General features: G+C 50.0%; 2 protein-coding genes across 3 annotated transcripts in view; one reads left to right on the forward strand and one right to left on the reverse strand.

Annotated features, from left to right (window-relative positions):
• The window catches only part of LOC139050629 (uncharacterized), a 10,836-nt gene extending 5,238 nt beyond the window's left edge, over nt 1–5,598 (reverse strand). Inside the window, exons 1-5 of the mRNA XM_070527215.1 lie at nt 5,366–5,598; nt 5,059–5,276; nt 4,406–4,513; nt 3,327–3,422; nt 1,597–1,719 (exon numbers count right to left, since the gene is read on the reverse strand). Coding sequence (XP_070383316.1) covers nt 1,597–1,719; nt 3,327–3,422; nt 4,406–4,513; nt 5,059–5,276; nt 5,366–5,598 — 778 coding nt within the window. The remainder of the gene's footprint in view (nt 1–1,596; nt 1,720–3,326; nt 3,423–4,405; nt 4,514–5,058; nt 5,277–5,365) is intronic.
• A 9,283-nt stretch (nt 5,599–14,881) lies between these two features.
• Nucleotides 14,882–45,336, forward strand: LOC139050981 (TNF receptor-associated factor 5-like). Of its 2 annotated transcripts, none has more exons than XM_070527916.1 (2): nt 14,882–14,972; nt 43,880–45,336. In XM_070527916.1, the coding sequence occupies exons 1-2, from the start codon at nt 14,922–14,924 to the stop codon at nt 45,149–45,151; spliced, it is 1,323 nt and encodes a 440-aa protein (XP_070384017.1). In that variant the 5' UTR covers nt 14,882–14,921; the 3' UTR covers nt 45,152–45,336. The 2 variants fall into 2 exon arrangements, with proteins under 2 accessions (XP_070384017.1, XP_070384016.1); XM_070527915.1 differs by lacking the exon at nt 14,882–14,972 and adding an exon at nt 19,245–19,624.
• Nucleotides 45,337–71,487: the final 26,151 nt, after the last annotated feature.

Genomic DNA, 71,487 nt, shown 5'->3' on the forward strand with positions numbered 1-71,487 from the left:
TCTCTCCTTCATATGTTCCCTAAGCAATCATCCGGTGACTGGCGTCGTTGCGGGTACTATCGAGCGCTGAACAGTGTCACAATGCCCGACAGGTACCCCGTGCCACATATTCACGACATACTGGCACCTGCACAACAGATGCATTGATGCCTCGTGTACAGTTCATTAAGGGGTCAACGTGCAACATTGTTCAAGGTACCATTAAAAACAAATAAATGGCCGTACTGAAAAAAATAATAGAACAGCCTGATCTGGGTGTACAAACCCCCACCACCCTCTTTCTGTCGCATGCTAAATACAACTACCCTTTTTGAATGCATCAGAAGCCACATCGGGCCAGTAACTACTGTTTAGCTCACCCAAAAATGTAAAGTAGAAGTTTTAGCGTGTTCGCAGAACGCAGAAACGCTTACTGAAACCATGTATTACAATCGGCCACTAGGCCAATTTTTATGAAATTTGTTGCACTTGAGAGAAAAAAAGTCTAGTGACTGTTGGAAGCGAAACTATGATTTAAGGCCTGAATCTTTTTTCAAGAACTTAGTAAGTTTGTAAAAAAATAAAAGCACGAAGTTTACAACTTTGTAGCTCTGCACCAAGAACAGATGCGCAGTTCTGTAAGCTATGCCCATTACAGCATTCAAAACAAATTCGACATCAACTTATATTGTGCATGGATTTGCTACACTGTTTATAAGAGTATTGCGAAAGTCCTACTCACATGTTAGTGGTCTATTTCAGAAGCATGCATACTATGTCAACTATGTCCGCTTTAAATGTACAGTTAGATGCAATTCACAGAGTTATATAATTTTTCTTTACTGTGCTACATTGCCGTAAACTTCACAGTAACCTTTTCAGAAAATTTTGGATTTTGAGCCATTTTTATTTTTAAAATTGACAGCGTAAATAAAAAATTTACTACCAGCAGTCATTAGATTTAACCTTTTTTTTTTAGATGAAACAAATTTCATCAAATTCGGTGCAATGGTTGCTAATAAAAATGATATCTCATTTTCTGTGGATTTAGATTGAAGCTCCTGAGCTAAACCTTCCTCTTAAGGTCGCAATAGTTAACTACGTGATGATTCTATGTTCCTTGCTTGCTGCATGGCTCGGTCCTGCTCTCCTTCCGAATTTTTTTAGTGACAGCTCCTTGCACAGCATGCAGAAAACCAAACAGACATGTCATGGAACTGGCCCAATCCTCAATGCATTCACACTAATTTTCAGAATTGTACACTCATACATGAATAACACTTCACACTTGCTACAATGAAAGCAAAAGAAAGCACCACGCAGTTCAAACCCGGTGTAACACTGCAGAACCACAAGCTCAACCATGGTCGGAATATGCAACTATCTGCAAACAAGTGCCGAACTGCACAATGCACGAGCCTACGCTATGCACCAATCCAACTGACGAGTTTGCAGTGGCCACCGGAACCGAAGACTGTGGTAACAACAGTGCGCAAAACACACATGAGCGTAACACGAAGCCCTTCACTGCATTCCACTGCACCCTACTGCCAGACTTGGTCAGTAATGCAGACAAGCGCTTGTGACACCAGGTTCTTTGTGAAGAAAGTTATTTACCTCTCAGTGGTGTCCTTCGTACACGAGGGGTCGCTAGTACAGGGGCAGCAGGTGGCAATGGTCTGTTGCTGCTGTTGCCATGCACGGTCCCATGGCAGGTGCCCGTTGCATTTGCAGGAAGCTCTTAAAATGCAAAATTTAATAAAATTAACCTTAATATTGCCTGAGTGTGCATTTAGGAATTCTGTAACATCAGGCAGTACTGGCACTAACTGCAGTAAAGCCGTGCGGAAAATTGGCTTTTCACTTGAATTTCAGACATGCAGTATTCACTGGACTAATGCAGCTTTGCTGAATTGTACATACTACAAACAGTATGACCATATAGGTGTGACAATACTTTTATAGGCAAGGGTACAGTTATATGACATACACCAATAGTGTGTTTAAAAACTACCATCATTACCAATGTGGCCTCACTTGATTATTATTTATGCAAGTGCTGACAGAAAGCATTCGGAATGTGTTAAGCAGGCAGTTGGCAGCATCCAATCAGTTATATTATTGAAGCGTAAAATACTGGCCTTACTATTACTGGCTGCACTGCTAGTACCACAATGTATACAGCGTGTCTGTGGTGCCAGAGGGAAATGAATGAATGAATGTGTGGTTTTTATTGGCGCAAGGGCCAGGTATGGCCAAAGAGTGCCATGCCAGTGTTAGTGATTTCGCAGTGGAGTGATACATTCTATTAAGTTGATGTGACGTGGCTGTAAAGGGGCCTAAAAAATAGTCGCTCTAAAGGCTGTAAAATCTACATGTAGTAAGATTATGGCGATGGCTAACGACGTGTACTATCAGCCTTAAAGTACATTACGAAAATGAAGATATACAAAGCATGTCAGAATCAAATACTGGCCACAGCACTATGGCCTCACCAGAGCCCTTGAGACACAAGGTCCTGGAGGCATGTTATGCAATGCTGCTATCACAGCGGCATCCTCTGAAGAGAGGGAGCACTACGAATGTACGGGACTAATAACATGTAGCACAACACCATTGAAGAAACTGAGCACTGCTTTGGCGTTAAAATGCGGTTCTTTGCCAAGAACCATAGCCGGGTGAAGCGGGATACAATAGCGCTATGCCAGAGGAAAATGTTTCTTTCTCTCAACTTCGGCTTCCCGACACTCAAGTAAGATGTGGAGGACGGTCACCCTCTCCCAGCATCTACCACAGGTTGAAGGTTCATTTCTAGAAAGTATAAAATTATGGGTCCCAAATGTGTGTCCTATTCTGAGATGACAGAATAGGAAATCTGTTCATCGTGTTTTTGTTGCAGAGGGCCAAGAACCTAATTGTGGCTTTATCACCTGCAGTTTATTATTTGTTTCTATGTTCCACATGCATTGCCAGTGGTTTCGCAGTTTCCTTCGTAAGAAAGGCTTCGGGTCTGTGACAGGGACAGCAGCGGTAGGATTAACAGCATGTGATGCGATTGATGTGGCCATCTGGTCCGCCAGAACGTTACCCTTGATTCCCCTATGGCTGTGTACACAGCATATAATGATATGATGGTTAGCAAGATAAGCTTTACACAGCTCGGAACAGAGCTAAATAAGTACGGGATTTTTAAGCTTACAGATTGACAACAAGGCTTTCACGACACTTAGGGAGTCTGTATACACAACTGCTTGTATATACATACAAGCAGTTGTATATACAGTATATATATACTGTATATACCTTATTTATGGTGCAAGAGGGAGTGAAACGAATAAGATAGTTACCTTGCAATGGCAAACGGCCGCCATTGCCATCTGTGCCCACTGGTGACCTCTGTGCGGGGTTTTCGCGTGTGCAGTCACTGGGACTTGCCGGCTGCCCTTGAGGTGTAAAAAAATGGAGTATAAGATTTGCACATGAATCAGGTCATTGACAAATCTGCACAGTACAATCAAACTCTCTATGTGGCTTCCATAGATTCAGGAATATAATTGATGTTATTTGTTTCTATGGTTTAGTGTTTTAACATTTTAATGTTATCTGCATGTTTAAGGGTCTAAAAAAAATTGTTCCCCGATATTTCAGAAGTCCTAAATCTGCCACTCACATCAGCAGTTTTATGTTACTGACTGACAGCTAATAATTGCAGTGTCTGGCAATATTTTCTTATTTATGCAGGACTACCGTATTTATTTCAATATAGGTCACCCTTTATTTTCTGGAATGGTATGCAAAATGACCTATTGCCTCATACTCATTGCATCAAATTTTTATCTACATTCATGAAAAAGCTTACAATATTCATGAGCTAATGGAGTTCCTTCGACGCGCAGGCCATAAAGTCAGTCTGGAGATTATCCAGACTAGCTTCAAGAAATGCTGCTATCCAACGAACTCGGAACACAGTATGAGCAAATGCACTGTTCTGTGGAAATCAGCAATGTGGGGGAAGTTTCATGAAAGGAAAGAATTGTGTTATCCATCTGAAAGTAGCCTACAGCGACTAGGAAACCCCACCCCCCTCCCTTTTTTTTTCTTTAAAGAAAGCTGCACAGTTCCAAGAAAATTAATCCTGGCCTTGGGATCCAATCTTGGACTAATGCCTTTCCAGGAGAGTTCCTCCACTGACTGAGCTAACCAGAAGACAAGATGAGGAAGAATTAATTGAGAATTCAAAGCACCAGGATACTGATAGAGTAAACGAGTTCTGCAGAAACCCACGAAGTGGCGCCTATTATATGAGCACATTAACAATGTCTTCCTCAAGACAACAGGTAACAGATTACTTGAAGAATCGAGTACAAGCAGCACTATTTTACTGAGCTTTCATCATATGCACTGAGAATAAGGTACTTTTACATACGAGAACATGGCTCAGGCGATGCAGGCCATCCGCTTGAGGCCCACCTGCCCGGGTCATCAGGCTCCTCTTCTGGCTCCGGTACGAATATGTGTGCGTCGCTGTTCTCCCCTACAGATGGAAAAGAGCATAAAATTTCATGAAATTTAAAACAAAACCAGTAGCTTTGCTAACACTTAGGGCAGGTTCCTTGTACTGGTTCCTAACAGTTCAGTCATATGGAGGCGCGTGTGGTGAAATGTTTACCTAAAGAATTTGTGGGAGAAAACTGCACTTTCAAGAGGAAGCAGCAGCACAGTTCTACATGATTTACACATTTTAAAATGCAGTCCCATAAAAAATAGCAGGCTTGAGGCATTATTATTATGGTAATTACAGTAATTACTTGGCTCTCATGATTCAAAACTGCAGCTACACGGCTAAATAAAATGAACATGGTTTGCATACTTGAATGCAATCTTTCAGGAAGCCATACAGCGACCAATCTTAGGTGTGATATGAATAAAGATAGCAATACATATGGTATGGCACAAGGGCATGAAGCATTGTATTTAGCAATCAAGTTAAGTGCTAACATCTCAACTCATGCACGTCACCCCCCCCCCCCCCTCCCCCAAAGAAGAATAAAAGAAAAAGTGAAGTAACAAGTTTCCTACCACAATCGGTAGACGAGGCAGTGAAGCTGTCAACGGCAGCTGTCTTGCGGGTGCTGGGCTGGCGCTCCTTTGCCCGTGCGGCGCTCGCAGCAGCGTTTTTAGTACCGCGGTGGCTCCGCACCGCTGACCTTGGCGGGCGGTAACTGCACTCGCGTGCCAGGTCTGCAACCTGCTGTAGCAGCCTGTGCACAGCCTCGTACTCTTCCTCCGTCCCTGATCTAGAAAAGCAAACAGGCGCGTTTAGAAAATTTGGCCGAAACGTGTTAGCTTAGGATATCGACGAGTAATAAACGTCTGCAACACTTACTTTTTCCTGTTTTTGATGTCGTCGCTCAAGAACTGTGCGAGGAGAAGGTCAAGCCGTTCTCTCACGCTGCGGATATTGCGAACCACTTGCGTGAGTTCGCGAAGTATATCCGTGATCTTCACCCACATCGTGGGGTCTTCAAACGGGTTGTGTGCCAACACTTCTTGTAGAATGATAATATCATCGCTCGGCAAGAATCGCCTGCGCGAGCGAACGCCGGGAGCGACAGCCATTTTGTAGTTCTTTGTTTTGTTTTTTTGGCTTGTCTTGACTCGGCTTATTCGGTCGTCGGTGTAGAAAAATCTGGCCACCTGGGTCGGAGCGGACGGTACCGGGATCCGGCAATCCGGTAACGCAATACGGTATCCGGTAAAGTCATGCGCATGCGCAGTTCGCACCCGGTAAAACGCCCCAACGCTAACGGGGCGGCTTTCCGGACAAGCTAAACCTCTCTATTATGCGCGGACATACACGCAGACGCGCAGTTTGTCGCTCCTCGCCCCCGATAATGCCGGGCGGACCCGCAGCAGAGGGGAACCAGGCGTTAAGCGCTCCCCATACGTGGGCCGATACCGAAGATGACGTGCCGACTCGCGGCGGGTGTGAAGCAGCCGTGAAGCACTCGCCATACGTGGGCCAATGCCGAAGATAGTTCAATGCCGGGACGACCCACGGCGAAGGTGCAGTTCGCCATTAATGGGCCCACATGCACAGCTTCGCTGGTTATCCTTCTGTACATGGTGGAAGGGCACTGAGTTTTCTTTTTACACATATACACAAACGGCTTTTTGAAATCACTAAGAACAGCAGAGAAACCTGCTACGAATCTTTTAAGCTGCATGGAAAGACAGCAAAGAATGAAGGTTCTGTCATTTTTTCCAGCGTTTTTAATAAAGCCACCAACACAAACACTCTTTTTTGAAGGGAGTGTCTTGTCCAGAAGATTTATGGATGTGAGAAACGTTGCCGAAAAAGGCAATATGACATTGTGGAACGCATGGATACGTAACTTCCTGAAAGGTACTGATTAAGTTACACAGAATAAAGTTATCCTTCGGTACTTAAATGATGCTTTTTACCACGATGAATTATAAACAATGGGGCCTGCGTAGTTATGCAAGGGGATCAGGAAAACCAACTTCACGCATCGTAGAACGAATAAAAATTGGATGACGACGCGTATTCAGTAATTCTAGGAAAGCACATGAACGACCTACACACTTCAAACGTTCCGCCCACGTCACCGATAGCGTCCCCCGTAAGCCTCAAGTATAAAACTTCTGGTGTTTTTAAAGCGAAAGCTTTACTGGCTGCGAACTTGCGATTTCACCGTGGCGGTGCTCCGAGGAGACACATGACGTCACAACGCACGCCTCGCCGCGGATATTTCTCTCTCTCTCTCTCTCGCTCCCTAGTCACTACTGCGCAAGCGCCACTAGTAGCACCGATCCACAGGTGCTCCGCCGTTGCGCAGCGCCACGCCTGTCCTCCGCCGCCGTGTGCTATGACGTCACACCACGTTCCTCGTGGTTGCACTCGACTCCGCTCACTTCGCCAGCTGCGTCGCATGCCTGATAACATGTCGGAGGATTGAAAAGGAGAGCTCGCATGCGCCGCAACCACAGTTGAGGCGGCAGTATGGACGGTGACAATTCGGATAAGTAGGAGGAGGCCTGAAATCGACCTCGGGACGAGATGAAGAGGAAACGAATCGCCCGCGAAACAGACGAACAGCGCGCCGAACGACTGGCTAAACGCCGCAACATAGCTAGACAACCTGGCCAACATGGATTTGCAACCAAGATTAACCAAGGCTAACCATGGTCTGCCTTAGCTTTCGCTACTTCTATCCAGGCATAGCCGAGCTAAGCCACTGCCAATTTTTATTCCTCCCAGGGAATGAGCGGGACGGTGTTCTAACCGTTTCATTCTATGCCTCTAAGCAGGCCAAGAACGAGGGTTCAGCCGTTTTTGCTTGACGCCTAATTAGCGCACACTCCACGAAATTGCCTCAACATTGCCCGTATCCCAACTTTTCCTTAACACATAGTTCTTCAGTGATGTAGTGTTTTCTGAAAACCAATAAATCTGGCAAAAACGGGGGTTTTCGAGTATTTCTGGCGATATTAACGCCTTCGCCGCGAAAAAGAGCAGTTTCTCTCAAAAGTGAAGCATTGAAAACGACAACAAGCTTTAGTGTTTCGCTGAAGCTCCTTGAACGGTATTCAGCAGCACGTGGGGTTGGCACGCTAAATTAGAGCAGGAGGCGAAGGAACGGAACAAGGCTCTGGCAGCTACCAGGCGTCTGAGAACGCTAGAACGCTGGCGTGATAGGGAACGCCTCGAGCTGCGCTTAGGGCGCCGCGCTCCTGTGACGCACGAAATGAGACCGAAGGAATAGCGCCGCTGTTCGTAGCTTAAAGTTCACTGTCCATTCAGTTCCAATTACTGCATGCAATAAGATGCACAGTCGTTTGTGTGCAGAGCCTGGAAGCGCTCGATGCAAATGAAATCGCGTGCTTCTTCACCGAGCGGCCGTGGAGCATCGCTCATACGTACTGCTGAAGGCAGGATTCTTACCTCGCCCATCTACAGGGGCAAGTGAGCAGATCTTAACGGCTAAACCACTCAGCTTCGTCGTTTTTGCAGTTAAACGCTCCGCCTGTCAGTCGCGTAGCGCTTCACACCCTAAACAGACCCTAAAAACATGCGTCGCCCATGTGGCTTCAATGATGCGACGGCACGCCAGCGATGACGGTGTGCTCAATAAAACTGAGAGGGCGCCTGAGAGGTCGTGAACTTTGGCCAGGATCGCTGGCGTGTAGTTTTCAACGCTATAGTGTTAAATGCCTCGTGTCGCCGAAAGTTCGGTCTCGGCAGTGTCCTGTGACCGAAGATTTCCATATGTATTCAGGTATATATATATATATATATATATATATATATATATATATATATATATATATATATATATATATATATATATATATATATATATATATATATATATATATATATATATGTATATATATATTATGATATCATCGGGCGATGCTCAAGAGACGAGCCGCCGCGAGAACGACGATGAAGTTGGTCGGTGCGCCTGGCGCGAGCGAGTGTCGGCCTGGCTGCCTGGCTCCAGTGTAAATAGCCTGTAAACAGCCTCTTGTGTCTGTGTCTTTCCACATTCTGCTGGAGGGCAGCGATCCCCGTCCTCCCTACAAAACTCCGAAGTGGTCGGCACACCGAGCTCCTCACGATGCCTCCCGGTGACGCGCCCACCTCTGCAACGGCTTTGGCTTGTCGCACTGCTCCAATTGTCACGGTCGCCCCACATCGCGACCCAGGTGTGTTCTCTGGCCTGGAGGGACGGGATGTTGACGACTGGATCAAGCTCTATGGACACGCCAGTGCTAACAGGTGAGACCCTACGATTATGCTCGCCAATGTCATCTTTGCCACACTCGCGGCATCCCACGAGTGTGGCACCAATCGCATGACGACATAACCAGATGCGACAGTTTCAAAGAGAAGCTACGGGAACTGTTCGGCGACCCCATTGGGTGCAAGGCTGCCGCCAGAAAGGCTCTTGCTTCTCGTGTTCAGTCATCTACGGAGCCGTACGTTTCCTACATCCTCGACGCCTTGGCTCTATGCCGCAAACCGGACGATGCTATGTCCGAAGCAGATAAAGTGTCACTTGTTCTAAAAGGCATCGCCGACGACGCTTTCAATTTGCTTGTTTTCGGCAACGTGTCCACTATCGACGCCATCATCAAAGAATGCCGTCGCCTTGAAGAAGCTAAGAGCCGCCGTTTCACACACAACATCACGCGGCTACCCAACACTGCTGCTACGTCGACATGTGAGGGTCGACCACGTCAGACCACCACCTGTGACGATGTCACCCGTATTGTTCACCGCCAACTCGAGGCCACCTGTTCGCCAGCTTTCTCCACGACGCCTCCCGATCCGCCAGCAACCACCATTGCTATGATTCAGGCCGTCGTCAGACAGGATCTTTGAGAACAGGGGTCTGAACTCCGTGTGTTCCACGTCTCAACCCAGCGTTCCCCAGTTCTCTAGCGGCCCTCCTCGAACTCGCCAGTCCTTTTCCGCCACATCTCGCCGCAACCCATCCGATTGGCGTACCCCTGATGGCCGGCCGATCTGCTTCCACTGCTTTCGCATCGGCCACGTCGCTCTTCATGGCCGCAACCGATGGCCACCACCTCCTCGGACCACACACCGCCGCCTATTCCCGCACCTTTGGACCTTCCGTTCCCTATACCAGCCGCCATGAATCCACTGCCGCTGATGCACCTGCTCCGAGCCTTCGCTACAGCCGCTCACCCTCACCTCGGCGCCATCAGTCTCGTTCGCCCCAGCCCCGTCGCTTCTCTTCGCCGCCCATCGCCTCCGGGATCCAACCGGAAAACTAGGCACTGCAGCTTCTGGAGGTGAAACTGCATTGTCGACCCTGCCCTCAAATCCTCAGCCCACGTTACCCACGAACCGAAACCTTCTTGACGTTGACGTTGACGGCTATCCTGTCACGGCACTTATCGATACAGGAGCACATCTTTCTAATATGAGTGCTGCCTTCCAACGACGACTCAACAAGCTCCTCACACCAGCGTCGGCACGCGTGGTCCGCGTTGCGGATGGCGGTGCTGTGCCTATCATGGGCATGTGTACGGCACGTGTTAGCATCGCCGGCCGCCACAACCCTCTCCTCTTCCCCGCAATTGTTCATCGCCCCCACGACCTCATTCTCGGCCTACATTTTCTCTCCGCACATTCTACTCTAATTCACTGCTCTTCCAGTACCCTTTGCCTTAAGTTGCCCGATGCTGACAGACCCTTCTGACGCACTCCACTGCCGCTTACGCCTCACCGGCTTTCTTTGCCTGCAGCCAAAGTCAATAGCCTACATTGAACTATTGTCTTTCCCACCAGTTCCTGATGGCGAGTACCTCGTCACTCCTCTGCCCGACATTCCAATAACGTATGACGTTACAGTGCCTCACAGTATACTTAAAATTACTGGGAACCGCACTCGCATGCCTGTCTGTAATTTTGGTTTGGCAAAGGAAATTCTACCGCATTGCCACCGTTGATTGTCCCGGCGACCAATACGTGGCAGCGTTATCGACCGATGGTTCTCGCGAGCTTAGCATGCCCCTCGCGCCAGCCTCGGGTGCCGATCCCAACATAAACAAAATGCTTGTGACGGACCTGTCCTCTGCGCAGGCTGAAGAGCTTTGCCAAGTGTTATCGCCCTACCGAGATATTTTCGACTTCGATGATCGCCCTTTAGGCCACACGCTCGCGGTCAAGCTTTAGATTCTTACTGGCGATGCTACGCCTATTCACCGACAACCGTATCGAGTTTCTGCGTCGGAACGCCAAGTAATTCAAAACGAATGAAACAAAATGCTAGATAAAACATCATTGAACCTTCTTCGAGTCCCTGGGCGTCATCTATGATGTTGGCGCTTCTGGAGTGCAGCCTGATCCCGACAAAACTCGCGCTGTCCGAGACTTTCCGGTTCCGAAGACAGCCGCAGACATCCGAAGTTTTGCCGGGCTATGCTCGTACTTTCGTCGCTTTGCTCAAGATTTTGCGGCAATTGCGAGACCCCTCACTAATCTTTTGAAGAAAGGCGTACAATTCTCGTGGGGCGCAGCAGAAGCCTCCGCCTTCTCTCGTTTCATCACTCTTCTCTCCTCACCACCCATTCTCGCCCACATCGACCCTGATGCCCCTACAGAATTGCGTACAGATGCCAGCGGTCATGGCGTAGGTGCCGTCTTAGCTCAGCGTCAGCGTGGCCAGGATCGCATTATTGCTTATGCGAGCCGCCTCCTCACGCCATCGGAGCGCAACTATTCCATTACGGAACGAGAATGCCTTGCTGTAGTCTGGGCGGTTGCGAAGTTCCGTCCTTACCTCTACGGTCGCCCTTTTTCCGTAGTCACTGACCATCATGCTCTCTGCTGGCTCTCATCCCTAAAAGATCCTACAGGCCGGCTTGGTCGATGGGCTTTGAGACTAGAAGAATTTTTGTATTCCGTGGTCTACAAGTCTGGCCGCCTGCACCAAGACGCTGACAGCTTGTCGCGTTACCCTGTTGACGACTCTGAGTCCTACAATATTACCAGTGCTGTTTGTGTATTCTCTGTGTGGCAGCTGCTTGATTTCGCCGACGAGCAACCTCGTGACGCCAAAATCAGAGCACTCATCGACCGTTTTGAACACTCTCCGGCCGACGCCACTCTAGGCCTCTTCGTCCTCCGCGACGGTACTCTGTACCGTCGTAACCATCATACGGACGGCTCTGAGTTCCTACTTGAAATACCTAAACATCTCCGCTCCACCGTTCTAGAAGAGCTCCACGACGCACCAATGGCAGGATATCTCGGTGTATCTCGAACCTATTACCATGTGCGTCGCCGTTTTTTTCTGGCCGGACCTTGCCCGTTCCGTACTACGTTACGTCGCCGCTTGTGAACTTTGCCAAAGACGCAAAAACCCTTCCCAGTTTGCCGCTGGTTACCTGCAGCCGCTCGACATCCCTGCCGAGCCCTTCCATCGTGTCGGCTTAGACCTTCTCGGCCCATTTCCGGAATCTACATCAGGAAACAAGTGGGTTGCAGTTGAGGCTTAGCCCTTCGAAAAGCCTCTTTTGCCCTTCGAATCTGCGCATTCCAAAATCGTAAAACGAGGCATAGTTAAGTCATGCTACAGAAACGCGTTGCAAAAGTCGTGCCATCATAGCATTGCTGACAGCTTTCGGGAGCAAACGCGCAGGCTCACGGAGGCAGGTTATCCTTTACAACTATTAGTATCTGTGGCACAATGTTTGTTCAAGGAAATCGGAAACAGGGCTCCGTTATCTGGGAAGGAGCCTTGGGGTCCAAGCACACGACGAAAAATAGTGGTGATGCCGTACATTCATTCGATCGCGCACCGAGTTAAGAAAATTGGTAAAAGATGCGAGGTAAAAGTGGTGTTTTCCGCACCGGAGAAATTCCTGAGCATGTGTGCAAAGGTTAACCCAGGTGCCACACAGAAACGAGGTTGTGAAACACAACACAGAAAGAAGTTCGTCGACTGCGCTGAGGGAATGGTATATTCCATTCCACTTCAGTGCGGCAGAAAGTACATCGGTCAGACTGGACGATGTTTAAACGAAAGATTAAAGGAATATAATTATAACGTTTCAAGAACAGTCACCGGACACCTTGGGATACATTGTAGAGATTGCGGATGTCGGCCATTATTCAAGAATTGTAAGATTGTGAGCAAAGATGGCAGCCAAATAACGCGGGAGATAATCGAAGCTGCTGAGATTGCGCGTTTGGGTTGTATGTGCGTGAGCACGCCCTCAGTTTCCCTTAGTGCAAAGGAATTAGATTTCCTCAAGCGCTAATCGGAAATTTCGTATCCGGGGTTTTTTGTGATGAGTGCAGCGAAAACGATCGCATGACAAAGCCGGCTTGGCATTGGTAGATGGCAATATTTGTCAAAACTATTTTAGTTTTTTGTTTGTTTGTTTGTTTTGTCGCTACCACCCTCCCCCCTGAGTATCTTCCTGTATTTATTCCACTGACAAGGGAATAAAACGATAGTTGCAAGTAGCGCTCTGTGGTGTGTGTCTCTTCTGTGTGTATCGTCAAACTGTTGCGCATTCCAACCACAAAGAAGGGGTTGTGACGGGCAGACTTGTCCGGGAGGTAATTTTCGCCGTTGGCACTGAGCGCAGGAGCGAATGAACTTTCTGACGTAGTTATAGATGCCGCGCCAATAAAATCGGATGCGTAGTCGAGCATAGGTCTTCAAGAGGCCGGCATGTGCGCACTGAGGGTCTGCGTGGAAAGCGTCGCAGATAAGTTCACGGAGATGGCGGGGTATCACGAGAAGCCACTTGCGACCGTCAGAGAGGTAATTACGACGATAAAGAAGGCCGTCGCGAATGCAGAAGTGGGTAGCCTGGCGGCGAAGAGCGCGAGATAGGGAAGAGGTGGATGGATCAGAAAGGATGCTGATGAGAGCACTGATCCAGGGATCCTTGCGCTGCTCCGACGGCATGTTGCGCAGTGCATGAGATGGAACTGTGGGCTCAAGGGCGGATAGGCAAGCGCAGTCAGAAGAGACCGGTGAGCGAGAAAGGGCGTCAGCGTCCGTGTGTTTGCGGCCGGAACGGTAGAGGACGCGGATGTCGTACTCCTGTAGCTTAAGGGCCCAGCGAGCAAGTCGGCCAGATGGGTCCTTAAGGGTAGACAGCCAACAAAGGGCGTGATGGTCAGTGACGACATCGAAAGGGTGACCATACCAATAAGGACGGAATTTTCCAAGGGCCCAAATAATGGCTAAACACTCTTTCTCTGTAACTGAGTAATTAGCCTCAGCCTTTGTCAGAGTTCGGCTCGCGTAGGCAACGACATATTCATCAAAGCCCGCTTTTCGTTGTGCGAGTACGGCGCCAAGTCCGACGCCGCTGGCATCGGTGTGGATCTCCGTGGGCGCTGCAGGATCGAAGTGGCGGAGAATAGGTGGCGAGGTTACCAGGCGGCGTAATTTCGTGAAGGCGTCATCACAGGCGGGCAACCAAGCGGAAAGTTCTTTGTCGCCACTTAGAAGGGCTGTCAGGGGTGCACTTATGGAAGCGAAATTTCGAATGATACGTCGGAAGTATGAGCATAAACCAAGGAAACTTTGAAGCTCCTTTAACTTGTTTGGTTGCGGAAAGTCGGTGACAGCGCGGAGCTTGGCTGGATCCGGAAGAACGCCGTCTCGTGATACAATATGGCCAAGAATAGTGAGCTTTCGGGCGCCGAAACGACATTTTTTAAGTCAAGTTGAAGTCCCGCGTCAGTAAGGCATTTGAGAACTTGCTCGAGACGGCTGCGATGGGTTCGGAAATCAGCGGAAAAGACAACTACGTCATCCAGGTAGCATAAACATGTGTTCCATTTGAGGCCGCGTAAAATATTATCCATCATTCTCTCAAAAGTGGCTGGAGCGTTGCACAGGCCGAAAGGCATTACGATGAATGCGTACAATCCGTGAGGTGTTAGAAATGCTGTTTTAGGTCGATCAGATGGTGCCAAGGGGACTTGCCAGTATCCGGAACGTAAATCCAGCGAAGAAAAGAATTCAGCTCCCTGCAAACAGTCGAGGGCGTCGTCAATGCGCGGTAACGGGTAAACGTCCTTGCGCGTTATCTTGTTCAGACGTCGGTAGTCGACGCAGAATCGAATATAGCCATCCTTTTTCTTAACGAGGACGACCGGTGATGCGCAGGGACTGTTGGAAGGCTGCACAACGCCATGATTGAGCATGTCAGCAACCTGGTGGTCAATGACACGGCGCTCAGAGGCGGAAACTCGGTAAGGGCGCTGCCGTAAAGGTGCGTGAGTGCCGGTATCTATTTGGTGAAAAACGGTCGATGTGCGGCCCAAACCGGAAGCATGGCTGTCGAAAGAAGCGCTGAACCTCTGCAGGAGAGCAATAAGCTGGCTTCGTTCTGAAGATGACGTGCCATCGTCGATGGAGCAGTGGAAAGCGTTGAGGAGGGACGGATCAACCGCAGAGTCACAAGTAAGTGCGCCAAGGCCCGCAGAAGTAGAAATGGAAGGAGTGTCAAAGATGCAAAAGGTGTCGACCGGTTGAACAAGGCCTAGGCATTCACCATGAGATAAAGCTAAAGGGCAGGCTGTGGGATTGTCGATGACCATTTTCGTGGCGCCATTGCGAAGAGTAAGGAGAGCAAAGGGCAGCGGAGAACATCGGCGGCGAATGAACAGCTCAGAGGGCGTAAAGAGAACAGTGGCATCAACAATAGCGGCGCACGACACAGGCACAAGCAGGGAAGAGCGTGGAGGGACGGAATTGTCTTCGGAAACGAACAGTTTAACGCTGGAAGGGTCGTTTTCGATAGGCTCGACGTCGGGAAGTGCAGAAAGTTCGAGTTCGGCGTGACAACAGTCAATAACGGCGTTAATATTTGCAAGGAAGTCCCAGCCTAATATGATGTCATGGGAACACGTGGGCAGCACGACGAATTCGACGGTATACAGTAGGCCTTGAATGAAAACGCGAGCAGCACAGGCAGCGAGAGGCGTAATATTTTGAGCGTTCTCGGTTCGAAGGGAGAAGTCGGAGAGAGGCGTCAAAACCTTTCGTAGTGTGCGGCAGAGTTCGGCGGAAATTACGGATACGGCGGCTCCTGTATCTACAAGTGCCAGGACGGCGATTCCTTCGACAGAGACTTCGATGACGTTGGCTGGAGAGGGACGAGGACTTGGGCATTGCGACGTGGACGCAGTTCGTGCCTCGGGAACTGCGGCCATCAGTTTTCCTGCTCGGTGGACACGGGACGACGCCGCATCGGAGAAAGCGAGCGACGACGGGGAGATGGTGAGCGGCGAGTAGAGGCGGTTGGGCGGTCAGGGGAAAATGAAGAGGTAGGAAGGCCGGAAGGCGACGAGGAAAACGGAGCGGGGAAAGGTGGCGCTCGCCGGATGTTCTGAAGAGGAAGCATGCCACGACGACAATGGCGCGCCACGTGACCAGCGCCACCGCAAGCAAAAATTGGAGGACGCTTAAGCTTCGCCTTCAAGAGTGGGACGCGACAGCGTTCCCGTCGACCCGCCAAGGGGTATAAGACAATGCGCTACGGCACAGCGATCACTTACGATGCGCCCCGCATCGGACTTAGCGCCCACCTATCACGCGGTGAGCGTCGAGCAACGCAGCGTTCGCCGCGGCAACGAAACGTGCGCCTGAGCGAAAGAAACGAACCAAAGAACTCGGTGTCTCGGAGGGGAAACGATCTACGCCAGCCAAACGTCGTGATCGGCACGGGCAGAGAGATAGATAGTAATCTAAACCGGGAGCACGGCGAAGCGTCGTCAGGGGAGAGGGAGTCCCGCGACGCGCCTGGCAGCGGTCCCAATGCGCGCGCGGCGCGCCTCCTGTCGGGGCAGCGCCGTACATTGAGAGGAGGGGGTCTTTTGTGTTTGCCGCAAGATGGCTCTGCGTGTGCGGAAAGCGCAGAAGAAATGCAGCGGAAACGCACTTCGCAACTCGTGTAATTGTGACTTCTGTACGTTACATGTTCATAATTACCGATATACACCGCAGTATAACTTTCCACGGCTCGTTTCGAAGGCAACACCGCATTCACTAGAGGCGCGTTTGCACCGCTTGGAAGCATCGAACTCGTGGCTGAGTGGTAGCGTCTCCGTCTCACACTCTGGAGACCTGGGTTCGATTCCCACCGGGTCAATCTTGGAAGTTGCTTTTTATTTATGAAGCGCCTGCCGTGATTTATCGCTCACGGTCAACGCCGCCGACGCCGACACCCGACGCCGACGACACCGGCTTTTCTGCGACACGAGCTCCTTAACGCTATCGCGTTAAAACATATTGGGCGGTCATCGAAGGTGCGCCACTGGTGGGGGTAAGGTCCGAGTTACGGTTGAGGATTCGGAAAATGCTGTCGGTCGGGCAGCGGCATAGGAGGCAAATGCCGGCGGTCGTGAAGCGGCATAGATGGCGGCAAATTGTCGGTGGTCGATGCATAGAGGGCGGCAGGGGCGCTTGTGGACTAGAACGGGAAACTGCTTCAGCGTAAGTGAGAGGAGCCGTGACTGGTGGCTGCTCAACGGCTGGAGAAACGGCTTGAGAGACTTGTTCTTGAATGAAGTCGCGGATAGTAGGATGCAAAGCAGGGGGTGGTGCCTGGACAGAAGATATCAACGATAGCTGGCGGGCGACCTCTGCGCGAACGAATTTCTGTATTTTTACGAAGAGAGCACCATGGTTGTCGTCGACTCCAAGGCTTTATAGAGAGTCGGCGGGCGCGGTGGGACGTCGGGTGTGAAGCCGTTGCCTGCGCAACTCGTCGTAGCTCTGGCACAAATCGATCACTTCAGCGACAGTGTGAGGACTCTTCGATAATAACATTTGAAATGCGTCGTCCTGAATACCCTTCATTATATGTTTGATCTTCTCCTTCTCTGACATCTACGCATTCACCCGTTTGCAAAGGTCGACAATGTCCTCAATGTAGCTCGTGAAGTTTTCTCCGGTCTCTTGGGATCGTGTGCGCAAACGTTTTTCTGCACGAAGCTTTCTTACTGCAGGCCCACCGAAAACGTGGGTAAAGTTGGTCTTGACGACCAACCACGAAGTGAGGTCGGCTTCATGGTTGAGAAACCATAGTTCCGCAACGTCCGTAAGATGAAATGCGACGTTTATCAGCTTGGTAACGTCGTCCCACTGGTTATGGGCACTCACTCGCTCATGAGACGAGATCCAATCTTCAACGTCTTTGTCATCTGTGCCGGAGAAGAGAGGGGGATCTCGCTGACGCAAGGCACCGGCACAAACCAAGGTGGCCCTCGACGTTGGAGGAGCTGGAGGAGTGCGTGCGTCGTCGGGCATGATGGGGGGTAGGGTGTGACTCCGAAGTTCCAGGGTGGTCGAAAGCCCGCACCTCCACCACTTGCTAAGAGATTTATTAGCAACGGGCGCGAACGGGTAGCCATCACAAGCGTTCTGCGAAAGACAGCAACCACGAGCTCATGCGGGTAGCGATGGTGCTGTGGCGCAGGCGGCTACCCTTCTTCGTTACAATCTATATATATATATATATATATATATATATATATATATATATATATATATATATATATATATACCACACAAAAACAATTCAGGGTCCGGGTAAATATTCACAGTGAAGTAGACCCGCGCGTATGAGGCGGTTTATTGACGTTTCGGCCGGGGTCCGGCCGTCATAAGAATACATTGCATGGTGTCAGTACAATCTGTATACATGTGCACATCAACCAGATGAAGATATGTTTACATGAAAAACGAATAAAATGGGCGAACAAAATGCATCTGAATCGTTGAAAGGACAGCTGATACGTGTATAAACCGATGGCGATTGCAAACATATCATCTAAAGTACAAGGCATAAAAACACGCCAAAATGAATTGCAATAACCAATCGCCACGTGACAACAAAACGTCACCCAATATGTGCTATGTTACTAAGCAAACATAGACACAGAAAAAGGGGGAACATTCCCGCTTTTTAGCTACAGTGGATGAAAAAAAAACACTTGTTTTCACCGTGACATGGCGAGCTGGCTCTGGCAATGAAGGCTAAGTGTTAACGCCGTGTAGTTTTTCGTGTCGTGGACATTAGCTTTCAGTCACATCTTCTAAGGACTAGGAAAGGCACTCGCTGAAAACTGAAGTGCAGGAAAGAAGTAAAACTAATCGACAACGAAATACCGATATTTTCGACTCAATTATTGCGTTATATTGAGCAAGACCACTTTAGTAGGACGCAGTGCTTTACGTATGTCTCCACAGGTGCTATCTCTCTGGTGGTAGGAGCACTGGCCTATAAGGGGCATAACGAAAAGCGCTTAAATTCGAAAGAAACATCAACAACAAAAACGGAATACCTGTAATTCTTTCTTTATTTTTTACGCCCACATCGTACTTTTATGGTAACTGCTAATTTATCTGGGGATCTTTTACATAAACTGTGCAAAGAGTCCTCGTACTTTTTTTTTTCGTTCAGTTGTTGCTCCATCGCATAGCAACTCATGCTTCTGTCGCAAACTGCCCCTTGACGTCTCGGCAAATTGTTTTTCATATTTTTCCCAACCTTTGTAACCTTTGTGAACCGCCCATCCCCCGCTTATCCACCCCCATAGATAAGTATAGGTAAAAGAGTCGACGAGCAAAGCGAGTAGACAATTTCTGCGATGTTCCGTAGCGAACAGCGAGCGGCGCCGTCTGTGATAAGGAAATGGGGTGCAGCAATATCAGGGTGATAGCAGCCATGGAAACAGTTGCAACCGTACAGCGCGGACAAAGCTTCGATATTTCAGCAGAACCAACAGCAGCACGTTTGCCAGTCGACGTATGCGCTGTTCGCCATGGCTTCTCAAGGCCAACAGTATACGCTGTGCGGTTTTGCTCAGGAACTGGACTGGAGACATTTACATTTCGTCGAGCCTCTTCCGGCACACAGAATATGCAAAGCGTGTGGCGTAGTACCCAGTATTATTGCCTTTCTCCCGTGCCAACACGTGCTGTGCCGCAGCTGCTACGAACACTGCTTGCTCGACGATGCACGCGCCTGTCCGCTCGACGGTGACCACTTTCTAGAAGAGGATGCCGAATGGATACAATTTCCTTTGGAGAACTTGCTCAAGCGCAAGGTAAGAATGCGAAGACGAAGAACTGGTTTCTTTATATTATCCTGCGATGTTTGACGAGGTGTAATGGAGAGGTTGGCAGAACAGTATGAGCGTCTACTGCTGGACATAGCATTCATTTCTCGCCAGAACGCTACAATCCTGTGTGAGCTACCTTGAAAGGGGATAGAAAAATTTGCTAGACTTTGACCGATGTAGCAGTAGTGGTAGCGTCTAGAAGGACAAAGACGTCTACCCTAAATTCGGTATGTGCTCTTTCTGAGACAGAATGTGATGTAACTCTGCATTACCAGACGTGTGGCCACAAACTACGTGAACATTTGTACAATGAGAGACACATATGAGCGTAGCCCCTATCTATTATACTGTAGCGTATCTGGTTGTGCATTCTCTTCTTCATAATCATCATCATCATCAGCCTGGCTACGCCCACTGCCGGGCAAAGGTGTCTCCCATACTTCTCCAACTACCCCGGTCATGCACTAATTGTAGCCATGTTGTCCCTGCAAACGTCTTAACCTCATCCGCCAACTTCCTGCCACGCCCTGCTACGCTTCCCTTCTCTTGGAATCCAGTACGTAACCCTTAATGACCATTGGTTATCTTCTCTCCTCATTACACGCCCTGCCAATGCCCATTTCGTTTTCATGTTTTCAACTAAGATGTCATTAACCCACGTTTGTTCCCTCACCTAATCGGCTCTCTTCTTATCCCCCACCCCTTTACGTTACACACATAACTTTTCTTTCCATAGCTCTTTGTGTCGCCCTCAATTTAAGTAGAGCCCCTTTTCGTAAGCCTCCAGGTTTCTCCAGACACAGCTGTTTACACTTTTCTCTTGAGGAATAATGGCAACCTGCTGTTCATGATCTGAGAATGCCTGCCAAACGCACCCCAGCCCCGTTCTTATTCTGATCCGGATCCGCGGTCACTATCTATGCTAAGTAGATGTATTCCCTTACCACTTCAAGTGCCTCGTTATCTACCATAAACTGCTGTTCCCTTCCGAGACTGTGAAACATTAGTTTAGTTTTCTGCAGATTATTTTAGGCGCACCGTTCTGCTTTGCCTGCCCTGGTCAGTGAGCATGCATTGCAATTGGTCCCCTGAGTTACAAAGCAATGCAATATCATCAACGAATCGCAAGTTACCAAGGTATTCTTCATTAACTCTTATCCCCAATTCTTCCCAATCCACGTCTCTGAATACCTCCTGTAAACACGCTGTGAATAGCACTGCAGAGATCGTATCTCCCTTGATGATGCCCTTCTTTATTGGGATTTTCTTGCTTTCTTTATGGAGGACTGCGGTGGCTGTGGAGCCCCTATAGATATCTTTCAGTATTTTTACGTACGGCTCGTCTACACCGTGTTTCCGTAATGCCAGCATGACTACTGAGGTTTCGACTGAATCAAACGCTTTCTCGTAATTATTGAAACCGATATATGATGGTTGGTTATATTCCGCACATTTCTCTATCCCCTGGTTGAAAGTGTGAATATGGTCTATTGTTGAGTAGCCTTTGCGAAATCCTGCCTGGTTCTTTCGTTGACAGAAGTCTAAGGTGCTCCTGATTCTATTTGCGTTTACCTTAGTAAATTCTTTGTAGGCAAAGGGCAGTCAACTGATCGCGGTCTATAATTTTTCACTCCTTCGTCGTCCCCTTTCGTATGGATCAAGATTTTGTTGGCGTTCTTCCAAGATTCCGGTACCCTTGAGGTCATGAGACATTGCCTATGCAGGATGGCCAGTTTTTCTAGAAGAATCTGCCCCCATACTTCAAGAAATCTGCTGTTACCTGATCCTCCCCAGCTGTCTTCCCCCTTTGCACAGCTCTCAAGTCTTCTTCATAATGCCCTTTCTTTACTCACATCCGCGCAGGCCGCCCTAGTCGAGTAGCTATGGCATTGCGCTGCTGAGGTTGAGGTCGCTGAGGTCGCTGGACACATTGCAAAACCACTCAGGTACTTAGACTTAGGTGGCCAAAAAGAACCTCATATGATCAAAATTATTCCACGCTACCCCCCTGCGGCGTGCCTCAAGGTAACGCATGAAACGCAAGCATTCTATTCAAGTCGCTCACAGCAGTAGGCGTGATATTTATTGCTATTCTGGAGCTTTTTGTCACACGGTCTTTGAACACGTTGTTTTCTAGAGCACGTCGTATGCTGCGACAGGCGTTAGGTTGCACTTCATAGTTACCAACATGACAAACTAATCTGCATCATGTTCTGAACTATATCGCTTGGTCACTGTAGCCAGAAAATTGAAGTACAGACTCCCGGTTCATTAGCAGTACTGCGCGAGCATCGACCGGCTAACCGACGAGCGCCTTCTAACGGCGCGAAGCGACGACATCAGCAAGAGTAGTGCATGCGTGCCAACTTTACTCAAAGCGCAAGTTTCGTCTGCTAGCTCTCACTACCAGCACGACACAGCCCCTTGCACGACCAGTGCGGCGCATGCTTACCGGGTTATTGCAGATAGCTTGCGTCATTTTGTTTTCTTTTTTAGCGTGTGCTGCGCTAATGTGCATACACAGGAAAATAATAAACTAAACGTGTAAAGCTGTATCGCAGGGCAACAAAGATTATGTATCGCAGGGGCGACAAAGATTATTAAGTTTTCGATGCAATTTGAAACGTGGTGCATGCTTATTACACGTTCTAAATAATGTGTAACTGTAACGCACACATTGCTTTCGCCTGGATGCAATTCTTTAGCAGTTGTCTAGCGGAAAGAAGAATGCCACCTCGCATTTCAAAAGAATCGAGCCTCCGAGTTGTAGAATTCCCAAAGGACGGCTATTCACCGAGAGACATAGCTAAAATAGTTGATATCAGATTAAAACAGTCAATAGAACAACAGGGGCATTTCATGACGAAGGCCGCATTCGTGACGTAGCTCGATGATTGAACCGGAAAACAACAAAGGAGCAGCATCGTTGCTGTAGCCGCGGTGGATCCTTTCCTCACTGCGAGACAGGTGACGAATATGGTCAGATTGGACGTTAGTAACAGTCTCGTGCGACAAAGACTACGTAAAGCAGGATTGAGGAACAGAACTGCGGCGCGAAAGCCGTTCCTCACGGCAGGCAACAAGGCGAAAAGGCTGCTGTTTGTGTAGAGTCACATGTATTGGACAGTGGTTGACTGCAGCAGATTGGCATTTACGGATGTGTATACCACAAGGTGTGTTGCTGTTCAGGATTTGCGAGTATCGGGCTAAACCTTACAACATAAATGCTTTCAATTCTTGCTTTTGCATATTTGACCCTCACTACACCCAGGACGCGAGGGCAAGTGGGCTCCACTGCGTCAACGCCTCGGTCGTGATCACGGACGGGCTTGGACCCATCTTCGGAGTTCTGTGTCGACTCTGCTCCGACAATTACAATGATATCCTTGACTACCAGCGTATATTCCACATGCTCGATGGGCCCTTTGAGAGGCGGCTATTTCTGCCTACGGCAGGACCTTGAACCGGTCCAGATTTCCTGCGCTGTGAAGGCCCATCTTGAGGAATAGGGGGTTATGACTCTGTCGTGGGCTACACAGGGAGCCGAATTTAACATTCTAGAGAATGTCGGGGCCATAATGACGAGCAGCCTTTGAAGGATGGATATGCACAACGTGACGCCCGATCAACTTTGGAAGGCGATGAAGGCGCAATAGGAGACCCTAAAAAGCAACGCCAAACTCGCGCCCGCGCTGTACGATTCAGTGCCACGGCGTTTGGCTGACGCTGTTGGAGGTACATTTGCAGCCTTACTAAATGTGTTTCTCGCGCATGGGCCGTCTATGAAATCCGCGAGATTGAGTCGGCGGCCACCGAGCTGGTAGGGGAGGCGAGCGCTGAAATGGGCTCCTGAAGGTGCATAAGAGGAGCGCAAGGCGGAGTGAGGTAGAAGAGTTTTTAGCTGGACTTCTTTGTTCATCTGGCTGTTGTTCATCCAAAAGGAATAGGGGAGGGATGAGGCAGAGCGTCGCGCAGAAGGAGGGTACGCGGAGACGCGCTGGGTTCACTTCCTCTGGCAGTTCCTACTAACTCTGTGTGCGTCACACATGTACCGGGTTTGTCAATCGGTGACAGACCGAGCGCGAGTCGACCTACTCACAAGTCGTCAGCAAGCGCCAGGCACCGTCTGAACGAAGCCGGAACAAGGGGTGGGCTAAGCGTGCTCACGAGACTGCCGAAGAGCGCGCTAGGCTGCTTCGGGCACAATGCGGTTGTGTCCGTCAAGAAGGCCTGACTCGAAAACTCCGGAGTAGCACCCACACGCTTTCGTTCACGAAGCGAAACGTCACTATAACTTTTGCAAAACATGATTTCTTTCATTCATGCTAGTTGAAGCTATCGAATGGCGTCGAACTTTGAAAAAAACTGACGACAAGGTCCCCTAACACACGTCTGCGTGAATCTGATAGGCATCGCGGAATGTGCGAAAATTGCGAAAATACAATCATTATTCCCAGACAAATGTGCTAGCTCATTTATTTCCCTTTTTTGGGTGCTCTATTCCGTATCATACGGTACACGCGGACTACAGCGGCATTTGTTATAAAACAGGCGCGTCCAGGTGAACTCGCACTGCCGTCTCCGATAAGCAGGGAAGCTTCGACTGAGTTAACCGTGACAGGGGCGGTGTCATGCTTGTTGGAAGAGCTTAGCAGAGAAAACTTGCGCTTCGAATAAACTTAGTGCGCATGCGCTACTCTAGCTGATCTCGCAGTTGGCCCCGTTAGAAGGCTTTGACAGGTTGGCCGGTCAACGCTTCCGCGTTACTGTTGAAGAATCGGGAGACCGTACTTCGGCGGGCAACAATAGGCTAAGGATTAACACGGACGAAGAAGTAACCGCGCAATAAAATATCCTGTTTGCATTTATAGATTGAAAAATTCAAGACTAATCTGCAGACGCAAATGGCATGTTGGAATTTAACAAACCAGGTTTTCCTAATCAGGTGATATAAACGCCCTGTAAATGATTATTTTAAGCACAGCGTATTGCACCGTAGGGATTGCCTGCCTTAGAACACTGCAAGACAAAGAGGCTTTAATCACGTAACAGACACGACCACATTTTCATGCCTTGGGGATTAGCTCCATGACTGAGACCAAGGCAGGCAACCCTACTAATGCGGTCTGATCTTGCCGAAAACGAAACAGTAGAATCGACTTTGCTCGTGGATAGGCAGACCTAGCAGACCCGCCAAACCGTAAACCCCACCAAATTACGCTAAAAATGTTTAAAAAAGTCTTTTTTAAAGAAATTCTGCTCTTTATGACTATTATTGCAAGGGGGAGACTTCAGTATCATTTGTGCTCTCACTGAATAATTTGTAGAAATCAAGGCCAGCGGCATCGGCACCTTTACGAGCTATATGGCTAGAGAACAGGACCCAGCAGCCACAAACAAGAAAGTCGGGGAGAGCAGACAAATAAAGCTTCGTTTGAAAAGTGCGCGGGGTTCCTTTTGGGCCACTGCTACAGCAGGATTATGACATTATATATATAGCCGGGAAGCCATTACCAGTAGCAGGTATACTTAAATGACAGTCCTATCTCTCCCAAGGGTGTGTACAATTATTTGTTTTTGTTCCACTGCTTGTGGTTTACATAACTTATTCGCATTGCAGTTGGAGTAAGACCGCTCAAACAAACGCTACAGATCTCAAGTTAGCAAAAAATGGTTTGGCAAATTATTCGTAATTTACCAGTTCCTTCTCCAAGTATTCAGCGTTGCAGAAAATTTTTAGTAGTGACAGTAAATAAACTACACCGAAACTAACTTGGGCGTGAATACACCCTGGCATAAGCCTCTTCAGACACCAGAAATTCTTAGTAAGACAACATTAAAGTAATTGATTAATGTGAACTCATCTGTTATGACTCCAGTCTGAGACTCAACCCCGGCAGGCGTCCTCAAGGGTCCCTTAAATTGGTCGTAAAAGCGAAATTTTGCTGTAGCCCAAATGATGTCGAGGCATACATTTTCAGTCGAAGAATAATTTCCTTCCGCTTTTGCAGCGACGTGCTAACACAAGCTATATCACCCGTTCAATCCGTCTTCTTTTTTTGAACTAGGACGGCATCGAGGCCTAGGCTAGTGGCGTCAGTGTGGATCTCTGTATCTGCCTCCTCGTCGAAGTGTGCAAGTACCGGTGTCGACTGCATGCATATTTTAAGTTCTTGAAATGCGTCGGCCTGCGGCGTTTCGCACTTGAACTCAACATCACATTTTGTTAGATGTATCAGTGGCTCAGCGATGCGTGCCAAGGAATCTAGAAATCTTGTTGGTGGGCTGGCTGCTGGAAGTTTGCTATCGTACCTGTCTTCTGCGGGTCAGGGTGGTCTGCATATTTGCTGATGACGTTGCCCAGAGCAGAAGCTCGTCGTAAGCAAAGCGGCACATTTCCGAATCAGAGTGAGCCCTATGATTTCATGGCTTCTATTGCGGTCGCCAAGCCTAAGTTTATCGTCGAGATGACCTGCAAAAACAGCGACGTTATCTAATTAAACGAAACAGGTCTGCCACTTGAATCCTGCTAATAGTGTGTCCAAACGTTGCATTCGTCGAGCGTAGTCCAAATGGCATAACCTTGAACTCATAGAAGCCGTCTGGTGGGATGAAGGCGGTCTTTTGGCGATACCGTTCATTCACTTCTCTTCGACAGTAGCTAGTCATGAGATCCATCGACGAGAAGTATTTAGCATTGCGGAGCCGGTCCAAAGTGTCGTTTATCCGTGGATGGGAGTATATGACCTTCATCGTGATTTTCTTTAGTCGACGATAGTCGGCGCAGAAACATAAGGAACCGTTCTTTTTCTTCACCAAGACTACAGGAGATGCACACGGGCTTTGGATGGCTGGATCACACCTGGCGCTGCATTTTTTCGACTTGTTGCCCTATATCTTCACAGTCTGTAAGGGTTCTGGCGGAATGGTCGAGTGCATTCCGATTATTATGCGATGCTTTGCAACTGGTGTTTGTCGAATCCAGGATGACGTCGAAAAGCAGTCTTTATATCGTAGGATAAGACTTCTGAGCTGTTGCTGCTTATCCTTACGGATACTTGGATGTATGACATAGTCAGATTCGGGAACCATGGTCATCGGGGTAGATGCGGTGGAATAGAAGAGGACAAACGCATTCCTCATTTCCACAATTTCCTCGATGTATGTGATCGTCGTGCCCTTGTTGAGGTGCTTGATCTCATGGCTGAAGTTTGGCAGCATCACTTTCGCTTACCCTCCGTGCAGTCGAGCAATGCCTCTTACGACGCAAATTTCATGGTCGAGCAATGAGTGTTGCTCGCCCTCGATGAAGCCTTCTAAGTCTGCGGGTGTTTCGCAGACGACGGAAATAATAATGCTGGAGGGCGGCAGGATGGTGACTTAGTCCTCAAGTACACTCATTGCATGGAGACTATGAGCCCTGTCCAACTGTATCGATTTATCGGATTCCGTAGCCGACTTTGACTTCAGGTCGATGATTACACCGTGTTGTTTCAGGAAGCCCAGGCCAAGAATGTCTCGTGAACACGGTTGGAGGATAACAAAAGTGGCAGGGTAGGCCCGGTCCGAAGTGTAATTCTTGCCGTGCATATTCCAGTCAGTGTTATTAGTTGTCCTCCAGTGGTTCGAATCTGAGGGCCTTCCCATGCAGTTTTAACCTTCAACTGGGCGGTGTTCTAGTTTCTAGTCCTAGTAGTTTGTTCTAGGGTCTACAGGCGCGGTCACTTCAGACCGTCGAGATGCACATCGAGGTTCGTGGTTCTTTGCCTTTCGTTGCAGTTATGTCTTGCCGTCGGATCACTGCTGCGTCGTGTTGTCCTGTGCCTGGAATGTAGCGTCGTCGGGTCTTCTTTTGTCGGCTTATTGTTTGCTTCAAGCCTTCGTTGGTGTGGCGGCGTCTCGTTGATATGCCGTCGAAATGAACTTTTCGGCGTCTTCGTCGGTGGCAGAAGGCCTTAGCAAGTTCGACGAATAGCAACCGCACTTCCATCGGTTGCAGATTTTAGTTTTCGCAAAATGGGCTGACGGAGCCACCCCGGACTGGGTCAGTGTGTGGTCGGTTCGGCGCCGACAGGTAGCTGCCCGGGGCGGCTTGCACTTACATTTAATAACGACAATAATAATGAATTTAGGAACCGTTCTTGTGTGGACTAGGCGTTGTCTATGGAACATTTAGGAACGCGTTCCTAAATTCGCTATCGCTTTCGTTATTAAATGTTCCTGCAAGCCGTCTCTGCGGACGGCGAACTTCCCGTTGACGGTCACAAGAGACGGCTTGCACGAAAATTTAGGTCTTCCACGGCTGCACTGAGTGGTGGTGAGTTAGCGATATCGTGAGGCCGTTTATCTTGCTCCGGGCGCGGACCGTTGGCAGTGAACCCTCGTAGTCTCATTTCGTGGTATGGGCACCGACCGTAGACGCGGCCCATTTCTCCACAGTGATGGCACAGCGGACGTTGGTTGGGGGCGCCGGTCTTCCTTGGAACGCAGTGCTGGGAGACGACCGTGCGTGCTGGTAGCGGTGGCTCTGGACGGCGGAAGTGCGGCACTGCGGAGCCCTGGTGCGGGCACGAACAGGGACCATGGCGGGTGGACGACGGGTGACGGCGGCGTATGCCATCGCTTCTGGCTGGGATTGCGGCGATTCGGGCTGTACCCGAGGAACTCGAAGTAATCACTGTTGTTCCTCGAACAAGTCAGTGACCGAAGCCACCTGAGGTTGCGACGAAGGCAAGTTCTTGCATAGTTACTCGCGCACAATGGCCCTGATGGTCTCTTGGAGATCGCCGGAACCAAGTGCTTGGATGGTGCACTGTGGTGTGAACAATTGGCGGTTATATTTACCGGTGCACCTTTCCAGAGTTTTCTGAATCGTCAATGCCTCTGTCGAAAACTCGTCTATGGTCTTCGGCGGGTTGCGGAGAGTGCGGTAAAAAGTTCTTTCTTGACACGCCGCATCAGGAAGCGTATTTTTTTCTCCGCCAGCATTTCCGTGTGGGCGTTGTGCAAAAGAACAGCCATCTCCGCCGTGAAGATGGCGATTGCCTCATTGAGCAGCTGCACTCTAATTTCTAGTAGATGTGAGGTATCTATTCGCGCGCGACGCTTCTGAATGCCAGTAGGAAGCCGCTTCGAAGCAGATCCAACGTCGTTAATGTTGTTTTCTTGATTCTCGAACCACGTCTTGACGGCGTCTTCCAATGCGAACAAGACATTGTGCATCTTGTCATCGCTGATTCAGCTGTTAAATGTAGCGCCCCTCTCATGCGCATCCAACAAGCTTACCGGGTCCTTAAATGTTGAACCGCGGACCGTCGGTGGCTCTCTGGACTGCTGCAGCACGATCGTGGTTAGCGGCACTGGGTCTCTAATTGTAGCAGCTGTCGTGGCCGTGCGCTTCATAGTCTTTTCAGGCAAAAGTCCATGCGACGAAGGCAGTCCTTGCAGCATGCGGCTAGCTAGCTGGTCCTTGGTGACGCTGGCGTTATCTTCGTGGCTCGGGCTTGGCTCTCAGCTTTGGAGGGACATTGGATACATGAACACACTAGCACCTCCACTAGATGGCACGTAGTAGTGGCGGTGAATACTACGGCGAAAAATCTGTGAAAGATGAAACTAACTTTTATTCGGCGTACTTGTGCCCACAAAAGCAAGCTACTATGAAAACACAGTGATAGCGGCGAACATGGTCGGCGATCATCAAAATCTGATCAGCGAGACAAGCGCGTCAGCTTTCATAAATGAGTCATCGAAGGTTCCAGAGAAATCGCTGGCGCCTGCGTGTCTTCGAGAAAGTAACAAACAATTCGCGTCCCGCGTACATGCAATCCGATTACACAGCGGATATAGCCATCCAAAAACACAGCAGATACACCCTTCGATAACATTCCAGAAACTTCCGATATATAAGGCGTATCTTGCGCTGAGAGATAAGATATTTTAGACGCTGAAATGCTAAAGATCACGAGCATACGAGTCAATATCATAGACATATCCATCGATTTACCAAAAGTCAGAAGGGAAACAGGGAAACAACACTGACGGATTCGACAGTGTGCCGAGTTGAACAAACACGCATGAACTAAACAGAGGGGGCCATGCAATGGTCACAAACGCAGTGGAAGATGTACCAGAAAACACAGACGCACTATGATAAACACATCATAAAAGCCACTGGTTGACCTACATCTTCCACACTTATGACAAGAGAGACGTAGCCGAACTAGTAGGTGGAAGAAACAGAGGCACAGCAGGAACGCACAGCAAGCAAGCGAATGTGCACGCACATTTGACAATAACAATTGTCTTCAGTTCTGTGACTCTCTACAAGGCACTCTCCACACCAAAAAGCATGGGCTATGCTGAGAAGCATGATAGACCCCGCAAACACAAAAATGGTAGTGCACATCACCCTCCAACAAAAAAGCAATAAATTCGAGGAAAGAAGCGCGGAACTTGTTGAACACTGGAAGAACACTAGACACAGAACAAGGATCCCATACAGACGCCGCGTCTCAGGCATACAGGGGCATCGAAACGACAAACTCGGTAGCCCCTAACGGTGACAGGGCCTTCTGCAGCGGCGCAGACATTCAAAAAGGACACCACCCCAAGGTAGTCGAAGAATCAAGAACGCTATGATTCTCACCTAAAGTCAAGACACATTAGCTCAACTAACGGACTTCCTTAACGACAACATATGCAGCCCTGGAAAAGCGCCATAAAAATGGAAAGACGCTAATATACTGCTCATACCAAAGCCAGAAAAACCTAAAAAACTTCAAGACATCTTCCTACTCTTTTTTAAAAGAGAACGCACTAAACCCACAAAATAGAGGCGCGGATGGTATCATCTTAGCGCTTTCGGTGCCATCACCCATGTCACTACTCATGAGGAGCTTGAAAAATCTGGATGTGGAGAACTATTGTACAGTTACTCATGATCTTTCTAATCTAACAGAGCGGAAGTGATAGGTATAGCTTAACGATGTCCGCAAAAAGCACACTAATCAGCAAAGGAGCGCCAGAAGGTGCCATTCTGTCTCCAATCTTCAACATAGGAATGCAGAAATGAGCACCACCTCTCGAGGAGGACCAAGACCTGGCGCTTGCCATATGTGCAGAAGGCGTCACGCTAGGGCAACCACACGCTCATACGGAGGAAACAGGACACATTTCTGAAGGCAATTCAGAAAGTGGAACACTTTTCTCAAGAGGCAGATATGAAATGAGCACCGAAAAAATTGAAATCTATACGAGTGAAAGCCGCATACGCGAGGACAACTGAGCACCTTGGCATAATCCTAATATTGTAGGGAGAGCCAATTAGAGAGGTAATAAAACTGCGAATATTAAGCATATCGTTGCAACAAAGCGGCAGCGTATCGCTGCCTTTTCGGTAGAAAGATTAAACGCTAGAAACATTAAAATAAACCACAATGAATCTGGCCGGAATGATCCACAGAGTCGCAAAACAACGCAAATGCTTCAGGGAAGCGCAGCCAGTCATAAACGTGCATGCATTTGTTATAGCCTCCCCTTTCAAGACATCAATAAGGCCGAAACGACAAAAGTGAGTTCCATCATCGGGCCAGCCTATAAGACTGCCATAGGGCTATCATAAACACTAGCACCGAGAGGCTGGAAGCTCTTGGTATTTACAACGCACGTGAAGAACACGCCACGGCGGTGGTCGTAGAGGAGAGAGAACGTCTGAGTTCGGCACAACAAGGGAGGGGCGGTGTGGAAGAAACAGATAATGCAGATACAGATCATCCCAATTTCGCAGATCCCAAGGAATAGTGCTACGGAACCACATTTGCGATGATGAAGAGGCAAGGTGTGAGGACGACCACGACGAGTAAAGGCTAGCGCGCGCTGTGGCCTCTTGGCCAAGTGCGGCGTATATCTTTGTGAATATACTTGTATATAGCTTTTCGTCTGCGTCTTCCTACGTAACATCTCTCGTGGAGGTGGACGTTCCCTGTGCATCGTCAAGAAGCTTCGCAGTGGACGGTACGTCGAGCCTAGCTTCATGGCTCCCGGCGACGACAACTCGAGTCCGCCGGCTCCGACATCTGCTGCCACTTCGATTACCTACATCACTCTGCCCGCTCCCCATGATCCTGGCCTATTCTCGGGAACAAATGGGGAAGACGCCGAGCACTGGATCAGCCTGCACGAACACGTCAGCCGCAGTAATCGGCGGGGCACTGCTATCATGCTGGCCAACGTAGTCTCTTACCTCGGTGGCACACCTCGAGTTTGGTTTCGGACGCACGAAGATAAGCTCAACAGTTGGGATTCGCTTAAGCGAACGCTCCGAGACTTGTTCAGCAACTCTACGGTCACCAACCTGCCGCTGTTAGGAACGGCCTGCAGAGGTGCCGACATGCAAAGTTTTCTCAGCCAGCTGCAGCTGCGAGCGTGGCGAGTTTCTCCGAAGAGACCATGGAAGCCTTCAACGTACGCTGCGGTGATCCATTTCGTAGGGACCACGAGGACCTCAAACACCTCTTAGTCGCCGGAATGCCGAGGCGAGGTCGACGAATCAGGCTTTGTTCGTGAACTCGCCACCGCCGACCCGGTCTTTCGGAAGCGAGGGGGTTCCCGAGGGGATCGATTTGGCGGTACCGTCTCACGCGCCTTTAAAGACGCAAGACAATGGAGAACCACGGCGGCCACGCTGCGGGGGTCAGCTCTGGGAATAAGAGGTGGCTCCTTTAGGCAAGCCACAGTTCTGCGAAGAACATCTCACCTTGCTGGGGGCCATGAAATCACTGTGTGCGTGTGAGCCCTCCTCCTCCAAAAAGGCGGCTCAACTATGATGACGTTGGACGTTACGAATTGGCGGTGAACTGCCGTTTTCGCTCACCTAGGGATGTAATAAGGACGGAGTGTTCATAAGCAGCTGTTTGTCGGTTGCTAGGGTGTGCTGGGTGTGCTCATGATCGTGCTGATGAGCTGTGTGCTCGTGCTCGACAAGCTGAGTGCTCGTATGCTGTATGCTTCGTCTTGAGTGCTCCATTTGGGAGTCATGCCAGACTGTGGAATGTATCGCTTGTTCTAATGTAAATATCTGTAAATAAATCCTGTACGTCTAGTTCCTCCCAAGTTCCTCCCTACGACCTCCAATCCTCACAACTGGATGACAGCGGTGAGATCGTCCTCTAACTCTTACAACTGGATGGCAGCGGTGAGATCGCCTTCGACTCGTAGAGAGAAACGGCTGCTCACGGACTTTGGGACATGACCAATCGGTATCCCGATCAAGTTGAAGGCGACTAGGGATTGACCACCTCTTTCAACTGACTGGACGCGGGAGAGAAGCACTGTTGATATGGTGCTGCTTGAGTGGGTAAGCGTTTGCTTTTGGCTGTAAGACTTACCAGGCTTCAATTTCTCTGTGTTTTTAGATTTCATTCGCTGGGAATCTTTGACATGTATTCTGATTAGCGTGGGTATCGCAGCAAGTACTGTGTGGCAGCAGAGCCGAAGCTTATAGTAGCGACCATGGTCCTATTGTGTATGACAAGAGCTGACCTGTTGTGGTTGTGTGAAGAGCTCGAGGTAGACGTAGAGGAGGACCTGACGGAATCAGATTCGTAAGCCCATTCTGGCAAGTGCAATGATTTGAAATTTATAGAACAAATTGGTAAACAAATTCTAAGCAAAAGACAGGAACAGAAATCAATTAGGAAAGAACGCCAAGAGCGTGAGCAAGAACGGCAAGATCTTGAAAAAGAAATGGCAGCAGTGAACAAACAGATACACGATTTGCGGCATTTAAACGAACGAAGTCAACAGCGGCTTGAGAAATCTGTAGGCTGGACGCAGCGAAAATGGGAGGAAGTTCACAGCAGATTTTGGTCGAAAGCCGAGAGAAGGAGTAGCACCTGCGAGATTAGCAGCGCGTTCATAACTGAACTCGAAGTGCTGGCAGCTAACGATGTCTCAGTGGCAGCAGAGGCCGTTAAAGGCCAGAGTTAGAGCGACGAAGTGCTGTGCCAACGGAGCACTGTAGAGGCAGCTAGGCCAGCTGTGAATGAATTGGCACAGTCATCGCGCGTGTGTGTCGCATGTAATGTTAACGAGTTCGTTAAGGAAACAAAGTACTGCTGACCCGACAGACGCGAGCACCCATGTTGAGTCAGATCTGCGTGCCGAAGAGAAGTGCCATCTGGACGATGCAGTTGAGGGCAGTTCGCAGGATTGCAAGCTCCGTAGCTCAAGGGAAGGCAACTGCATTGTTCAGGGATCGGTTGAGCTCTCCGCCAGTCTAGGTAGCCAAAAGAGGGATGATTTAGTCAAGAATCATTCAGACTGTGCGGGTGAGACAGCGATCGAGACCGACGAGCTGTGTGCCGATGCACAGCGTGAGCTGGGCAATGCAGTAGAGGGCAGTTCGCAGGATTGCGAGTTGCGTACCTCGAGTAAAGACTGCTGCAGTGTTCCAGAGTCGGTTAGGCTGTCCGCCAGTCGTGGCAAAGTGAGAGTTGATTTAAATGAAAATCACTCAGTCTGTGCGGGTAGGAGAGCGATCTGGGCCGACGAGACGTGTACCGGCCCGCACGAGGGGCGAGAAGGCGGCATGAAAGGGACTTCAAAGAGAAAGCGCCGTATAAAGAAGTGCGGTAAAGACCGAAAGACGGTAAATAATGTATCGCACTCAAAGACGGCGATCGACTCAAAACGCCGGGGCGCGAGGAAAAGAAAGGTGCGATCATCGCAGACGATATTGGCGCATCAAACACGTTCGAGCGACCGGTCAAAAAGAGACCGAGAAGCATGTTCTGTGTGGATGCGGACCAAAGGCACGGGGCAGTTACGTTCCTCGTCGTTCCGTTGTTCTTTTCGGAGTGCAACATGCAATGCGAAGGAGCGCAAGGTGGCATTACGAGGCGAGGTGGTAGGGAGTCGCGACACGGTCAGTCGAGTTCGTGAGGAAAGCTTGGCGCCAGGACGCACATTGGCAGGAGACTGTAACGTCTTGGAGGAGCTGATAGTGTGTCAGCCCTTTTGTTGTTCCTGGGTAGCCAGAATAGCGTTCGAACCACGACCACCTCGAGTACGACTCAAAAGTATGAGTCAGTTGAAAACGTTACAACGAGAGGCCAAGAGAGCTTCCGTAGAAGTAAAGCGTGTTGTTTTGTTTTATTTTTGAGCATTTCGAAAATTTTCGTGATTTCAGGCTAGAATTTCTTTCAGTATGTAAGGCATGAGCTTTGTGTTTCGTTGAAGAAGCTTCGAAATTTGAAAGATGCGTTTTATGTAAACCTGTGGTTTCGCTCAGTGTCCATTAATGATTAGATACGCTCTTTCTTTTGTGTGTGTGAATAACCTGAAGGCCAAGGTTATTGTTTAGAGGCCTATAGTAACGCGCCTGTGTATTAGTTAACCTTCTTTTTTATAAGTGTTTTTTTAATTTTCTAAGGTTAAGCGCGTAGATTTTCAGTTAGTGGAGCATTTGCACTGAGAAGAGCTCTTAGTTCCATTAGCGCGTACCCTGTGCGGACGGAAGGAAGCCGAATGTTTATGACTGGGTCGCTGGTGGGTGTTGAGGACGGCCGCGTTCTGACTTCTCTAGTAAGCGCGTGTGGAACTTGTTGTTAGAAGACGCATTTTTTAAGGGTTCTGTGGAGTGCGTAAGTTACGCAAGTTTAGTTGTTCGTTTAGAGTACGTGTTCTGCATAAATTAGAAAAAGACACGTGAGTAAGCGTGATGGAACATTTGCGTGTGACGGAAGTACGTGTTCGTAATAGGGACCACAAAGCTGGCGCGATTGTGATTACGTACCTGTGGAGTTGACCAGACTGTTGAGTGGCACTAGTACGTGCGATTAGTACGCCCCTGCGATAGGGTAAAAACAGGCTGTTCGTGAAGTTTGGCTGCCTAAGTTATGTTCGGGTATTGGTGGTTGAGAGCCTTCGGTTTAGTTCTGCGTAAACCTTTGCTCTTGTGCAGGACGATGGTCAGATTTGGTTAGGCTGACTCACGCTAGACTGTAAACGCTCGCTTTGGCGGCACAAAATTTTAAGGTCAAAATTTGGGGTCAAAATTTGGGGTTCCCAGTTGAGCTGCTTGCATGGAAATTTTGATAGGAAGGCTGGTGGGTTAACAGCTGATTCCGGGCGTTTGCACGCTGAGAGGTATTGTGTTGCCGAGATCTACTCTTCTATGCCGGTTGTTGCGAGATGTTAGAAGGCATTCCAAGTGCGCAGGGGTTGCAGAGAGCAAAGCCATCTTCTTACTCGCCAGGCATTCTCTTCCTGCCCAGCGGTTGTCAGCACTGGCCAGTCCATATTTTCTGGGCCATGGAGGAGCTGTTAGGCACGGCCTGCAGAGGTGCCAACATGCAAAATTTTCTCAGCCAGCTGCAGGTGCGAGCGTGACCGGTTTCCCCGAAGAGGCCATGGAAGCCTTCAACACCCGCTGCTGTGACTCATTTCGTAGGGATCATGAGGTGACCTCAAACACCTCTTCGTCACCGGAATGCCGAGACGAGGTCGACGAACCAGGCTTTCTCAGTGAACTCGCCGCCACCGACCCGGTCTTTCGGGAGCGAGGGGGTTCCGGAGGGAATGTATCTGGCGGCACCATCCCACGCGCCTTTCAAGACGCAAGACAATGGAGAATCACGGCGGCCACGCTGCGGGGGTTAGCTCGGGGAATAAGAGGCGCCTCCTTTGGGGAATGGACAGTTCTGCGAAGACCGTCTCACCTCGGTGTGGGCCGCGAAATCAGTGTGTACGTTTGCGTATGAGCCCTCCTCCTCCAAAAAGGCGGGTCACCTTCGATGACGTTGGACGCTACGGATTGGCGGTGAACTGCCGTTTTCCCACACTTAGGATCTAGGGAGGACGGGGTGTTTATAAGCAGCTGTTTGTCGGCTGCTAGGGTGTGCTCGTAATCGTGCTCCTGAGCTGTGTGCTCGTGCTCGAAAAGCTTTGTGCTCGTATGCTGTATGCTTCTTCTTGCCTGCTCCATTTCGGAGTCACGCTAGACTGTCGAATGTATCGCTTGTTCTAATGTAAATATCTGTAAACATATCCTGTACGCCTAGTTCCTCCCATGTTCCTCCCTACGACCTCCAATCCTCACAACTGGATGACAGCGATGAGATCGTCCTACAACTCTTACACCGCGCAGAAGGCGCTTTCCGGCCATGTGCAGACGTCAACAGAGCCCTACGTCACGTACAATCAGGACGTCTTGGCTCTGTGTCGCAAAGTTGACGCACACATGACTGAGCCAGACAAGGTTTCTCACATCCTCAAAGGCATTGCCGATGACGCTTTCAACTTGCTCGTTTTCAACAACGTTATTGTTAACAACGTTAACTGCATATACCGTCGCCACGACGGTAGATGCCGTTATAAAAGAGTGCCGCCGCCTGGAACGCGCTAAAAGCCGATGTATCGACTAGCAGTTTGCCCGTCTGCCCAACACCCTAGCGACATCTTCCTGTGCCAATGCTCCTCGTCCCAGCAACACTGGAGATGTTACCAGGATCGTGCGGCGTGAGATCAAGGCCGCCTATCCGGCTGCCTTCAACTACAGCCCCTCCAACGCACCTGCAGTCACGGTTTCCCTGATCCAGGCAGTTTTCAGCCGGAAGTTCGCCAACATGGGACTTCATACCATCTGCTCGGCCCATCGCCCTGACAGCCACCCGGCTTCTTCTATTCTGCCCCGTCTCGCATCTCAGCACGGGACACCGCCAAAGCAGAAGTGCAATCAAAAGCTTTACAAAAGATATATTGAAGAAATCGAGACACATACTACACGGACGCGCGTAGTGGCAGACAAATTCACAGTAGTCACTCTCGATTGGTTTACAGCGATAGCCGTTTCCATTCGCCCTGCACCGCGTAGCCAGGAGCCATAGCGCTGGCCCTTCGAGTTGCGTAAGCAAAACAACAATCTGCATAGGTCATTACGGAATCCCAGGCAACATGTCGTTCCTTCATGACGGATATCGTCACATACAAAATTCACACAGTGCTAGGCACCGCCCTAGGATTGCACCAGGTGGTCATTTAGTGCCCGGCGCACTCTGGACTCGAGAGAAACGAGAGGGCGGACCAAAATTCTCGAGAAATAAGCATCCGAGCACCAGTCGGTCCTTTTGAAAATCCCGTCCACCGGCATGACATCCTCAAAAACCAAAGAGAAGAGAGACCAAATACAGCCGCCTACACCCAGACCTTACGGAAGGACAGGCCTGGGCCTGGCGCCGTATGTAGATTAGCACATAGCCACACTCCCAAATACTCAGTAAGATACACCCTGCACTCTATAAAAATACATGTCCTTGGTGCGGGAGCAGCCAACTCTTGCCCACGTAACGTGGACTTGTAACCTACTGCCTCCTAATTCGAATTCGCCCCTTACGGCAAAATTGCCAAGTAGCAGGAAGTGGTAGGTTTGGCTTACTACCGAAGATCTAGAGCTCTTCTCGGTCAAGCCCTGTGAACCGTAGTGACCAGTGGAGCCCTTGACTGACGGCCCATCTAAAGACTATTTCTTTACGCGTTACCGCTTTTCAGTATCGGGTACGTTTCTAGTCTCTTATCCTGGGCCGATTACGGAGATAGTGCAACCTAAAGAAGAAGAAGACCCCGCAGGGTCGTTTGCGTCAGCAGGCGTTTGGTGTGTTGCGACACCACGTACCCGAGCACACGAGGACTGGACCCTCCCGCGTGTAGCCGTGCGTGGCTTAGCCGTGTCCAGGTAAAAGGGGATCCTGGGGGTTGAGCCAATGCCGGGTGTTTGGATCTATACGGCCACCCGGTGGCGACAACACACCTCTTTGGCCTCTGCTTCACGTAGACGGCACCCCCGGACTGACCCACCCGGGGGAAATCGGTAGTTGCCTTTTCCTGTCTCTGCTCTCCCTCCAATCTTCGTCTCTCTCTGACTTTTCACCTTTCCTGTCTCCTTCTCATTTCTTTATTACTTCCGATCTTTCTGGCAGCAAGGGTTAACCTTGTGTGAGTAGCCAAGCTGGGTTATGTCATATTTGGTTATAGTGGTAGCGTACAGCTGGCGCTTGTAGGCCCTGTTTTACAGGTCCTGCAGCGTCCCCATGTTGGGCTCCATGGTGGGTGGCTGGCGCTACTGCTGAAAAATACACTCCCACTTATGGCTAGTTCTTTCCCTCCGCTATCTGATCGCTCCCTGAAAAGAGGTCGCACCGAAGAAATCTTTGAATTTTTTGGACGCCAAAAAGAAACTTTCCCGCGATCTCATGTAATCCATTCTGAAAAACAAGGAAAACAAGCACGAACAATCTTACCTTTTGTTGTTTTAAAAACCCTAGCTCAGGCATTTGGACCAGGTTTTAAAGCATCAAAGATGGCTAGCGGTGATCTTTTGGAGCTCCGCGACAAAAAACAACACGAGAAACTGAATAACCTCCTATCATTTGAAGATGTCCCAGTCAAAGTTACCCCGCACCGCACGATTAACACCACCCGTGGTGTAGTTTCGGATGATGACCTGATGGAGCTGATAGAAAAGAGATCAAAACATCTAATTCTTACCTTTCGTTGAAGTGGGCTCCCTCAGAGTATTGAGACAGGATATGTGAAGCTCCGGGTCAGACCATATGTTCCAAACCCTCTGAGATGTTTTAAATGCCAGCGATTTGGCCACAGCTCATCGAACTGCCGCGGCCGCCAAACCTGAGCAAAATGCAGTGCTCATGAGCACTCCGCTGAATCGTGTGAAAACACTCTCCACTGTGTGAACTGTGATGGGGAGCACGCCGCGTACTCGCGGTCGTGCCCATATTGGAAAAAAGAGAAAGAGATCGTAACGATCAAATTAAAAGAAAACATAAATTTCAAAGAAGCACGCAGGCGGGTATCCTTCCTGCCAAAGCACACCTTTGCCGATGTGGCGCGTCAGCGGGCAGCGCCACAACGGTCTCCGGCGGCTGTCCGACCCGCACCCAGTGAGGCGGCAGTGACGCCATCCGCCCCCCCGGCGGCTGCAGCTGACGCTGCTACGCCAACACAGCAGACGGGGCCATCGACCCCGAAGGTGAGGGCAGCCGAGGATTGTGGGCGCTGGGGTCTTGCGCTCCAAGGTGGGACCCTCGCTGATAACTTCTCGCTCGCAAGAGCACGTGTCCGGCGCCTCACAAGAGGCAATGGACACTACACCTACCCTCAAGGCGCAACAAGCGCGTAAGGAGTGGCGAGGCTCCCTCGAGCGCTTCAGAAAAAGCAAAACCCCGCTTACAGGGCCTCGAAAGATCTATGTAACCTAATGCATCACTTTTGTTTCTGTTTACACAGCACCGATTTACTTCAAATATGGATTCGTAAATATTTCAGTGGACCGTCAGAGGTCTTCTTAGGAACCTGGACGATGTGCAAGAGCTTATACAAAAACATAATCCAAAAGTGCTGTGTCTACAGGAAACACACCTAAAACCACAACACACAAACTTTCTCCGACCGTATGTCACGTTTCGCAAAGATCGCGATGATGCTGTCGTATCATCAGGTGGTGTTGCCATTTTTATTCATAAAAGCATAGCGTGTCAACCTTTACATCTACGAACGCCCCTTAAAGCAGTGGCGGTTCGAGCTGTTCTCCTAAACAAACTCACCACCATTAGCTCTCGTTACATACCCCCACATTCCAAATTAACGAAACATGAATTCTAATCGTTTACAGATCAATTGCCAGAACCTTATGTTGTTCTTGGCGATTTCAATGCGCACAGCTCCCTGTGGGGCGACTCTCGTATAAATGCGCGAGGTCCTCTTGTTGAACAGTTCCTTTTTTCTGCTGGTGCGTGCCTTCTGAATGAGAAGAAACCCACTTATTACTGTCTTGCAAACAATACCTTTTCTTCGATTGAGCTGAGCAGTTTCCCCGTCCATACTGCCTGAACTCGAATGGGAAGTTACGAACAACCCTTACGGAAGCGACCACTTCCCTATACCATTAAGAACACTTAAAGAAAACGAATATCCACCACAGGCTCCCAGGTGGAAGATTGACACAGCAGACTGGGAGAAATTCCGAAACTTCACTAGTATATCATGGGATGACATGTCTTTAGAAATCGATGCTGCTGTGGAGTACTTCACAGCCTTCATAATAGATGCCGCATCTAAATTTATACGTGAAGTAAGTGGCTCGGCATACAAACGAAATGTTCCGTGGTGGAACGATGAATGCAGAATCGCACGTAGGAAACAGAACAAAGCGTGGGGGTCGCTACGTGCTTCGCCCACTGCAGAAAATCTTGTCAACTTTAAAAAAAAGGAAAGTCCCAAGGTAGGAGAACCCGCCGACAGGCCAGAAGAGAAAGCTGGCAGCAGTATTTATCGATTATTAACTCGTTTACAGATGAGGCCAAAGCCTGGAACAGGGTAAATAGAATTAGAGGGCGACAAACATATTCACTCCCTCTAGTAAATACACAGGGCAATACACTGCAAGATCAGGCCGACTCACTTGGGGAGCACTTTGAGAGCGTATCAAGTTCAAATCATTATTCGCAATCCTTCCTGAAATATAAACAAATAGAAAAACGTAAGCCATTAACAAGAAAATGTCGAGAGAATGAGCCTTACAACCGTACACTTAGTACTGCCGAATTGAGAGCTGCCCTGAGCGCATGCAAGAGCTCCGCACCAGGATCTGATAGCCATATATGAAATGCTCAAACACTTACACAATGACACGCAGGTTACACTACTCGCACTTTTCAACACCATCTGGGATGCAGGGTACCTTCTCACCGCGTGGAAGGAAGCCATTGTGGTCCCTGTTTTGAAACAAGGCAAAGACCCTTCCTCAGTGGCAAGTTACCGCCCGATAGCCCTCACAAGTTGCATTTGTAAGGTGTTTGAAAAAATGATAAATCGGCGACTCATTCATTTCCTTGAACAGAGCAAAATGCTTGATCAGCCTTGTTACGCCCACTGCAGGGCAAAGGTCTCTCCCATACTTCTCAAACAACCCCGGTCATGTACTAATTGTGGCCATGTTGTCCCTGCAAAGTTCTGATTCTCTTAAGCTTGATATATATACATAGTGTTCAGTTACATTGGCGCGTAACCATAGAAGCGACGTCGCACCTGTCAAATCAATGAGGCGACGGGATTTGCCGCCAAGCCGTGCTACGGTGATGGCGGGAATGTTCAGCCGCAATTCGAACTATTTCATTTAGCCGAATAATGATTATTAAGAGGAAGCTTTAGCTCGGGCCCAACTCCATGTTATACTTGTAAAACGCGGAACCGCTTTTCCGAGATAACCCCTGGACCGATTTGCATGAAACTTGTTTCATTGGAGAGATAAAAGCAAATTCTAGTGATTGCTGGGAGCAGAATTTTGATTTGGCACCCGAATTTAGTAAAAAGGAATCTTGAAAAATTCGAAAGTTCAAAAGAAATGGAAGTACAAGGTTTAGAAATTATTAGCTCTGCATCAAACACAGATATGGCGGTTCTGTAAACGGCATCCATTAGATCATCCCAAGCGCACAAGTTCAATATGTTTAATTATGTTACGCGAATTCGTTACGTTCTGTAAAAGGGTTCTACAAAAGCCGTATTTCCATGATACAAACCTTTTTTTTAGATTCTTGTTGACATATTACAATTGTCCGCTTTATATTTATTTTTATATGCAATTAACATATTTGTGATATGGTTTTTCATTGCTGGGCTACAGTAGTAAACTTGATAGGTTCGATTTCACAAAATGTGCGATTTTTGTCAATGTTAATAAAATGATTTACGACAGAAATAAAAAATTTCAAACAAACATTCACTGGATTTTAAGTTTTCGTTTTAAATCGAACAAACCTCGTCAAAATTGGTGCAGCATTTGGCGAGAAAAACGAATTCTCCTTTTACAAGTATTTGGATGGCGCTCGTGGGACGAAATACCCGCTGTCCGGCGTTATGAAACCCAAATTCATGGCACCAAAATTCGTCAGGAGTCCTACCCACTCCCTGTGGTGTTAATTAGGGCAAATTCAATTAAGACCCATGATCTTTTGTGGCAGTCAGAGTCTCGACCTGCGCTGTTAATAAGGGCGTTTGAAGTCAATTTCTTTATAAGAAAGCGTGAAACCGAGGGGAGGGAGCGTTAGCACGACCTGTGGTGTTAATTAAAACAAGGTAATTAAGATACAGCTAACAAAGGCATTCGAACCCACGATTTTTGGTGGAAGTGAAACCCTCTTGGAGATATGGGCAAACCAGCCATATCAAGTTGTATTCGATTTACATTGGCGAACGCCGAAAATCGGACCGTGGAACTTTGGCTTTAATTAAGGCGAAGTTAATTGAGGTACTCTAACCAGTGGTACCCCTGAACTTTCGTTTGAATCGAACTGACGACTTGAGGGGTTAATTAAGCCAAACTTAATTCAGGCACAGTATATGAGGACATAAAGCACTCGTGTCTACGACCTCAGGTGGGTGTCGAACCCACTTGGCGATTTAAGCAAACCAGTGATTTCTCCAAGTTGGATTCCAATTAACATCGTGAGGTCGAGAGTCGAACCAATGATCTTTGGTGTTGTGTTTATTAGGTGGAGTTAACTAGGGCACAATTTATTAAGGTAGATTTAATTAGGACTCTCTAATCCACCACCTTTGATGGGAGAAAGGTATCGGGAAGTAAAAATGCATTAGAATGAAAATGACAAGTATTGTAATGAATGTCTCATGAGCGGGCAGGCTTTCGCCATCATCCTCTTTAGCGTATGCAGAAGTGAGTGACTTTCTTTTTCTGGCAATAACATTGATTTAAATCTGTGTGACAGCTCCTTCTCGCTAACAGGTCTTTTTCTTCCCTTTAAGAAAGCTACTACTCTGAGGTATATCTTTAAATGTTTTTTCGCGCTACGGTGCCATAGACAAAATATTGATTATTGGACAAAGTTTGAAGATGTAACCTAGTGTTTTAGCAGATGAAAGAGTATTGTACAGGGTGCCCCACCCAACTTTAGCTAAGCTTTTCAGCGCAAAAAAAGAAAAACTTAAAGAACGTGGGCCAAGAAACATTTATAAAGCCTGGGATGTTTCGTTGTCAGTGGTCTGTCGATTAAACACCATAAGTCTCTTAAGATCCTATCGGGCAACGTGTTCTTTAAATCTTTTTTTTCCTGAACAGTTTGGCTAACGTGAGCTGGGATGGCCTGTATATGCATCTTTGTTTAATATGATGGATTTCTCGATACCCCTTGGTTTTCGTTTCAGGTCAAATGCTGGAATGCAGAACACGGCTGCGCCAAGGTTCTCGCTGCATCAGAGCAAATCAAGCATTTTTGCGAAGACTGTGACCACCACTCTTTGTCCTGTCCCAAATGTTCGAAGGTCGTGCTCCGTAGAGATGTGTGCGCGCATCTACAGAGCAAATGCAGAGATTACGCAGTGTCCACGACGCCCGGTTCTTCGCAAACGATCCACAGTTACAGCCAGGAAATGATGTCAGCTGTGAATGCAAGCATGGACGTGCGTGTAGGTGAAATGAAAGACAGGCTAGACCAAGTTATTAGAGATTCTAACGGCCATAGTGACCGACTCGACGAGATTTTACATTGCGTGAACACGATGAAAGAAATGCTGCTAGAGGTATCATGTAGAAGTAGAACACTTGAGAACGTTGCATCACAAACAGCAGCAAGCATATCCTGCTCCAAAGCAATACAGGAAGCTTTGATTGTGCACAGTGAAAAGTTGCAGGAGCTTGCACAAAGTACAAGCAATTCTAATCAAGCACATGCGAAAGCTTTGGAAGACACGAATCGATCTTTAGAACACCTGAAAGAAAATACGGCAAACACGCTGCAAGCCGAATTACGGGAACGTTCGGTGGCTGACACCACTGCTCTCAAGAAAGTTTCAGACAACGTCGGTACGCTGGCGGAGACCTTCGGAAAACTGTTGCAGGATGCCACGAACACAATCTGCACAAATCTGGCAGAAAGTAATGGTAGGATTGGTGAAGCGAAAGACCGTGCGGAACAAAGCGTATTGAGTGCAACAAAACAAAAAGAACTCGCCCTAAACACTCTCAATATTAGGCGATACGAGTTTTTTGTGAAAGGACTGAAAGCAATCGAAGACAGCACACATTCAAAAGGTTTTCATACTTACAAATGTGAAAACATATACATGTGTGGCTATCACTTGTCCCCAGGAGTTCACCTACGAAAAGTGAAGGAGCGTGTATTCCTGCAGGCTAGATTACAGCTACACAAGGGAGTGATTGATGAATATCTTCAGTGGCCTTTCAATGAGAAAATTCAGTTGACTATCAAACATCCATCGAGATCCAAGCAGTGCCAGATGTCAGAAAACACTATAGATTCACTCAAGTGGTATGGAAGACCCGAAGAATCAAGTAACCCTGCAGTGGGTTTCAGCGCCATTTCATTCCGCTTGGATGACCTGAAGCATGAAGGATACGTCACGGACGACAGCCTTCATGTACTGTGGGAGCTTGTTCCAAAAGACTTAGAGAAATAACAATGATGGGTGCACTTTACGTATTTTCGCAAACAGTTAAGCTGTTGAAACTGTTATGAATGAACATCACTCTTCCACGTACCCGTGTAGAAAATAAAATAAAGCTTGCTTCGTAGCTGTATATAGTACCTCTTGTATATCTATGAATAAAATCGACGTCCTATTGCCAGTAATTGCTGACTATAAAGTAGGGCTGAATCTTGGCTCGTGTCTTTCGAAGGAAGTCCGTTGTAGATGACTCCAAGTTGGAAAGGACACTGTTGTATTATGTGACTTTGTCCTTGAATGAACACTTGTTGCTCTTAGAATATGGAAATTGCCACTCTCAAGAATGGCCTTTCATTGCTGCAGAACGACTCCAAGTCGGGCGGAAGATTGGTGTTTTTTTTTTGCTACAATGCACAGACGCCTTCCTCATAACTTTTCGCAAACTCCTTTCAGACATACGATGCTTGTTTTCCATGCACGAAGAGTAACAATGTCGAAAGTATACGTATAGCGCCGCTATAGTTAGATTGTGTGGTAAAAAGTGCTGACAATGTAGCTTGTGTTATTTAGCCAATAAAATCAATGGTAAATAAATTTCAGAAATAAGGCTCTTTAGAACAAAGGCGTGAAATACGTGTAAAATGAGACTGTCAATTTGCAATTTTTTTGCAATACAGTATTTTTAAGCCATTTTACTGCCAATTGGTTCACGGGCGAAAATTTTCTAGGTTTCTACGATTTCGCCATTTCTAATATAGCGCATTGCTAGCGGTGGCTGCTAGGAGTGAAAGCTGGCATGGTCCATTGGGCTTAAACTTGTGGCTAATGTCAAACCAGTGGCACTGTTCCCTTTATAAGGTGTAGAGAGGCGTTGTATTAATGGTGAGACTGATTCTTTTTTTCCCTAAAGAGCCTCGCAGAATTATTTCTCGTGCTTTGGCCAGGTTTCAGTAAAAGACACGACCGCGGTTGTTATACAGTCTCGTAGACACGCAACTTTTGAAAAAAATTTAGCTGTTTCCTCTCAATCATTGGCAAAAGCTGTTTAGAGAACCTTGCGCTAAGAAGACAAGAAATACTAGTTCACCTAAGGGTTTTACATTAGTTTTGAATCATTACTGTTCAATTCAACGGCGCTGAGCGGTGCTTAGAGTTTTTCGCTGGGACAAATGTACCTTAGCGGTACATTAGTACCCGAGCCAGCAAGTAGCAGCAGCCTGCCGTGCCAATGCCGCCTACGCGGCGATGCCCTCTCCCCTCACACAACAGCTGGCGCACCTGTGGTGCTCACCCACGACGTGTTCGCGCAGCCAATGGCTATGTGAGTGTACGTGTCGTGTTCCTGCTACATACAGAACCGGCTTTATCACTCAACGGACTATTTGGCGCTTTCCGATGAAAAACAGTAAGAAAATTCCGAGCAGTTGATTTATACGCTTACGATTTATACAATGCGACGGACGAAATGCTTTCGTATGTAAGAGCTATCGCAAACACATGCACGTACACACGCGCAAGCGTGTGTACGTGCATCTGCTCGATCAATTTTGCTCGATCAACTCAACATCGATCGGGGAAAATCGGGATCCAGTGGCCATGCAACTGTACCCGGCCCAGATCGAGTTTTATGGCAATCTAAAGGAACAATTCGACATGGGAATAAAATGGTAGGCTCCGGCGTACAGCGCGCCAGAGCGAAATGAAGCATGCATCGCCAACACCGAGGCGTGAATTAAAAATCGGTAAACCTATTAGCAGCCCAACACGGTAGCCACTCAGCAAGCACCATGGGTGTCTTTAACACTGCTGAACCACCCAGTACACGCCCCACCCTGAAGGCGGCCCTGATTTTGTGCTTGTGCATCTCCGGTTTCACGAACGACTTCAACGTCTGCAGAGCAACCCCTTTGGTCATTTTCGGCTAGCATTTCTCGTTTGCTATCTGCGCAGAAGCAAATTTGAAGAAAAGAAAACTGCCTGTAGAACTCATCCTATTATGACTGTCGACGGGATAGCGTTAACATTGAATCAATACTGTTACGCGAAGGACGAGTCCGTAAGACGAACAACTATTTAAAGGTTATATTTGCAATAGCGGTTGCAGCGCTGACCACTTAGATTCACAGCGCGAGATCAGTTCGTTCTTCCTCCTCTTTTCTCGAGTAATTGCGCACACGCGCCTCTTTCAAACAATCAAATACCGCACGCGCGTAGCATAATCCCCCGGTGGCAGAAGCGACGTCCCGGAGCGTCTAAATGTCATCAGTGGGAGGGTGACACTGCTTCAGTCGTGTAACGTGCACGATATCACTGGACTGGGAAGCTCGGGAAGCGATCTCGTAGGTGACGGGAGTCACGGCACGAAACACTCGGTGTGGGCCTATTTAAAGAGGCTTTTTTGACAGGCCTACGTGACGCGACGGAGACCATAGAAGCACCAAAGAACGAGACGGGAAGTGCACGTCTTGGTGTCGCTGGTCGTACAAACGCCTTTGCCTCTCTTGAGGTTTTAGAAGACAGTCGTCGGCAATTTCCCTTGCGTGGGCACAGCGGGCGATGGCGTCAAGTGCATAATCACTGGTCGGTGCCGCGTGAACAGGGAGTGTAGTGTCGAGAGGCAGCGCCGGTTCTCGGGGGAAGAGAAGGAAAAGTGGGGAATAACTGGTTGTGTCATGGCGCGAGGAATTATGACAAATGTGAGAAATGGTAGAGTGAGGTCCCAGTGAAGAGACATATTTTGCGAGCATGTCTGTGAGAGTGCGATTGAGACACTCCATGAGTTGATTCGGTTGCGGTTGGTATGACATGGACAGCTTGTCTCGTGGCACAGGACTGCAGGGAGTCCGCAACAACTTTTGATAGTCGTATCCGGGCACGGTGTGTGAGAAGTTCGCAGCTCCATGTAATAAAATCACGTCGCGTAGAAGAAAATTGGCATCAGTGCCGCAGCTTGTAGGAAGCGCTCGGGTAATGGCGTAGCGCGTGGCATAATCCGTGGCCACAGCGATCCACCTGTTCGCAGAGGTAGAAAGAGGAAAAAGGGCCAAGTAAGTCCAAACCAACCCGAAAGAATGGTCCCGCGGGAATGTCGAGTGGTTGAAAGTACCCAGCAAGGAGCGTCGATGGTGTCTTGCCTCGCTGGCATTTCTCACACGCAGCTACGTGTCTGCAAACGGAGCGAGCAAGCCCTGGCCAAAAGAAGCATCGGCGGACCCGGTCCTAGGTACGTGACACACCCAGGGGACCGACAGTGCAGAGGTGGTGAAGTTCGTGGAGAACAGCCGAGCGAAGATGTTTAGGGATCCCAAGGAGTAATGCAGGGCCGTCGGGGTAAACGTTGTGGCGAAGACTACGCCATCTTGAAGTGTGAATAAGCGAAAGGAACTGTCAGCTTCTGACGATTTCAGGCGGTCAATGATGATACGCAATGACGGGTCAAGGCGCTGCTCGTCGGTGACATGGAGCATTGGAAAAACAAAGAGAACACAGGTGTCGGTGTCAGTATCAGATGCAGAGGTCGCGTCTTGGACTGGGTAGCGAGAGAGGGAATCTGCGTCCTGGTGTTGGCATCTCGACTTGTAATTCACTGTCTAGGCATATGCGTGCAGTCGGAGGGCCCAACAACCGAGCTCGCGAGTAGGATCCTTGAGCGACGAAAGCCAGCTGAGCGCATGATGGTCTGTGATTACACAGAATGACTTGCCATATAAATATGGATGGAACTTTCAAACAGCCCAGACGAGAGCAAGACATTCGCGCTCGGTAATCAAATAGTTGCACTCTGCAGTTGTCAGAAACCGGCTAGCGTAAGCTATAACGTGGTCGCCTCCGCGTTGGCGTTGCGATAAGACGGCGCCGATCCCATAACCAATGGCATCGGTTGGGACCTCTGTAGGTGCGGACGGGTAAAAGTGTGCCAAGACCTGTGGATTGGTGAGACTCGTGATAAGGCGTGAAAATGCGGCAGCCTGAGGGGACCCCACGTAATAGGCACGTCTCTCTTCTGAAGTTCAGGGAGCCGGCGAACGATTGCTGCGAAATCCTTCACGAACCGTCGAAAATAAGAACAGAGCACCACAAAACTCTAGGCCTCTTTCACAGATTCAGGTACAGGGAAAGCCGTTACTGCTCGAACCTTCGCCGGGTCGGGTTGTACTCCGGAAGCATTGACTAGATGGCCAAGCACTGTAGTCTGTCGGCACCCGAAGTCGCACTTCGATGAGTTTATTTTGAGCCCAGCCTTGCGAAAGACGTCAAGGATAGCTGCGACGCGCCTAAGGTGCGTCTCAAATGTAGGAGAAAACACAAGGACGTCGTCGAGGTAACAAAGGCAACTTCACCATTTGAAACCTTGAAGCACAGAGTCCATAATCAGTTCGAACGTGGTGGGGGCATTGCATAAACTCAACGGCATAACCTTCAATTGGTAGAGGCCATCTGGAGTGATGATAGCGGTCTTATCTTCGGTTTGGTCATCGACGGAAATTTGCCAGTAAGCAGATGCAAGGTCGATGAATGAAAAGGATTTGGCACCGTGAAGACAATCATGGGCGTCGTCCATTTGTGGTTAAGGGTAAACGTCCTTTTTAGTAATTCTGCTTAGGTGGCAGTTCTCAACGCAGAAATGCCACGTGCCACCTTTCTTTTTGACGAGCACAACCGGCAACGCCCAAGGACTAGACGAGCGCTCAACGATGGCTCTGGCGAGCCTCATGTTTACTTCCTGCTGAATACCTTGTCGCTCTGCCATGGACACGCGATATGGTCGGCGGTGAATAATAAGAGCATCACCAGTGTTTATCCGATGCTTAACAAGGGACGTCTGCCCTAGTGGTCGATTGTCAGTGTCAAACATGACGCTGTAGGGAAGCAAAAGGCGATATAAGATGACTGCTTGGTCCGGCGCGGGGTCTGGAGCGAGCACGGGACGTATTGGGCCGTCCAGGTTCAATGCATCCTGCGGGTAATCACGAGGATCTGTAGACGGGTAGGTTGCAAAAGCAGCGACGTGGTCGTCTTTCACTGACCGGAGCGTGGCCACTGCTATGCCTTCAGGTAGCACTTGCTTCGTCAAGCCAAAATTCATAATGAGGAGACACATCCGATCAGCGGCAAGGGTTACGACGAATTGTGGCACAGAGATCTCTCGCACCAGGAAGACATCACTAACAGGTGCGATGACATAGTCGCCATCAGGCATGGTTGCGGTTGAGGGCAATTCGACGAAGGTTGGGGCTTTCGGAGGTAAGCGAACAAACGCTGTAAGGCAGAGGGTGTTCCGTTGTTCGGGGCGAACATCTGAAAGAAGAGGAAGCTCGAGGCACAGCGCACCGGTTGAACAGTTCATGAGGGCAGAATCCGTCGTCAGAATGTCGAGCCCGAAGAATAGGTCATGAGGGCAACTTGTCAGCACGGTGAACAGGGCTAGAACTTAGAGGCCAGCAATTCCTATGCGAGCAGTACACATAAGCCTGACGGCAACGCGTACGGCGATTGGCGACGCGTACGGCTCGAGTGATGGCAGGCGTCAGAAATTTTTGAGGCGACGACCTAGGTTGCGCTCAATTTGGATACTTGGGCTCCAGTATCAATAATTGCCGTCAACGGAACACCATCCACGTCTGCTTCAATTATGTTCGTGTTGGCGAGGAGCGTCAATGGAGCATTTGGACAGGGCGAACGTGATGCAGCACTACCCCCAAGAGCTGCATGGCCTAGTTTTCCGTCCATCGGTTTGGAGAGGAAAAGGGCGAGGTTGGGGTGATGTCCAGGCGACGGCGATCGCACGCAGGAGTGGCTGTCAGGGGAAAAGGAAGTAGGGTTCAGACGGCGAGGTGGATAACGGCGAGCGTCGGCATATGGGCGAGGAGCACGGAATGAGCTCCAGTACGGTGGTATCCAGGTGGTGCGGCATTGGCGGGATACATGGCCGACGCGGTGACAGCGCGAGCAGATCGGTTTGCCGACTGGGGTTCGCCATTCAGCAGCATTGCGTGGTCTGGAAACGAAATACTGGTCATTACAGGTTCTGGACATGGGAATGGGTGCCGAATCAGGTCGGGAGACAGCAGGCGGTAGGGATGCCAAGGGTTTATGCTGGCGAGCTCTAATTCATACCCGATACTCATTTTCGACGCAGCTGTCAGAGGTACCGTGTCACATGGTGCAATTTTTTCTTGTGAATTTACATTTGCGAAATCTCATTGCAAAAGCAAAGCGCATATTCAAGCAGATGATATCGCAAGCGAAATCAGACCTTCTGCAAATGGCGTAACGAACCTCGATCATTGCATATGATGAAAATCCAACATTCGCGTCATATAAATTTAGAACGCGTGGTTAATAAATCTCATTTTGACCGGCAGATGGCTCTGAGTGTGTTCCAAACGAATTAACCTGGATATTCTCTGAGCATTTTGCCAATGGAGAACAACCTCAGTGCTGTTCCACTCTGTGAAGAAGGATGACCAGCAAAGCTGTGCATGTGCGCCCCTTAATGGCGAACCGCACTTCCGCCGCAGGTCGGCCCGGCATTGCACTATCTCCGGGATCGGCCACGTATGGGCAGTTTCTTGTTTACCACGCCAACAGCGACGCAAAAATTTCCTTGAACGGTGGAGGTATACAGCTTCTCTGTGGAAGAAGCACAATCGAAAGTCAGCCTGGCAGCAACCCGACGCTTTTTCCGGACAATTGCGAAATGCTGCAAGCTGACGATGGAGAATAATCTCGCGAATAAAAAGACATGATAAATAAGGGCTTGTTTTTCTCACTTGCCACCGCGAAGCAACTTTTGTAGCCCCGGTTACGTTGGCAAGTGTGTCCCGGTTCTGTGTTCAGCAGTGATCCGTGACAGACCGCATACAGCTGCTTGAAAACCGCAAAAGCTTCCATTTGGCCTCATGCCAGATTACGATGAAGCGCGCAGAACGTTAGAGCACGGCGACGTCGCACAGTCACTTTCAATTAGGATCGCGCCCACCCGGATCAAGTTTCTCAACTTTGATCAAGCATGGCCGCTGCTGCACGGTCCAACAATTTGAATTGTATTAGTGTAGTTAACTCGGCATGGCGGTGCTGACTACAGCCTACGATCGCGATAGTGAAGTTAAAACTCAATGCAGGGATCGCGATCGACTTAACGTCGATCGAGCAGAATCAGGATCCAGTGACCATGTAACAGTACCCGGTCCAGATCGAGCTCTATGGCGATCTAAAGTAACAATTCCACATGGGAATAAAAGGGTAGGCTGCGGCGTAGAGCGCGCCGGAGCGAAATGAAGCATGCATCGCCAACACCAAGGCGTGAATTAAAAATCGGTAAGCCTATTAGAAGCACAACGTTTTTAGGTTGCCAGTTTAGTGACTGCAGCGTTAGTGTCACAGTAGGTTTTACTGACGTGCAGGATGACCTCGTGCGGTTGTTTTTCCTCCTGCGAATAGCACTTCGCGTGAATGTCCAGGACCGCCACTTCCCTTGCGGAGAGAAAATGTAAAGTAGCGTACAGCTTCTCTCTGCTAGTTAACGCAGCAGCATGGAAGTAGTCTCATATTGCTTTAATATGGCTAAACACGCAAAAAGTATTTGCGACACCAGCGAGGACCACTCTTCCAACCTCATGTGCACAAAAGAACGGCGAATCACGGATATATGTGCAGCTTTCGGGCACATGTGCACGTAGTTTAAATTTCGCGGTCTTTCCCCATTACCAGTGTCGCGCCGCTCGCCACAGGCGGCCCTGAGCAGCGCGCCACGGCTGCTGCTCAGTGACGCCTCCTGTTCACTGGATGGATCCTATAGGCAGCCTGTAAGCGCCATTGGACGGTAGATGGCTACCAAAGATGGCTCTTCACCCTGTTTCAAGATTGGAAGAACTACAGCTTCTTTCCCTGCCACTGGAAGGTGCCCGGCTCCCCAAATCTTATTAGGAAGGGCGCGCCATGTAGCTTGTGTGTCCGTGTGCATCTTCTTGATCATGTCATACATGATCCTGTCTGCTCCCAGAGCAGAGCTTTTGTAGGCGTTCAATGCTGCTCTAAGCCCAGCAATGTTGAATGGGCGGTTGTATAAATAGTTTCCTATGTATTTGGGGTGCACTTTGTTGCGTTCTTCTATTATTTTTATTTGAGGAACGTCTATGTATAGTACGCGGTGCTAGATACCTACTGAATACGTGTTCCAAAGTGTCTGCCTGGACGTTCGACCAGTTACCTTGGCTATCTTGCAAGAGCCGCGGATACAGCTCAGGCGCCTTTAGCCTTTTGACTGCATTCCATACTTCGAATGCGCTCATCCTGCACATTACTCATCCTGGCCCTTCTGTCAGGATTGTCAGTGTCGTTTAGACAGTGAAATACCGCCCGCCGAAGGTTGCCGAAACGAAAGAGCGCGAAAGAGGCCCACACACTTCGCACCACCAAAAACACGGCGCAGACGCATGGAGAACAAGCTCGAGGAGAAGGGAGCAGGGGCGTTGCCGCAATGCTTGCTCAGCGATGGTGCGCTGTGCCTCGGATAGCGCATGCCATTCGACAGCAGTAGAAATGGATCTGGTCATCGCATCACGAAAGAGGGCTTCGGCTGCTGCGTAAGCGGCTCCATAGACTTGCCGTATGTCCATAGTGAACTCGGAGATGTGTGCAAGATTCTGTCTGTCCCCAGCGACATACTTTGATTACTCCGTGCTAATCACATAGGTAAGAGGCTTATAATCAGTCATCACGTGGAACTCACATCCTTACAGTAGGTGGCGGAAGTGTTGAGTGATGGCATAGACGGCCAAGAGCTCACGAGCTAAGGTAGTGTAGTGTGTTTCGGCGAATAGCAGCTACCGAGAGAAATAACCGAAGGGGAGCCATTGAGAGCCCGCATTTTTTTTGCAATACCGCTCCGATGGCCACACTGGATGCATCTACCATAACTATAGTCGGTGCGTAAGAAACGGGTATTTAGCAGCCCAGTTGCATAAGACACGGCTTGCTTGGCAGTCTGCGTGGCGCTTTCGAGAGGTCGATGAGCGGCTACAGTAAGGCTGCACTGTGTGGAATAAAACGGCGTGAAATATTGACGATGTCCAAGAACTCACAAAGCTGGCTAAGAGTGTTGGGCACCGAGAAATTACTCACAGCCTCGATGTGGGATGGCAGCGGCACAATGCTGAGCGCCGAAATCCTATGTCCCAAGATATCTAACTCTGAGGTTCGAAAAACGCATTTCTAAGGGTTCACGACGAAGGCGCTGTAAACGTTCGTGCAAGGCACTTGCTCGAGGTATTCCGGATGGGCACTAGCGATTAGTATGTAATCTACCGCCGAATTTCGAGAAGTGCTCCACGCCCGAATGATACCCTACCCTTGTTCTTTGCAACATTTTCTAGTTTTAGAAAACAACTTGTGCTACTTCCTATAGGTACACTGGAAGTTATCGCACATCATATTTTCAGTCGATTTTCCCTCGCTTTTAGGCGGGCTACCTTAAAGGATTTTACGGTATGTACGCGAAGATTTCAGGCAAACCTCGTGTCACATCAGTAATCAAGCGTTTGAACGTTTGTCCAGCGTTGCACAATCCAAAAGCCATGCGCACAAGCTCGAGTACACCGAAGGGCGTCGTGATGGCAGTTTTTGCAATGTCATTGGGCTCAACTGGTATCACGTGGCGTGCCTCGACCAGATCGACTTTGACGAAGACCTTACATGCAAACATATTAGATGTGAAATCTTAGATGTCGAAAAGTGGATAGCTGTCATGAATGGTTTGAGCATTGAGGGCACGATAGTCTCCACACAGACGCTTGTCATTCCGATCCTCCTTTGGAACGAAATGCAGAGACGACCCCTGAGCATTGGATTAAGTACGATTCATGTCGGGTTGCAATATGTGCACAAACTCCCATTTAGGGACGGCGAGACGCTCGCCGCACAAATGTCGAGGATGAGAAGGAACTGGCGGACTACGCGTGATGATCTGGTGAGTAACCATGTGCTTAGGAGGCTCGTTGAGGTTGCAAGCTTTTGTGAGCTCGGTGAACTCGGCAAAGATTCTCTGGTAAAAAAACGAGAGGAAATCGAGTGAGAATATGAGGTGGGATCATTTCCAGTGTACCTATAAGAAGTAGCACAGGTTGTTTTCTAAAGCTAGAAAATGTTGCAAAGAACAGGGGGTGGGTTATCATTCGGGCGTGGGGCACCTTCTCGGGATTTCACGGTAAATTACATACTAATGGCTAGCGCCACGTCGAAAAACTTCGAGCAAGTGCCTTGCACGAACTTTTGACTTGACAACACAAGTATGTGAATGCCGGTGGGGCAGTCAACTCGATAGAAGTACAACGATTGACTCACGAGTAGGGCGTTCGAAGAACCGTTGGTGTCGCATGCTGAAGTCAAGGTTGTAAAAGGACAGGAAATCTGAACCGATGATGGGATAGATGCCGTCAGCGATGACGAAAATCAAGCGGAACGTGCGGCCTAATCCTTGGTAAATGGTAAGTGAACGAAGCCCGCGTGTCGCAATGGTAGAGGCGCTAGAAGCGTGGAGAAGCTCTCTACAAGGCTTCAAATGGCGATCATTGCGGGATTGGAGCACTGCACTAACCTGGACGTCCGTTTGGATGAAGAAACGTATGTACGCAGTCTTGTCCTTAATTGTGAGCAGGCGACCAGCTCGCAGAAAAGGGTCACGTGCGGCCGTCAGCGATCCCTCTCTCGTTTCCCAGGCAAGATAGCGTACAATCGCTAGCACTTTGTGCAAACGTAGGTGATACTATCAGGTGTGCTGGGACGGAAGGGTTCATGCCCGCATGTCGCGAGAAGACGACGCAGAAAGGGGGCTTGAAGAGCGCTGGCGTCTTCTGTGCTCGTGAAATGAAGCGATGGCAGCCGTGAGGTGGTCAATGTCCGCATCGAGCTGGGCGACCGCTGAGGGCTCAGGCGAAGGCGCCACGACAGAAAACGAAGGAGCGGAAGCTCGTGGATGGTATCGGTGAGCTCAGCCAGGTGGCCTAGCGTCGTGTTATCAGCGGCGGAAGGATGAGGCGAACAGACTGGGGAACGCGCTGCAGGAAGACGTACTCGAGGAGAGCTCTATGGGTGTTGGCATCACGTGTACGTAAGAGCTGTCACCGGTGCAGCACTTGGGAGGGGCACCAGGTTCTACGTTGGTCAGTAGTTGTTGCCGATAACGGCGTTCCGAAGGAACGGTACGCGTGAGGGTCTTTTCCTTGAGGCGCTCATGCGGATTTTTGTGTAAAGGCTGGAGGAGGACGTCGGTAAAGTCGTTGACTATTTCCGGTGACAGTGTCGAAATCACTTTGTAGTATTGCACTGTCTGCGAAGTGACCCGATGCAGGTGGAATTGCCCTGCGGCCTGTAGAAACCTCACCCGTGGATTGTGAGTCCAACAGTATGGCAGCTAAAACAACACCTCAGGGATATCGAGAAGCCAAAGGGCTTGATGCGACGAGGGCTTGATGTGCAGCATTTCGCTAGATTTAGTGGTCCTTTAGTACTAGGCAGCCACTGTGGAGCGCGAGAGGAAGGAAAACAGACACGAAGGAAACGGACACCTCTACGTGTCCATTTCCTATCGAGAAGCCCTTTTATATCGAGAAGCCCTTTGGCTTCTCGATATCCCTGAGTTGTTTTGGCTGCCATACTGTTGAACTCGCAATCCACGGGTGAGGTTTCTACAGGCCGCAGGGTCCATATGGACACGAAGACGTGCAGCACCTCTTCATGTCCTTCGGATGGATGGATGGCTGGATGGATGGCTGGATGGATGGTTGTATGGATGGCTGGATGGATGGATGGATGGATGGATGGATGGATGGATGGATGGATGGATGGATGGATGGATGGATGGATGGATGGATGGATGGATGGATGGATGGATGGATGGAGGCTATGTGCATCGCCTTTCGAATGGGGTGGCAGCTTGCAGCACCAAGTGGGTTTTACTATATTGCCTAATAAAAGAAGAAAAGGAAAAAAATCATGAAGAATTCTGATCACCAACCTTTCTGAAGCCCTACTGTAACATTGTTTTTTTGCACTGCTCTGCTATTTTCGTTTGCTTACATTTCTTCCAGCAGTCTTGTAATCGCGTCTTACTAATCTCTATGGTACGCATGTTTACATTCCTCCTGCTCTCTCTTAAACGAAGGCTTTGAAGGTGGCCACTGGTGCCTAAATCATTCGCTCGGCAAATCGACCTGCCTTGTTCCACTGTGAGCGCCCCCTGGCATTATAAGAGACACCCGCGTTACAACATTAAGAATTGTAATTGTGATGTAACAATTGTAAACAATGATATCGGCACACCGGAAAAGATTTCGTGAAATTGATTTATAATGCTTCTTTATGCGTAAATCAATCGTCTACAAAGACTATATTTAAATAATGGGGTTTTACGTGCCAAAACCGCTTTCTGATGAGGCACGCCATTGTGGAGGACTCCGGAAATTTCGACCACGTGGGGGTGAACCAGGCGTCAAGCACTCTCCATACGGGGACCGATACTGAAAATAGTGCAATTCCTGGCCGACCCGCGGCGGAGCTGAAGCAGGCGTTAAGCCCCATACATGGGCCGATCCCGAAGGTAGTGCAATGCCGTGCCGACCCGCGGTGCATGTGAAGCAGGTGTGAAGCACTCCCCATAGGTGTGCCGATCCCGAAGATAGTACAATGCCGGGCCGACCCGCGGCAGAGGTGCAGTTCGCCATTAAGGGACCCAAATGCACAGCTTCACTGGTTATCCTTCTGTACAGAGTGGAATGGCACTTAGTTTCTTTTTACATATGTACACAAGGTGATTTTTGAAATCACTAAGAACAGCAGAGAAACCTGCAACGAATCTCTTCAGATGCATAGAAAGACAACAAAGAATGAAAGTTCAGTCATTTTGTCCAGCGTTGCTAATAAAGCCACCAACAAAAACGTTTTTTTTTTTTTTGCGCGATTTGAAGGGAGTCTCTTGTCCAGTACATTTATTTATGTGAGAAAAGTTGCGGATAAAGGCAGTATGACATTCTGGAACGCATGAATACGTAACTTCCTAAAAACGCTGATTAGGTTACAAAGAATAAAGTTATCTTTTGTTACTTAAAAGATGATTTTTACTACAGCGAATTATAAACAATGGGGCCCGCGTAGTTGTGGGAGGAGATCAGGAAAACCAACTTCACGAATCATAGTACGAATAAAAATTGGAAGCCGACGCGCGCTTAGTAATTCTAGGAAAGCGCGTGAACGACCTACACACTTCAAACATTCGGCTCACGTCACCGATATCCTCCCCCGTAAGCCTCAAGTATGAAACCTCTGGTGTTTTTAAAGCGAAAGCACTACTGGCCGCGAACTTATGATTCGCCGTGGCGGTGCTCCCGAGAGGCACTTGACGTCACAACGCGCGTCACTACTACGCATGCGCCACTAGTAGCACCGAGCCACAGGTGTTTCGCCGCTCCGCAGTGCCGCGCCTGTCCGCCGGCGCCGTTTGGTATGACGTCACACCACAATCCTCCTGGTTCCGATCGCCTCCGCTAGCTTCGCCAGCTGCGTCGCATACCTGATAACATGTCGGAGGATTGAAAAGGAGATCTCGCGTGCGCCGCAACCAGAATTGAGGCCGCAGTATGGACGGCGACAATTTCGATAAGCAGGAGGAGGCTTGGAGTCAACTTCGGAACGAGATAAAGAGGAAGCGAATCGCCCGAGAAACAGACGAACAGCGCGCCGAACGACTGGCTAAACGCCGCAGCATAGCTTGACAAGCCGACTAACCTGGACCTTCAATGAAGATTAACCAAGGGAAACATTAGCTTTCCTTACGTATATCCTGGCATAGCCGAGCTAAGCCACTGCCGATTTTCCTCCCAGGGAATGAGCAGGAAGGTGTTCTAAGCGTTTCATTCTACGCCTCTTAAACAGGCCAAGGACGAGGGTTCAGCAGTTTTGTTTGACGCGTAATTGGCGCGCACTCCACGAAATAGCCTAAATATTGCCCGTATCCGAATTTTTTTCTTAACGCATATCCTTCTTCAGTGATCAAGTGTTTTCTAAAAACCATTAAATCTGGGAAGAATGGGGTTTTCATGTATTTCTGGCCATATTAACGCCTTCGCCGCGAAAAATGGCAGTTTCTATACAAAGGTGAAGCATTGAAAACGACAACAAGCTTTAGTGTTTCGCTGAAGCTCCTTGAACGGTATTCAGCAGCACGTGGGATTGGCACGCTAAATTAGAGCAGGAGGCGAAGGAACGGAACAAGGCTGTGGCAGCTACCACGTGTCTGCGAATCATATAACGCTGGCGTGATAAGGAACGCCCCGAGCTGCGTTTAGGGCGCCACACTCCTGTGACGCACGAAATGAAGCCTGAGTAGCGCCGCTGTTCGTAGCCTAAACTTCACTGTCCATTCCGTTCCGATTACTGTATGCAAAAAAGTGCACAGTCGTTTGTGTGCAGAGCCCGGAAGCGCTCGATGCAAATGAAATCGCGTGCTTTTTCGCCGAGCGGCCGTGGCCCAACGGTGATACCTCCTGCTGAAGGCAGGATTCTTACCTCGCGCATCTGCAGCGGCAAGTGAACAGATCTTAAAGGTGCACCCACTCGGCTTTGTCATTTTTGCAGTTAAACGCTCCGCCTGTCTGTCACGTAGCGCTTCACACCCTAAAAAAATTGGAGGACGCTTAAGCTTCGCCTTCAAGAGTGGAACGCGACAGCGTTCCCGTCGACCCGCCAAGGGGTGTAAGACAATGGGCTACGGCGCAGTGACTACGCGCCCCGCATCGGACGTGGTGAGCGTCGAGCAACGCAGCGTTCGGCGCGGCAACGAAATGTGCGCCTGAGCAAGCGACGCACGCCTCAGCCTTAAAAACAGCTCGTTGCTAAGGCAATACCGCATTCACTAGAGACGCTTTTGTACCGCTTTGAAGCATCGAACTCGTGGCTGAGTCATTCTTCTTGCGGCTACCGTTCGGTGCGGACGCGGAATCATGTGCTCCAGCAGAGCGGCTGTAGTGGCCTCTGCAAGCCGCGGAAACAGGATTGAAGGCAATGGTCAGGACTACGAGATCATTTTGCCTACATTGCCCACCGGACGTGTTGTGGTTAATACTGTGTTTTTGCACGGCGACGTACGAGTTAGGCCCTACAGGGTTGAGGACTTCCGCGACGCCCTAGCCAACGCTGGTGCGCTTCCCGACGTGGTGGCGTTGGGGGCGTACCAAATCAACCATGTTTGGGCGGTGACTCTCAACAGCACCGACGCAACTAAGAAGTTGGCCGCTCTCAAGGAACTGGAAGTAAAAGGACGCCGCTGCATTATCTTCGATCCAGATAACCAACAGGTGAAACTACGGCTGCACTGGATGTTGCACGGCGTGGCGGACGACGACATTCGTACGGCTCTCGCTGCTTACGGCAGCGTATCCGAAGTGACCCGGGAGCGATGGCGTGTCTCAGGCGTCAAGGAGAAAGGGTCCACAATGAGGACCGTGCTCCTGAAGCTGAAACCCGGTTTGAAGGTCGATGACCTACCTCACCAGCTACGCGTTGCAGGAGAATTGGCCCTAGTGGTGGCGCCTGGGCGGCCTGTCCAATGCCTACGCTGCCGTGGTACGGGCCACGTTCGACGTGAATGCAAGGTGCCACCGTGCTCAAAATGCAGACGCTATGGTCACGTCGACAGCGATTGCGTCCGCACGTATGTGGTTGCTACGGAGCCGGCATCGCAAGACAAGTCGACGGAGCAGCTGATGGACGTTGATGAGGCGGAGGAGGCAGCGAAAGGAGCCGAGGAAGTGGGCAAGCCAGCAGGAATGACCGACCCGTCGGGGCTTGCCAGTGGTGACACAAGCACGTCAAGCAATGGGGAGAGAGAGAGAAACAACTTTATTTGCCACTGCAGGGTAGTAAGTTAGGGCAGGTAGGCCTAGTGTGGCTCCCAGGTGGGGGCGACGTCTTGGGCCCACGAGACGAGTGCCAGTTGCGTTTTCTTGTCTGCTCTTGTCAGCAGCTGGTTCCAACCCTCCTCGGAGGGAACTGGCAGTAATGATTGTGGGGGAGGGTTACCCTCGCATCCCCAGAGAATGTGTGCCCGAGTGGCGAACACTCCATGGTCGCACTTAGTACATACGGGGTCGTAATCCCCTCCAGTGATTAAATAAAGCCTAGAATGACTGAGAATTGAATCAGTCTGCAGTCTGCGAAGCATGGTGGCTTGCGCTCGTTCGAGGTCGGGGTGGGGAGGCGGGTACACGCGTCTCGTCTCCTTGTAGAAATTTGTAATTTCAGCATAGGATTTGGGGGCCTCTGCGAGCACATCTGGGTTCGAGGGGCCGGCCTCCCGGTTAGTTAGGCCTCGGGCTAAACGGTCGACCCCTTCGTTCCCAGAGTTCCCCGCGTGACCAGGTACCCACACTAAGCTTACAGTTCTGTCGAGAGCGCAACCACGGAGGATGTGTGCGGCGGGGAGACAGAGTGAGTTTTTTGAGAAATTTTGAATGGCTTGTTTAGAGTCACTGAGGACCATGCTTGTGCGGGGATCCGCGATGGCTAGCGCGATAGCGACCTCTTCGGCAGTGCTGGAGGAGTGCGTGCGCACTGTAGCGGCACTGATGAGGGTGGTGGTTGGCGTCGCTACGCAGGCTACGTATGTGTTAGAGTCGCATTTCGCCGCGTCCACGTACATGGCATGTTCGTCAGCGGAGTAGGTGACGTCTAAGGCTTGTGCCTTCAGTTGGCGGCGCCTGTCGTGGCGGCCGGGTAGCATATTCTTGGCCATGGGTTTGATGACCAGCCGACTGAAGACTCCAGTCGGGAGGGGAGCAGTGGGGTGGATGTCACCTGTAGGGTTGATGTTAAGACGGTGAAGAATGTAACGACTGTGTTTGGCGCCAGAAAGACGGTGTATCTGTGCAGTCTTGTGTGCCTCTATCAGCTCTGTGAGGGTGTTATATACTCCAAGTTGGAGCAGACGCTGTGTGCTGGCGGACTGGGGCAGTCCCATTGCCGCCTTATACGCTGAGCGGATGATGCTATTTACCGCCTCTTCGTCTTTGCGGCGGAGGTCGTAATAAGGATATGTGTAGACAATCCTACTAATGAGGTAGGCTTGTGTGAGGCGGCAGAGGTCGGTCTCCCGCATTCTTCTGCGGCGAGTGGCAATGCGGCGGATTAGGCCGTTGATTTGGTGGGCTGTGGTTCGGAGGCGTTGGATGGCTTCCGAGTTCTGCGTGTTGTTCTGCACCAGCATGCCTAACACGCGGATGGTCTGTACGGGGGCTATGGGGTGGGTGGCAATATGGATCGTGATCGGCTCTTGAGGGTCGGGGACGGGTCGGCGAACACGTCTGTCTCGTACAACTAAGAGTTCAAACTTGGTGGGCGAACAAACGAGACCGTTTGCCTGCACGTAAGCGTGGACGGTGTCGATTGCCTGCTGAAGTGAATCTTGTATCTCGCCGTCCGAGCCAGAGTTTGTCCAGAGGGTAATATCGTCGGCGTATATTGAGTGCTTAATGTGGGGTATGGTGTCGAGAAGTGTGGGAAGGCCTCGCATAGTAATGTTGAATAGGAACGGGGACAAAACAGCTCCCTGTGGTGTTCCGCGGGTGCCCATGGTGACTTTGTCACTGCAGAGGTCTCCAATGTGGAGTTCAGCTGTGCGGTTGTGAAGGAAGTTGGCAATATAGTTGTAGGTGCGAGTGCCTACATTCATCTGCGAGAGGTTGGCCAGTATAGAAGCGTGCGACACGTTGTCGAACGCTTTACTGACGTCGAGGCCGAGAATGGTGCGCGTCGCCCGGATGGGACCCGGGTCGAGTATGTCGTGTTGTATCTGCCACATGATGTCTTGGGTAGAGAGTCCAGTCCTGAACCCAAACATGGTGGGGGGTGAGGAGATCCTCCTTGTCTGCGTGAGTATGGAGTCTGTAAAGAACTACGTGCTCCATAACCTTCCCCAGGCAAGACGTGAGCGAGATGGGCCGGAGGTTGCCCAGATCGAGTCGTTTGCCTGGTTTGGGTATGAAGATTACCTTGGCATGCTTCCAGGAGTCTGGAAGGCGACCTTCATGCCAGTGGTGGTTGAAAAGGTCCGCAAGTGCTGCGACCGACTGGTCGTCGAGGGTGCGGAGCATTTTGTTGGTGATATGGTCATCGCCGGCGGCCGCGGTAGTCTTGATGCGGCTTAGAGCGGCGCGGACTTCTGACGCCATGATGTCTCTGTCCATGTCTGGGTTCTGGGAGCCTTTGTAATTTAAGGGGGTGGGAATGTCGGTGGAGGTGTTTATGTATTTGTCTTTCAAGGTAGCGAGGAGTTCCTGGTTCGCGCCTGGAAACGCGTGTATGACGCGGTTGAGATTCTTGTGTGATGCAGACTTGGTGTGGGTCGGATCAAGCAAGTGCTTGAGCAGAAACCATGTGTTCTTGCATCCCAGCTGCCCGTCGAGTCGGTCGCAAGTCTGATGCCATTGTTCCTGACTAAGTTTGGTACAGTAGGCTTCGATCTCTCGTTCGAGGCGAGCGAGGCGAAGCTTGAGAGGGCGGTTGTGTTTGCGTCGGAGCCAGCGAGCGTGGAGGCTGCGCTGGGCCTCCCACATATGCATGAGTTTAGCATCTGGGGTGGGGCCACCCTCCTCCTGGGTGACTGTGGAGGTGGCGTTGGCTGCGTCGCGGAGCAGAGTATCTGTCCATGTGTCGAGGTCGTCTATGGGGCTTTGCGAACGCTGAGCGCGTACGTACCGGAAGCGTCCCAGTTGGTGTGCTTGAATGTGCGGCGGGGGCCCTTGCTGTGTGTGGCTGTGAAGGTAGTGCTGAGAACATAGTGATCGCTACCTATGTTCATACCGAGATTTTCCCAGCGCGCATCTGGGATGTTGCGGGCGAAAGTGAGGTCGGGGCAGCTGTCTTTCGTGATGCTATTACCGAAACGGGTGGGCCGTTCGGGGTCGAGGAGGAGCGTCAGAGCCAGTGTCTGGGCAGTGTCCCAAACCTTGGCTCCTTTACGACCGCAGGCTTTGCTGGGGTAGCCCCACTCGGCGTGTGGTGCGTTAAAGTCACCCACTATAAGTATCATCTCGTTCCGTGCGATCGCACACGCCTTGCGGAGGAGAGTGGCTACATTAGTGCTCTTGTCACTTGGGGGGCTGTACACGTTTAGGATGTTGAGTGGGGATTCGGTTCGGCTGTTTGGAAGGACCTGCACGAAAGTGTGTGGGACTTCCGGGTAGTCAAGATCGACTTGATTGGCGGTGAGGTTGCGGTGTACAAGGATGGCGGTGCTCGGGCGGAGATCCGGCGCCACCGATTGGTTGTAAGCGGTATAGCTGGCGAGTTTGGTGTCGGTGTAGGTTTCTTGGAGCGCTATAATGTGGGGTGTAAATGGCTGGGCCTGCAGGGTATACTCCAAGGCTCTCCGCTTTGCCTTGAAGCCCCTGCAGTTCCACTGCCATACTGTGATGGGCGCGCTAGCCATCGCGTTTCTTGTAGGGTTCGGGACACTGCGGAAACGCTACGTCGGTTTTGATAATACCGCCGGCAGACGCGCGCGCGGCTGCACTCTCGGTAGAGGGAGGCGCACCAGGCGACTGAGTGGGCTTTGGTGTAGAGAGGGCGTCAGTTTGCGGAGGGCCCGTGAGGCGGTCGAGGCGTGTGGTTAGGGTGTGAATATTAGCTGCCATTTTGGTGCAGCCTTCAATGAGCTGGTCGATAGTGGGTTTCAGCCGTTTTAGGACGTCCTCTATATAAGATAAGCGGGCGTCAAAGGTTTCGAATTTTGCATCTAGGTCAGCGGTGGAGGAGGGGGGAGGTGCCTTGCGCTTATTGCACTTCGGCTGGTCGGTGTCCATGTTGGAGTCATTGATGGGGACGGAGGTGGGAGCGCGAGCCACCTGCAGCGGCCGCGGTTGTGGGTGCGCCTGTGCAGACTCAAGGCTATGGATTTTAGCATTTGCCTGTGCTAACTGTAGCTGTAGTTGTTTAACCATGTCTGCCATTTCCCTTACCTGGGGGTTGGGCTGTTGGCTTGTGGCTGGTGGAGGGGTCTTCCACGCGACCTGTTTGGTGGACTTGGTATCCGGTCCGTCCTGGGAGGTTGCCCAGGAGTCCCGAGAGCACGATGGGGAGCGGCTAGGGCTGTTGTGACCGGAGCCGCTGCTTCGCAGGGGTGGGAAAGCGTCATTTCCTGGGGGTCGTAGTTGGCGGTCGCGGCTCTGAGAGCGAGACTGATGGCCACGTGACAAGGTGCCGGGGTCAGTTTCAATGTCCGTGGAGGATTTGGAAGATTTAGGTTGGTTGGTAGGCACGAAACGGTATTTACAGCTTCTACTGCCAGTGGGATGTGGGCCTTTGCATACGATGCGCGTGGCTTGACAAGTGGGTGGTTGGCCGACCGGTTGAGGTTCGTGGGCCACACCGCAGCGGCGGCAAGTGGGTTGACGTGGTTGTGGGCACACATCTGTTCTGTGACCAAGCTTGCGACAGTTGAAACAAGCCTCCGGGCGCCCCTTGTAAGGGAAGACCTCGAAAGTGAAGCCCAGATACCGCATGTATCGGGGCAGCTTGGTGTTGGCGAAAGTGACGACAAAGTGTTGTGTCTGGCCCATGCGCCGCGCAGCAACGATAGGGATGTCGGGATTGCGAGCCCGAAGCTCGGCGAAGATTTCGACGTCGCTTTCATAGCTGTAAGCCCGGTACAGAATCCCCCGCACGGAGTTGTCCGGGGCTGGGGCGTAGGCGGCGACCGGGACTTCTGTGGTGTCGATGGTGATGGCGCGGACCTTGGCGTAAGACACTGCACGAGCACTGTCAGGTGTGCTCACTGTCACTGTGTTGTTAGTAGGGTGGATTCTAACCTGGTCGGTAGTAACTGCCAGGCGTTGGTCAACGTTGGCGGCTGCGTAAATGGCAACAGCCAGTCGGGCGGGGCCGACGGTGTGGAGGTTGAGTGTGCCTTGCGGGCGAAGGACTATCTTGAGGTCGTCCGAGGGCAGGCGGGGAAGCCGGCGCTTCCTGGTCGGCGGTGGAGGGCGGCCGCGTTGCCGTGCATTCGGGGCAGACAGCGTCGTGGCCGGCGTCTGGGCTCCGGCAGGTTGTTGTTCAGGTGGAGATGGGCGTCGGTAGCGGCGTTGCATCTCGAACGCCGACCATGTGCCGTCAGATAACTCCGCGGCGGTGATATCAGAGCCTTCTACGGTGTAAGGCATCTTCGATGCGGCGTTGGGCGCGGCAGGGTGCGGCGTCGCCACCGCAGCTGCGCTCGAACGCGTCGAGGTCGTGGCAGCTCTTAGGCTTAGCTGCCGCAGCAGGTTTGGCCAAAAGAAAAAGGTCGAAAAAACATGAAAACTTGCTTGCCTTGCTATGGAAAGCGCAACACCGGGTCCTGTTAGATATGGAGCTGTTTCCTGCGATTACTTCGAGTTCCCCAGACCACATCGGATTGCAGCACAGCTAATTGAGGAATGCAGAAGCAGGAAAGTGCATTCCAGAGAAGCGGCCGAGCAAACAAGTTTAAGGCAACAAGTTCACGTGCCAACAACTTCGTGCGCCGCCGGGATTAGCAGGTGGGCCTCCGACAATGGAGCATGAGCAGCCCTCCCCTTCTCCTCGTTAGAAGTGCATTGCCAGTCTGCGAGGCAAGGCCGCAGAAAGCCGCCAGGTGTGACACCGCGACACGGGCGGCTACCATTGGCTGAAAGTGGCGTCATCGGAGCGGACTCTCCCATTGGTCAAACATGACGTGACTTACAGTGCGCGAAGGGTTTATAAGAAGCCTTCCAGAGAGACCTGAGGATTCTGGGATATGCCCTGATTCCCTGATTCACCTCTCTCGAACTTCTTGCCGCGGGCCGCAGCGTCCGAGTTGCTGCCGGCCCGTAATGACAGTACGACTGATACTTGACTCTCACCTCCCTGTATATATAATGTAGAATAAATCCCTCCCAAGTTTTGTTGTTTCCATCCCGAAGTCCGTCCTCTCAACCCCTACATCTGGTTGGCAGCGGTAGGATCGCCTCCGAATACATCAGCTGGTGGCAGCGCTACGGATAAACCTTCGTCGAGAAAGACCCTAAGGAACCGGGAAGAGCGAAGAAGAGAGAGCCTTCGTCGAAAGAGGTCCGAAGAGACTGGGAGTATCGAAGAAGGAGCGAGCCTTCGACCCAGGGAGTCCGGAGGAGCCGGGAACAGCGGACAAATGAACCGGATGGCAGGGTGCTGCAACCGTAAGTGAGCGCGTGGTTTTTTTCCTTGTGATTCGCCAGACTCAAAGGTTGTGTGTTCAATTTTGATAGTTCTGGGAATCGGGAGTTTGATGCATTGTGTGTTTGCACAAATTAATTAAGGAAAACAGTTTTAACCACCTGTCGGGGCAGCTGCCATGGATCTTAGAAGGTTGACGAGGTTAGACTTGTTGTTGGTGTGCGACAATTTGGGAGTTGAGGCGGACGAACGGATGGAAACGCCAGCTATCATAAAGGCTATTAATGATAGTGGCAATGATGATGAAAGCATTAAGCTTGCTTGGGAGGTGATACAGGAGCCACGGCAGCGTGAGCGTCGTGTACGCTTGCGGGAGCGTCGTGAGCTTAGGAGTAAGCATAAGCGTGAAGAACGCGAGAATGAACGGAAGCATGAGCTTCAAGAACTTACTCTTAGGTGTGAGCGTCACGGACGTGAGAATGAACGCGAACGTGAGCGAGAGAAAAAGTATGAGAGAGAGAAGGCAGCACTGATCAAAGAGATAAAGCATTGTGATCAGTTATTGGCACAGAGACAACGGCTGTCTGAAAATTCTGTAGGTAGTACAGAGCGAAAGAATGAGGAAGCATCAAGCAGATTTTCGCCAGAAGCCGACGAGAAGAGTAGTGCCTGTGAGATTGGCTGCCGATTCATAAGTGAAGGGGAAAGGCTAGCCGCTAACGATGCCTTAGTGGCAACAGAGGCCGTTAAAGGCCGCAAGGAGAGCGACGAGGTGCTGTGCCAACAGATGACTGTAGAGACAGCTAGGCCAGCTGCGAACAAATTGGCACAGTTACCGCGTGTGTGCGTCGCTGGTAAGGTTAGCGAGGTTGCTAGCGAGGAAAAGGGTACTGTTGACGCGACAGACGCGAGCACCCATGTAGAGCCAGATCTGCGTGCAGAAGTGAAGTGCGAGCGGGACGATGCAGTTGAGAATAGTTCTCGGGATGGCGAGCTCCGTAGTCCACGAGAGAACAACTGCATTGTTCAGGGATCGGTGCGGCTCTCCGCCAGTCTAGATAGCCTAGAGAGGGATGGTTCAGTTAATAATCATTCGGACTGTGCGCGTGAGACAGCGATCGATACCGACGGGCTGTGTGCCGATGCACAGCGTGAGCTGGGCAATGTAGTAGAGGGCAGTTCGCAAGAGTGCGAGTTGTCTAACTCGAGTAAAGCCTGCTGCATTGTTCCAGAGTCGGTTGGGCTGTCCGCCAGTCGAGGCAGAGAGAGAGTAGATTTAAGTGAGAATCACTCAGACTGTGCGGGTAAGAGACCGATCCGGGCCGACGAAATGTGTACAGGCCAGCACGAGGCACGAGGCGACATGAAAGCGAGTGCAAAGAGAAAGCGCCGTAAAAAGAAGCGCGGTAAAGACCGAAAGTCGGTAAATAATGTAGCGCCGCCAAAAATGGCGAGAAACCCAAATGGGCAGGGCGCGAGGAGAAGAAAGGTGCGGTCGTCACTGACGATGTTGACGCATCCTAAACGTTCGAGCCACAGGTCAAAGGGGGACCGCGAAGAATGTTCTGCACGGACGCGGACAAAGGGCACGAGGCAGTTAAGCTCCTCGTCGTTCCGTAGTTCTTTTCACAGCTCAGCGTGCAGTTCGAAGAAACGCAAGGTGGCAGGACGAGACCAGGTGGGGAGTAGCGACGCGGTCAATCGAGTTCGTGTTGAAAGCGGGGCGCCAGGACGCAAATTGGCAGGAGACCGTAACGTCTTGGGGGAGCTGATAGTGAATCAGCCCTTTTGTTGTCTCTCGGCAGCCAGAGTAGCTTTGAAACTTCGCCCACCGCGGGTCAGGCTGAAAGTATGAGTCAGTCGTAAGCAATCGGGAACGGGAGGCCAAGAGCGCTTCCGTAGAAATGAAGTGTTTGTTTTTTATTTTTGAGCATCGGAAAATTTCGCGATTTGAGACTAGAGTTTCTTTCAATATGTAAGGTTTGAGCTTTGTTTGTGTTTTGGTTTGAGAAAGCTCCGAGATTTGAAAGATGCGTTTTATGTAAACATGTAGTCTCGCGAGATGCTCATTACTAAGTAGATAGGCTTTTTTTTTGTGTGTGCGAGTAACCTGAAGGTCAAGGTTATCGTTGAGAGGCCTATGGTAACGCGCGTGCGTGTTATTTAACCTTCTTTCTTTTTAAGTGTTTTTGAATTTTCTAAGGTTAAGCGCGTAGATTTTCAGTGAGTGCATGATTTGCACGGAGAAGCGTTCTTAGTTCCATTAGCGCGTGTCCTGTGTGGACGGAAGGAAGCAGATTTATGACTGGGTTGCTCGTGTGTTGAGGGCAGCCGTATTCTGACTTCTCTTATAAGTACGCGTGGAACGAGTTATTAAAAGACGCATTAGTTTAAGGGTTCTGCGGAGTGTGTAAGTCCCGCAAGTTTAATTGTTCGTTTATGTCACGTGTCCTGTAGGACTTTCAGGAAAGAAACGTGAGTTAGCGTGAATGAAAAGTTTGCCTACAATGCAAGTACGCGTTCTGTTTAGTGACCACAAGGCTGGTGCACTTGTGATTACGTACTTGTGAGGTTGACCAGATTGTTCAGTGGCACCAATACGTGCGATAAGTACGCCACTGCGATAGATTGGAAACATGCTGTTCGTGTAGTTAGGCCACTTAAGTTATGGTCGGCTGTTTTCATTTGTTGTTTGCATCGTCAACGACCCTTTTGTTTTGCAACAACAATAATAGTCTGGTCTTGTGGGCAATCGAGGAGAAATGGATAGCTGTTTGGAAGGGTGGTTGGAACTGTTTTGTCAAAATTGGGGAACTAAAAGATCAGGGTTGATTTTGACTCAGTAATAGCCTGGCGAGTCAGGGGTGAAGAGCCTGCGCTTACGCGTGGTGCAGCGCTGTGTTGTTTGGTTTGTTTGACGTATGTTCTCCAGGGCCCAGGATCCCGAGGGTTGTCAAACGAGGCTCGACCCCAGTACCCTGCAGCTTCTTTCAGCGTTCCTCATGGCCAGCGAATTGAGTTCACCGGCCATTCAGAACAACCGGGGCGAGGACGAGCTGTTAGATATGGAGCTGTTTCCTGCGATTACTTCGAGTTCCCCAGACCACATCGGATTGCAGCACAGCTAATTGAGGAATGCAGAAGCAGGAAAGTGCATTCCAGAGAAGCGGCCGAGCAAACAAGTTTAAGGCAACAAGTTCACGTGCCAACAACTTCGTGCGCCGCCGGGATTAGCAGGTGGGCCTCGGACAATGGAGCATGAGCAGCCCTCCCCTTCTCCTCGTTAGAAGTGCATTGCCAGTCTGCGAGGCAAGACCGCAGAAAGCCGCCAGGTGTGACACCGCGACACGGGCGGCTACCATTGGCTGAAAGTGGCGTCATCGGAGCGGACTCTCCCATTGGTCAAACATGACGTGACTTACAGTGCGCGAAGGGTTTATAAGAAGCCTTCCAGAGAGACCTGAGGATTCTGGGATATGCCCTGATTCCCTGATTCACCTCTCTCTAACTTCTTGCAGCGGGCCGCAGCGTCCGAGTTGCTGCCGGCCCGTAATGACTGTACGACTGATACTTGTCGCTCACCTCCCTGTATAATATGTAAATAAATCCTCCCAAGTTTTGGGTTTTCATCCCGGAGTCCGTACCACCAACCCCTACAGTCCGAAGCGGTGGTAGCAAGTCCACGGCAACAAAAGTGAAAGTAAGTGGCCGGTAAAAAGAGAAATTGCCCGAAAAACACGGAGAGCATATGAAATGCGTCCGTTCACTCCGAGCGCTGCAGCGCCACCTTCCAATGGGGAGACGCACCCCGATGAGAAAGAATTGCCTGCCAGCAGTGACTCAACCAAGTCAAGCAACGGAGAGACGCACCCCGAGGAGAAGGAATTGCCTGCGTCTCGGGCGAAGGCGTCGGAGAATGGGAAGAGCGTTCCGGCACCCACAGTCGTCGACCCAGCCAACAGCTCACCGAACGCTGACCTGAGCGGCGGCCGCGCAGTCAGCGTCTCCGTGCCAGCCAAGCGCCCTTATGGCCACACCGGCAACGAAGGGGATAAGGTGCCAGCCACCAGCGTCGAGGAGCCGCTTGCAAAAAGAACTCAAGCCAGGCGGGCCAGTCTCCGGCAGCGACCTATACGTTTCGTCTG

The sequence above is a fragment of the Dermacentor albipictus genome, chromosome 10, assembly GCF_038994185.2.
Source record: "Dermacentor albipictus isolate Rhodes 1998 colony chromosome 10, USDA_Dalb.pri_finalv2, whole genome shotgun sequence".
Classification (NCBI taxonomy): domain Eukaryota; kingdom Metazoa; phylum Arthropoda; class Arachnida; order Ixodida; family Ixodidae; genus Dermacentor; species Dermacentor albipictus.

What these genes read in the sequence shown, in the direction of transcription:
- LOC139050981 (XM_070527915.1), top strand. Translation starts at nt 19,340, where the DNA reads ATGGCTTCTCAAGGCCAACAGTATACGCTGTGCGGTTTTGCTCAGGAA. An exon ending in AGAACTTGCTCAAGCGCAAG is followed by an intron (nt 19,625 to 43,879) that starts GTAAGAATGCGA and finishes TTTTCGTTTCAG; the next exon opens with GTCAAATGCTGGAATGCAGA.